Source organism: Sphaeramia orbicularis, chromosome 18, assembly GCF_902148855.1.
Source record: "Sphaeramia orbicularis chromosome 18, fSphaOr1.1, whole genome shotgun sequence".
Classification (NCBI taxonomy): domain Eukaryota; kingdom Metazoa; phylum Chordata; class Actinopteri; order Kurtiformes; family Apogonidae; genus Sphaeramia; species Sphaeramia orbicularis.
This window is the reverse complement of record NC_043974.1, coordinates 9842622-9914710: the sequence shown is the minus strand read 5'-3', so window position 1 is coordinate 9914710 and position 72089 is coordinate 9842622. Positions and strand designations below refer to the sequence as shown.

General features: G+C 34.6%; 1 long non-coding RNA gene across 1 annotated transcript; it reads left to right on the top strand.

Annotated features, from left to right (window-relative positions):
* The first annotated feature begins 27717 nt into the window (after nucleotides 1-27717).
* Nucleotides 27718-54861, top strand: LOC115438541 (uncharacterized). The gene is made up of 3 exons (XR_003938102.1): nucleotides 27718-27998; nucleotides 30693-31017; nucleotides 54752-54861. It is a non-coding gene; the product is annotated as an uncharacterized LOC115438541 (long non-coding RNA).
* Nucleotides 54862-72089: the final 17228 nt, after the last annotated feature.

Sequence of the window (72089 nt, the reverse complement as noted above, 5' to 3'; positions counted from 1 at the left end):
TCAAATTTCACAAACAATCAAGGCTTGTTTGGTTTTACATATTTCAGTGTTTTGTTTTGTTTTTTGTTTTTTTTTATTTGTTATTTGTATTGTTGTCTTTGTCTGATGTTTGTGCATGCGCATTTTTTCTTGCACTTTATTTTTGCCTCAGCTAGTGACCTTTTCCCCATTGTGGGATCAATAAAGTTTCGTCTTTTTTTTTACTGTTTTTTTTTTTTTTTTTTTTTTTCAGCTTTATTAATCAAACTCTGGCCATACATTCTTAAGAATTCCATAGAGAAACTTTTTTTTTTTTTTCCCAGACTGAGCATCAATGTCAAACTTATACTGAACAGCATTTGTAAAGAACATTAGGCTACATACATACATACATACATACATACATACATACATACATTAAATAAATAATAAATAAATAAATAAATAAATAAATAAATAAATGAGTGAATGAAAAATGAAAATCAAATAAATAACAAAAATTAAGTCAGAGGTTTAATCAGGTATCAATACATTCAGATTTTCACAACCATTCAAGGCTTGTTTCATTTTTACATATATCAGTGTTTTGTTTTTTTCAAGTTTATTTCATTTATGTAAATTGAGAACAGTGGGTGGTTCTTCATAAATCTGCATCTGTGGATAAAATGCTGAATATTAAATAATTAAAGTGTACATCATTTTTTACTGTGGTATTTTCCTGCCTTACTCACCGTCTTCATCCCTCTCTTTCTATTCTGCCGTTCCTCCTCCCTCATTAGTATTAATAGACATTACTGTGTCTCCTAGACCAGACCAGACTCCATAATCGCTGCTCTTCCACAGCCTTCACTGCCTCTTATCACTGCTGCAAAAACTGGTCACTGTCTTCATGTTAACTCCATTTCTCTTTTTTTTTCTCTCCCTTCACATGAAAACCGTGACTGTTCACACACACCCTTCTATTTATCACAGGGTTAATCTCCAACCACAGCTTTCTAATGATGAGATAAATCACTAGGTGGCAGCATAGGAACACACGGTGCATACATAGAGACTATAGAAATGAAGTGAGCAGACTGTAAGGTGTGTGTGTGTGTGTGTGTGTATGTGGGGGGGGGGGGGGGGTGACAGGCTCCATCACAGATTAGCTAAGATGTGAAAATGACACTGCTCCATTCATCTTTCTGTGCGTCTGTTCGATCCCTCTGAACACTGATTAGCCAATCAATAAACCCAGGGTCAATCCCACGGCAATATGAAATAGTGGTTCACTGACCCGTTAAGAACCTTTTAGAACCTTTAAAAGCACATCATCACTCCTACAAGACCCTCAAAGGTTAATGAGGTCATTTTCCAAACAACTGCGAGCTGTAAACACTGTAAGCCCAGACGTTGTATTTACTTAAATACTTTAATTACAATGTACTTAAATCAGGGGTGTCAAACATGCAGCCCGGGGGCCAAATGCCAAGGTTCCAATCCGGCCCCTGGGATGAATTTGCAAAGTGTTAAATTCCACAGTTAAGGCTGTGGAACTCATTTTCAGGTTCCACATACAGACCAATATGATCTACAGTAAAATAATAACAGCAGAATAACCTACAAAAAATAATGACTCCAGATTTTCTTCTCGATTTGATGTGAAAAAAATAATACAGGGGTGACACAAAAAAACAGGAACTTTTAACAATCCAATAAAACCAAGAGTGATGGAAGAACAAATATTTTATTCATAGTAATTGAAACCTTAAAACATTGCCATTAAGAAACAACTAGAAAAGCACTCGGAGAGCGCAGACCTCCGCCCAGCGCAAAAATTCCCCACATAATCGGTGATACAAATCCTACATTTATTTTTTAAAATAAATCCGCCTTCTGGATCAGATCCGGATCAGTCTTTGAAATGTGATAGAGGACCCCATTGTCAATTCCTGAGTTAAACTTTCATGAGTTTTGGTCAATAATTAAGCGAGATATTGGGAAACAAAATTTTGGCCCATTTACCACAATGTTAACGAAAATTTCAAAGTGATCCAGAATCCAGGATTTCTTCCGGATCACCCCCAAAAGTTAATCATTTCTTCCTTATCCCATTTCCAACAAACCCTGAAAATTTCATCAAAATCTGTCCATAACTTTTTGAGTGTATGTTGCACACCTAACGGACAGACAAACAAACCCTGGCAAAAACATAACCTCCTTGGCGGAGGTAAGGATGGAATTTTCATTTTTTTAAAATTACTTCCTGTAGATGGCGTCCTCCTGTACGAATGCATTCTTGAAATCTGCTGTTGAGATTCCTCATTGACCGCTGCAACATCTCAGCTGGGATACTGTGAATTTCATCCTGAATTCTCTGTTTAACTCATCCAGAGTTCTTGGTCGAGTCGTGTACACTTTACTCTTAAAATAGCCCCATACGAAAAAATCACAAACGGACAAATCTGGCGATCTAGGGGGCCAGGGAACGTTACCGAATCTTGAGATCGCATGGTTACCGAACAATTCCCGCACAGCCGCCAATGGTTACTAAAATGGGGGTCACGGTCACTGTCTCGCAGTGCTGCCACTTGCTCATGTCTGCCAAAACGCACTTCAAAAATTCCCGTTTTTTTGGGTCACCCTGTAATGTTTAAAAAATGAAAATTCCATCATTGTTTCTTAATGGCATATTTTAAGGTTTCAATTACTATGAATAAAATATTTTTCTTCCATCACTCTTGGTTTTTATTGGATTGCTAAAAGTTCCCGTTTTTTTTGTGGTTATGCCTATAAATAATGACAACTTCAACGTGCAAAAAATAACATTAAATTATAAAATATTTACATTTACAATCTATCCTGTAACAATAAATGTGAATAACCTGCGAAGAATAAATGTGAAGAATCTGAAATGTCTAAGAAAATGAAGCACAATTTTAACTCTTTTCTGCCGGTTACTTAGAGTTTAGTGTCTTTGTAGATCCGATCCATAATACACATGTATAAATGAGAAGTTGAGGCAGAATATTGTTAAAATTGCACTTCTTTTTTCTTAAGAAATTTCTTTTTTTTTTTTTAATACAATAAAATGTGATAATCTGAACAAATATGAACAACCTGAAATGTCTTCACTGTAAGATAAGATAAGATAAGATAAGATAAGATAAGATAAGATAAGATAAGATATTCCTTTATTGATCCCACAATGGGGAAATTCACAGTGTTGTCAGCAGCAAACATACACATAACATACACATACACGCAAAACCAAACGTCATATAAACTGAATAAAAAAGTGTTTAAAAGGAGAGTGCAAATACGGTTGATAGGAATGTAGTGCAAAGGGTTATGAATATAAAAAAATATATAAATACGGATTTGAATATATACAGATTTGGACGGTGCGGTTTTAGATATATAAATATGGTGCTTATAGACAAGTTGAATTCACTTAAAAATTTTTGGGTAAAGGCCTTAAAAAATTTAAGTAATAAGTAACTGAAAACTTGAGTGTATTAAACTTAAATGCTTGATTTGAATGGAATTGCTATTTTAAGTACAACACATTAAATGCCAAGTTAATTTACCTTAAAATTGTTGCAGTGTCAATTTCTCTGTAGAATCATTAGACTACATATCATCGTTCATTGTTACTCATTCTAAGTGATTTTAGTGCTGTGACGTTCACGAACAAAGCGAATCTTTGAACGGCTCTTTGAAATGAACGATGAGAACCGAGTCTTTGTAAAGAGCCGTTCATTTTTTTTTTTTTTTTTGTTTTTTTAAGGAGGGAGTGTCCAATTGCCTGTCAATTTGGCGTCACTGGGGAGGCATTGGGCAGGAGGAGAATGTTCGAGCAGGAAAAAAAAGAGTGCTTGTGCATGTCTCATGGCAAGAAGTTAGCAAAAAACAAACAGTTTGAAGCGTGAGGTGAGCATACTCAAGGAGGCGGAGCTAGAAGACTGGAGGAGGCGGAGCTGGAAGACTGGTCAAAACCGGAGAAAAGTTTGAGAGTGACGTGAGTGAGCACCTGTGAGTAATGAGCCAAGAAAAATGTTAATTCATAAGAAAATGTTTTATTTTTCTTCATTTTTAGGCTGCAGACTAGTCCACATAATGTACCGGGATGTTTTTGGTCAATTCCAGCATTTGCCTAATGTCACCTCTCATGTCATGGATTTAGCCACACATTTGAACTAACTATTCTTTTTTACAGTAAGATAATATTCACTCCGTGCCAATTAAACACCTTTAAAATGTAATGTCAATCGTCTCATGTAGGCCTATTTAGTCATTAAAACATTGGTGTTTCAAAATAATGCAACAGACATGAAAGAGTCAGTCTTTTGAACGGCTCTTTTCAGTGAACGGCTCCTGATTGAACGGCTCCCTTCAAAGAGCCAAAAAGTCCCATCACTAACAATGAACTGATGATATTTAGTCTAATGACTCTACAAAGCAATTGACATTGCAACAAATTTTAAGTTAAATTAACTTGGCATTTAGTGTGTTGTACATGTACTAGTAGTGGTAGTGATAGTAATAGTAGGAGTAAGAGTAGTAGTAGTAGTAGTAGTAGTAGTAGTAGTAGTAGTAGTAGTAGTTGTGATAGTAATAGTAGTAGTAGTAGTAGTAGTAGTAGTAGTAGTAGTAGTTGTGATAGTAATAGTAGTAGTAGTAGTAGTAGTAGTAGTAGTAGTAGTAGTAGTAGTAGTAGTTGTGATAGTAATAGTAGTAGTAGTAGTAGTAGTAGTAGTGGTAGTAGTCAGTCCTTCAGTCCCATTGGACCTTCAGTCCTTCAGTCCTATTGGACCTTCAGTCCTTCAGTCCCATTGGACCTTCAGTCCTTCAGTCCTATTGGACCTTCAGTCCTATTGGACCTTCAGTCCTTCAGTCCTATTGGACCTTCAGTCCTATTGGTCCTTCAGTCCTATTGGACCTTCAGGCCTTCGGTCCTATTGGACTATCAGTCTTTCAGTCCTATTGGACCTTCAGTCCTATTGGTCCTTCAGTCCTATTGGACCTTCAGTCCTATTGGACCTTCAGGTCTTCGGTCCTATTGGACCTTCAGTCCTTCAGTCCTATTGGACCTTCAGTCCTATTGGTCCTTCAGTCCTTCAGTCCTATTGGACCTTCAGTCCTATTGGACCTTCAGGCCTTCGGTCCTATTGGACCTTCAGTCCTTCAGTCCTATTGGACCTTCAGTCCCATTGGTCCTTCAGTCCTATTGGACCTTCAGGCCTTCGGTCCTATTGGACTATCAGTCCTTCAGTCCTATTGGACCCTTCAGTCCTGTTGGTCCTTCACATACAGTGTTTTTCTAACAGCTTAAGACACTGATTCTCTCAAAAGAACACAAATGATCAAAATGGTCCCCAGACCGACAGTCTGGATCTGATGGTCTGTATCATCCACTAACTGCATCATTTTATTTGACCCTGCCTTCTTCCACATCTTTTTGACCTCCGTCTGTAAACATCTGAGGGTTAAATATTAGAGTCCAGACAGAGAAAAACATGATAACATACACCCACAAAAAACATGACAGGTTTTGTGAATATATAATAAATATATAATATATAATAAACATATCACCTACCTGAAAAGCCAGACTGTATATAGAGTGTTTTTGTTGCCACCGTAGGTGAGAGTGGGGTGGGGGGGTTTATTCAGTCGGCTGCAATATATAACTTCCACCAGCAGATATCACTAAAACTATGGCAGTGTGTTTATGGAAAACACAGCTTATATAATGAACAGTATTAAAAGAAAACACAGGGCTGTTTGTCCAGGAATAGCTTCAGTCTGTCTTTAGTGACTCATCTTCAGTATTGGTATGGAGGCTTATTTTGAGGTGTGATGTAATGCATCCTTGTGCTGTTTTAGGTTTTGTGTGTGTGTGTGTGTGTGTGTGTGTGTGTGTGTGTGTGTGTGTGTGTGTGTGTGTGTGTGTGTGTGTGTGTGTGTAGGAGACTTGTTTGTTGAGAACATGAATGACAGCAGGATTAGGACTCGTGGGCATTTCCCATGGGAGATGTGTGTCACCGAATTAGTGTGGATTCTAGGCCGACATCCCCACCGATGTTTACGATAACGACGAGGATGATGAAAGCGGAGGACAGGCAGAGGCTTATTTGGACGTCACAGCGTTATGAAGTTACTGCTGGAAAGCTATCAGAGGGATTAAAGAAACGAGAAGAGATTCACGTAAGCCGGAATAATAGGAATAATTACAAAAGCAGCAGCGGCAGTAGAAAACCCTGCATGTGTTGTCTACACATTTATAAAGACATAAGTATAGGTCTGTGAGGAGAAGCGCATGTGAGACGTTAGTACAGGATGTGCACCAGTAGTTCATATTTGCTTGATGATAATGACACCCCAGTAATTTGCCTTCAGTTTGATACGTAACACAGAGCTGTTAATGAGCTCTCTGTTATCTGTTTCTTCTGTTGCTCTGCTCTGATTGCTGCTCCCGCTGTGCACCGCTCACATGGGAAATTTGACAACCTGTAAGCAGCTCCACGGGAGAGCATGGACCAGAGCGAAACAGAAACAAAGAAAACAGAAAAAAAGAAGGCTTTCCTCATTTACACTTCCTTCCTCTCGCTATTTGGATTTACATAATAAGTATTTAGATTTTAGATTTAGATTAGATTAGATTAGATTAGATTAGATTAGATTAGATTAGATTAGATTAGAGTAGATTAGATTAGACTAGATTAGAGTAGAGTAGAGTAGATTATTTTAGATTAGAGTATATTAGAGTAGATTAGATTAGAGTATATTAGATTAGAGTAGAGTAGAGTAGAGCAGAGTAGATTACAGTAGATTATATTATATTATATTATTTAGATTAGATTAGATTAGATTAGAGTAGAGTATATTAGATTAGACTAGATTAGAGTAGAGTAGAGTAGAGTAGATTATTTTAGATTAGAGTATATTAGAGTAGATTAGATTAGAGTATATTAGATAGAGTAGAGTAGAGTAGAGCAGAGTAGATTACAGTAGATAATTATATTATATTATATTATATTTATATTATATATTATTTTAGATTAGATTAGATTAGATTAGATTGGAGTATATTAGAGTAGAGTAGAGTAGAGTAGATCACAGTAGATTAGATTAGAGTATATTAGAGTAGAGTAGAGTAGAGTAGATTAGATCAGAGTATATTAGATTAGACTAGATTAGACTAGAGTAGAGTAGAGTAGAGTAGAGTAGAGTAGATTACAGTAGATTAGATTATTTTAGATTAGAGTATATTAGAGTAGATTAGATTAGATTGGATTAGATTAGATTGGAGTATATTAGAGTAGAGTAGAGTAGAGTAGAGTAGAGTAGAGTAGAGTAGATCACAGTAGATTAGATTAGAGTATATTAGAGTAGAGTAGAGTAGAGTAGATTAGATCAGAGTATATTAGATTAGACTAGATTAGATTAGATTAGAGTAGATTATACTAAATTAGAGTAGAGTAGATTAAATTAGATTAGATTAGATTGGATTAGATTAAATTAGATTAGATTGGATTAGATTAAATTAGATTAGATTCGATTAGAGTAGTTTAGATTAGATTAGAGTAGATACATTACATTAGAACTTTCTTGATCCTTTGGGCAGAGCACTAGGGAAATTGAGGTTCCAAAAGCAACACAACACCAAGCATACACACAAGAAACCCTACAAGAAAAAAAGCAAAACAATAACATAACAATAATAAAAAAACTATAAAAAGAAACAGTTGTGAAAAAACGCAATTGCACTTTGGAAGTATCAGCAGAAACAAGTGGCAAAGTAATAATAATAACAACAACACAACAACACAACAACAACAACAACAACAAACAACAATAATAATAATAATAATAATAATAATAAATAAGTAGCTTGTCATGTTCTAATATTATAATAAATCATATTTTAGTATGCACTATATATATATAGACTAATATAGATATAACAAAGTGATAAAGTGTCGATAGTAATAGTTGTCATAACAATGATATATGTGCAATATAAGTATGACAGTAATAATAATAATAATAATAATAATAATAAGAAGAAGAAGAAGAAGAAGAAGAAGAAGAAGCAGCTGGGAAGAAGGAATACAATAAGCACTTATTTTCCTGTAAGAACTTGCAACGTAAACAATCGAGTAACGCAGAAAATCCTCTTGTACTTGTATTTCATCTCTTCACATCCACCAGATCAACAGATCAGCTCACTTTAGGCTCAGGCTACGTTCACACTACAGGCAAATGTGGCCTAAATCTGATTTTTTTTGCCCAAACGTGACCTGCATCAGATCTGTTACAGACAGGTTGAACTGCACAAATCTGATTTTTTTCAAATCCGACCCAGGTCACTTTCACATGTGGTCCTAAAACCGATACATATGTGATATTTTGCATTGTAATTTCAGTCTGAACAGCCAGGGTCACATTTATCCGATCTTTACGTCACTGAAATGCGACAAAACGTCACAATTCTGCGTCCAGGAGGAGGAGGAGTGGCGGAAAAATTTATTTCCTTTCGTAAACACAGTTTGAGTCTGCGTAGTCATATGACGTTAGGACCTCTTTTGCGCACTTCAGGGTTGCCTTCAATTCACACTCAAAACTGACAGAAGTCGCATTTAATTTGTAATATGAATGAGCACAAAAAAATTGGGATTACAACCAAAAAAAATCCAAATTCTGCATTAAGACCTGCTCACGGAACGTAGCCTATGAGTTAGAGCAGAGGAGGTGTGTATCCAAAATGCATGGATCGGACTTTGTTGGAAACAGACTAGCTTTGAGTTTCTGCGATTAAAATGAGGATAAAACCATTAAATATAACAATGGATTAGATTTCTATAGCGCTTTTCAAGGCACACAAAACATTTTACATTACTGATCCATTATTAGCCAATTCACGCTAACCAGCCCCTCCAACCACTACATACATTCACATACATTCATACACCAGTGTGAGTGACACTGGAGGCAAGGTGGGTGAAGTGTCTTGCCCAAGGACACAACGGCACATGACTGGGACAGAGCGGGATTCAAACCGCCAACCCTTCAGTTACTGGATGACCTGCTCTACACTGTAAAAAAAAAAATCTGTAATTTAACAGAATTTTCACTGATTATTTTACAGATTTTTCCTGTATCTTAAAAATACAGGAAAATATCAATGAAATGACAAAAATAAACTGTGATTTTACATGTCAAATGTAAAATAACACGATAAAAACTGTAACGGTGAATAACCGTAAAATTTCCATTTTTGAAAAGAATTTTTTTCTCTTTTTTCACAGAAAAATACAGTTAAAATACATTTGCAAATCTATCATAATTTCACAAATATTTATTTTCTATTTATGAGATTAAACTGTTAATTTAAAGTTTAACACTGTAAAAAAAAAAAAAAAAATAGATAAGTAAATAAGATAAAATTACTGACAATTAATCGTAAAAGAAGTATTTGTTCTGTGAGTTTTAACAAGACTTGTTTGTTAATTGATAAATATCTTGTGTAATTACGGGAGGTTCACAACAAAATGTTGAATAAATGTATTTTTGTGAATGTATAACATATATAAGCACTGATAAACTGTCCAAATACAGTTTTATCAGTGGATTGTACAACTTAGTCTCAGTGAAAATTATTTATATATATATTTACTAGGGCTGGGCAAATTAACGCCTTATTACCACGTTAACGCATTCATTAAATAACACCGACAATTTTTTTAAATCTCACGTTAATGCCGTTTTATTCTAACTCATATTCTTCTGCCCCTGCTTGTGTGCATGTAGCGAGTAGCTCGGCATAGACAACAGGTTTCCCAAGAAAAGCCGGACTTCTGTCCAAATCTTTTATTTGAGACTCACTGTAAAACTGTAACATACAAACAAAATATGTCTCACTTCTGTTCACTGCCTTAGTACATTTAAATGTCATTATACATTTAAATGAATGGGGAAAAGATCACTAGCTCGATGCTAACTTGAATGGGAAAATCCATTGACATGCTAACGATTAGCATTTACAGATTAACTTAAGATTTACAACGTCTTTTTATCCAGCAACAAAAGTTCACATCAGAGATATTTTATACTATTCATTCTTACAACAACTGAACATAAAATACTCACAGGCAAATGTTTTTGGGGCCATACAAACAGAGTGAAAGAAACGTGTCTGTTAGTTCCTTCATATGTCCGAACTGTCTTCGGGAACACCGCAAAGTACAAAACATACGTTAGTGCAACTTATTCTGACCACTAGAGGGCCCCCTTTGCTCGCTTTGAACAACTGAACATCACATATTATTGGGCTTATTAGTGTTAGTACTGATTAGTGGGCTTAAGACTCCTGTCAATCACTCACAACGGGAAATAAACTGGTGTGGACATAAACATGGAGAAAAGTACCGGTCTTTTCCATGGACATTTTCATTTTAAATGTCTTCAGATGGTGGGGGTGAGAAGGACACAGTTGTTTGGAAGCACTGACATGTGGAATTATTTTTATCACCGGAGTACTTCCAGTCTGAATATCACTTAAAGGCAATACACGCTGTTAATGCCAGCAACCCCCCTCCCATATAACTATGTGATTATTCGTGATTAAATGCAGAAATCCACACGATTAATTGTGATTAAAAATTTTAATCACTACCCAGCACTAATATTTAGAGGTGATTTGATTGTTTTAGTACATGTAAATATTCTTTATTAAATATTAAAAAGTCAAAAAAATATGCAAAATCTAGTGTAAAGTTAGGGCAAAGAACTATATTTTAATTGCGGAAAATTACTGTATTTTTATGAGATGGTTATTTTCCGTTATTTATCAGTATTTTTTTGGCACCCCTGCTGCCGGAATATTACTGTTTTGTTTTTGTTTTTTTGTTTTGTTTTTTATTTATTTTTTACAGTGTACCTTCTGAGCCAAGTCATTTAATATGTATTCTGTCAAGATGTGCGACTGCCACCTCCCTCCCATCCTTTTAGCCGGCCTTCCCCACCCCGTTGTCAAGGGTAACCGGAGAAAAGAGATGAATACAGTACGATTATCAGTAACTTGATTGACAGGGAAATCCAGCAGGTGTATATATGTGTGTGTGATTCTGTCTGCTTTTTTCCACGCGCTGGACTGATAATCGGGGGAAAAAAAAACAAAACAAAACACTAACACAGGTGGAGGAGGGAGGCTGAGAAGGGCGTACACAAATGCAGACGCACACTCATGGTGTAAATGAAGTGACTGTTGGCAGGCTCGCAGCTAATTCAGCATGAATATTAATCAACTGTAAACAAATTACTATTGCCTGAGTGGTGCAATGTGTGTGTGTGTGTGTGTGTGTATATCTATGTGTGTATGTGTGTGTGACAGAGTGTGTGTGTGTGGTGTGTGTGTAAAGGCTGTGTTAGTGCATCTGTATGTGTGTGGAAGTCGGTCTCTGTCCTTGGATGTGTTGCTCTTCTCACTCTCTCACTTGTAAATGTAGTCGTCTCTCTCACTTTCTAATGACGTTCTGTCCCCGCTGGTATTTACATGGGAAAATAATATCCAAGTGAAGTCTAATAATCATTGCGCAAGTCAAGGTATTAGAGATTGGGAAGAGGAGTAGGTGCAAAACAAGTTTAAAGGCATGTCTGGACAGAATATTTTAGGGAGATAGATGTGTTTATTACCAACAAGAGGAATGTGGTGTCACTAGATTCAAAGCAGCTGTGAGGTTCCCCCTGCATTTTTCTGCACTTACATGCAAACTGTTACAAGTTACCAGCTTTATGCTATTTTTACTTGTTTATTGGCTCCCCGTAGTCTACACCTGAGCCAAATTCACAAACTCTAAAGACGCAGTAAAAGTGTACAGAGCAAAGCCAAACACTTGTAGGTGTGTGATTTAGTGTGTAACATCTGCACATGTTGCTTTGGTTATGAGAAATATATGTCAAAGTCTGTTTTTGCTTGTTAATATTTGTTGATTTATTTCTAAGCTAGTAGTAGCACACTGCTGCATTGTTGAGCAGCAACAGACAAGCATGAAGGACTCAGGAGTAGGGATGCACATTAACTATCGGCACCAATAATTACCAATCGGTCAATCAAATGTATTTATATAGTGCCAAATCATAACAAAAGTTATCTCATGACACTTCACATATCGAGTTGGTTGAAACCAGAATCTAAGCCAATTTACAGAAACCCAAAAGAATCCTCCAGGACCAAAGACTTGTGACTAATTATTGGTCCGATATTGAAAAAAATGATGTCATTCAGATAATTCCGATAATTAAAGTTCTCACTGATCTATGGCAGTGTATTAGGACCACATAAAAAAATAAAAATGCTTGTCACTATGAGAATAAAGTCGTTATATTTCCAGAATAAAGTCATTATATAATGAGAATAAAGACGTAGTTTTAAAAAAAAACATTTTTTAACGAGAATAAAGTTATTATATAACGAGAATAAAGTTGTAGTTTTAAAAAAAAAATCATTATTTAACGAGAATAATGTCATTATATAATGAGAATAAACACGCAGTTTTAAAAACTCATTATTAAACAAGAATAAAGTTGTTATATTTTGAGAATAAAGTCATAATTTAATGAGAATAAAGCCATGGTTAAAAAAAAATCATTATGTAAGGAGAATGAAGTCATTATATTTCTAGAATAAAGTCATGTAAGGAAAATAAAGTCGTAGTTTAAAAAAAAATACTCATTATTTAACAAGAATAAAGCTGTAATATTCGAGAATAAAGTCATAATATAATGAGAATAAAGTCATAATATAATGAGAATAAAGTCATAATATAATGAGAATAAGTCATAATATAATGAGAATAAAGTCATAATATATGGTAATAAATTCATAATATAATGGTAATAAAGTCAGAATATAATGAGAATAAAGTCGTATCCACTAGAGCAGGGATGTCCAAACTTTTTTTTTTAAAGAGGGCCAGATCTGATAATGTGGAGATTGCCAGGGGCCAGTGGTCCCTTCGGATGTGTTTTTTAAACAGTAAAAATTACATATAAATGCGCTGTTCTACAACAATTTTATTTTATTGTCACAATGTCATTTTTGTAAATGGCAATGTAACCAAATCTAAGCCACCCAGGAGTGAACAAATTTAAAAAAAAGAAAACATTTCTGCCTTCCTTTCACATCTGGAGTCAGATAACATAGAACAAACTGTGTGGAGTATCTTAAACGTCCAAGAAGTTGATAAAAATCTTAACCCCACATTCATTTTAAACATGACTTATATGAGTAATCATTACTCATATATTACTCAGTAATGCAAGTCTGTTAACGTTTCAGATGAAAACATATGACTCTTCCTCTTGTCTTTCACAAAATCATTCAGAAAGTAATATTTTGTGTCACATCTACAAGTACATAACAACTAACCTGCAACTTGGTAGCCTGCCCTGGTGGTGAATTCACTGAACTCCAGGTTCACATGAAGAGTCACTGTTGTGAGTTTAAAGCAGCTTGAATTTGCTTCACTTTTTCGGAGCGCTCACTCCCTGCTAGCTTGTCGTATGCGTTAGCATGTTTTGTCTGCTAGTGTGTCTTTACAGTGAATTCCTTAAACAAGGCAACAATCTCTCAACAAATTAGGCAAACACCAATCGCCTCGATTTTCAGTGAAAAAAAATTGTAATTCCCATCTCTCCTGGAAAGCAGCGGCCCTCACTGTCAACTTTCCTTTTTTTATTTACAGGTGCCATGGTTAGACATTAGTGAAAAGGGTTCACGGCAAGGTCACAGAGCCAGATAGAGTTAGAGTGGTGCTGCCACCATGAGGTGAAAGGAGAAACTGCATTTGGAACCTTTTATGATTCATGTACTCTGTTCAACAGTCCAAGTGGGCCATAAATAATACATTATAAAACTGAAGCTGTGGGCCGTAGAAAATCTGAACGCGGGCCGTGATTGGCCCCCGGGCCGGACTTTGGACATGCCTGCACTAGAGTAATGTAGAACTTGGAACATTTTGTGCAGTTCTACTTACATTTGTGTATTATCATTAGTCTAAGGACTTTGAAGTGAGTTTGCACACGTTTGGGTTTGTAGTAAGAACTAAACTGATTTGGAGCAAATTGCATTTTTTGTGAAGGACAAACTGACAAAGTGGTCATCTGCAGGGTTATCGGTGTTTACACCAGAACTAAAGGGTTTGTTGTTTCTGAAGAAACTGTGAGAATTCTGCTGCGAGTTTTGGAGTCCAACAGAAGTGAAAGTTGCTGCTTCGCTTGTTGCGTTCACTGTAAAACTAAAAACTCTGTCGAATTTTCAAAATATTACGACTTCAATCTCATAAAAGTATGACTTTATTCTCGTTAAATAATGAGTTTTTCAAATCTACGACTTTATTCTTGTTAAATAATCACTTTATTATCGAAATATAACGACTTCATTCTCGTAGTGACAAGCGTTTTTATTTTCTTATGTGGCCCTGATATGCTTAATTCAAGATTTTTTGCTCAATTCGAGATTTTTTTTGGTTGATTCAACATTTTTTTTTGCTTAATTCAACTTTTTTTTTGGGGGGGGGGCTTAATTCAAGATTTTTTTTAAAAATTTATTTAAAATCTGCCAATGGAACAAGTGAAAGTGCAAAATCAAAATCTTACCAAGTGAATTTTTATAATTTCTAGTCAAAATATCTCATCACACTTAAAATAAGACATCATCACCTAAAGAGTAACTTTTCAGTGAGATATAAGCTCTTATTTTTAGACGATAAATCTTGAAAATCTTATTTCAAGAAATCTTACCAAGATATTTTTCACTTGTTCCATAGGCAGATTTTTTTGCTTAATTCAAGATCTTTTTTTTTTTTGCTTAATTCAAGATTTTTTTTTTTTGCTTAATTCAAGATTTTTTTGGGGTTTTTTTTGTGCTTAATTCAAGATTTTTATTTTTTTTTTTTGTGCTTAATTCAAGATTTTTTTTTTTTTTGCTTGATTCAAGCAAAAAAAAATTCTGCCAATGGAACAAGTGAAAACTATCTTGTAAGATTTCTTGAAATAAGATTTTCCAGATCTATTGTCTAAAAATAAGTTCTTATATCTCACTGACAAGTTACTCTTTAGGTGATCATGTCTTATTTTAAGTGTGATGAGATATTTGGACTAGAAATGAGAAAAATACACTTGATAAGATTTAGATTTTTGCAGTGTACAGCCCATAATAATTGCTTTTTACCAGCACATTTCACCAGTACACAGTGCACGTTGTTGCCTTGCCAACCGCCATAAAAACCAACAAGAAGAGGTGTGGATCAGTCCATTGTTTGTAAGTAAAAGGGTTTTCAGGAGCAACAAACAGGCATGAAGGACTCAGGAGTAGGGATGAACTTTAACTATTGGCACCGATAATTATTGGTCCAATATTTTTTTTTTAAATTACGTCATTCAGATAATTCCGATAATTAAAGTTCTTATTGATAAATACAGTGCTGGTAAAAGCAAATTACGTTATTATTATTATGGCTCTACACTGCAAAATCAAAATCTTACCAAGTGAATTTTTATCATTTCTAGTCAAAATATCTCATCACACTTAAAATAAGACATCATCACCTAAAGAGTAACTTTTCAGTGAGATATAAGCTCTTATTTTTAGACGATAAATCTTGAAAATCTTATTTCAAGAAATCTTACCAAGATATTTTTCACTTGTTCCATTGGCAGATTTTTTGCTTAATTCAGATCTTTTTTTTTTTTTTTTGCTTAATCAAGATTTTTTTTTTTTTTTTTGCTTAATTCAAGATTTTATTTTATTTTTTGTGCTTAATTCAAGATTTTTTTTTTTTTTTTTGCTTGATTCAAGCAAAAAAAAATTCTGCCAATGGAACAAGTGAAAACTATCTTGGAAGATTTCTTGAAATAAGATTTTCCAGATCTATTGTCTAAAAATAAGTTCTTATATCTCACTGACAAGTTACTCTTAGGTGATCATGTCTTATTTTAAGTGTGATGAGATATTTGGACTAGAAATGAGAAAAATACACTTGATAAGATTTAGATTTTTGCAGTGTACAGCCCATAATAATTGCTTTTTACCAGCACATTTCACCAGTACACAGTGCACGTGTTGCCTTGCCAACCGCCATAAAACCAACAAGAAGAGGTGTGGATCAGTCCATTGTTTGTAAGTAAAAGGGTTTTCAGGAGCAACAAACAGGCATGAAGGACTCAGGAGTAGGGATGAACTTTAACTATTGGCACCGATAATTACTGGTCCAATATTTTTTTTTTTAAATGACGTCATTCAGATAATTCCGATAATTAAAGTTCTTACTGATAAATACACTGCAAAAATCCAAATCTTACCAGTGTATTTTTCTCATTTCTAGTCAAAAATATCTCATCACACTTAAAACTAGAAAAGCACTTGGAGAGCGCAGACCTCCACCAAGACAGATAAAAAAAAAATGGATGTTGACCTAAATTACAACAAGCAAAGAAGAAACATGTCGCGGTATGTGTGGACACGCCGGGAAACCTGATCATTTTCTAATTTAGTACGAGACAGAGGGGTAATATATAATAATAATAATGAATATATCTGTAAATCAACACCATATTTACATTCGTCGCCATGTTTATGGAGTGACTTTTCGTGTCATCTCGCGATAATAATAAAACAAATCATCGCATTTGTGATTTAATAGAAAAACCGACATTACGCACTTCTATTTTTTTGACATTTAGTAAATATCGGTAAAGTTTTGCGCAGATGTCCAATGGAAAATTACAAGAATTTCAGGTGACCCCATTTGAATTCCAGGTGACCCCACCAGGGGTCCCGACCCCTAAGGTTCAGAATCAGAATCAGCTTTATTGGCCAAGTATGTGAACACACACAAGGATCTGGCTTCAGTTTCTACGTTGCTCATGACATACAGTTCTGACATGAACCCAGACAACATGTGGACCTAGACACAATACAGACAAACAGTCCACTAGAGACAGAGACAACAGTGGGTGGAGATTTACAGTGAATTTACAATGTAATATGTACAGAGTGCAGTGAGTGGATGTGTGGATCCAGTCCATTAAAAATATATGTTATGTATAGATTATTTACAGTGGGTTTGACATTGTAATATGTACAGAAAGTGTAAACTGAAGTATTTATACAGTGAGTGGATATGTACAGGAATACAGTCTGTACAAATATATATTTATGACTGACCCCTTGTGGAATTTAAAGTATTTTTCCTACTGTGTTTTACTATTGGGTCAAGTCTGGCGCCTGTTGACTTCGAATCAAAAAATTTGAATTGAGATAATGATTTCAAACTTTTTGTAGTTCAATAGTATAACATCTTAAGTTTCTAAATTCATTAAAATTCTTTGCCAAAAAAGGATTTTCAAGAAAATTACAGAACTTTTTATACAAACTAAATTCAGTCCCTCGGAAAGTTCTCTAAGAATGAATAATAACACAACTTATCACTGCTATAATTTGAAATCTCAATCATATATTTCTGTTTTCAATATAGTTTTATGACCTTTTATACATCCTTTTATCATTATAAAAATCATTTTGTCTGAAAAATTGGTGTGAATTGCTTTTTTAAGCATTTTAATATCAGATGGTGCCGGTTATGTAGGGAATTTCACTTTTCTCAAAAAACATGTTTTTTTTTAAATTACTCATTAATCAAATGAGTTAAACCAATGGAAATTTCTGAAAGAAAGCATTTAACCCTCTGCTTAAGCATGGCTTCATTGGAATTTAAGATTATTTTGTCACTATTCTAAAAAAAAAGATTTATTTTTTTTCCCTACATAACCAAAAATAGGTCTCGACATGAAATAGCTAGCTTGTGAAGGATTTTTTTTTCTTTCACTTTCTATAGATTCAACTTTTCAGATAAATAATTATGATATTCTACAGGGTGGGGAAGCAAAATTTACAATATTTTGAGAGGCAGGGATTGAAAGACAGTGTATGACCAATTAGTTTGTTGAAAGTCATGAGAATTTATTTGCCATAAGAAAATTGACATAATAGAAAATGTTTTTATTCTATGTGTCCTCCTTCTTTCTCAATAACTGCCTCCCCACACACTTCCTGAAACTTGTGCAAGTGTTCCTCAAATATTGGGGTGACAGCTTCTCCCTTTCTTCTTTAATAGTATCTTCCAGACTTTCTCGTAATAGTTTTGCTCATAGTCATTCTCTTCTTCCATTATAAACAGTCTTTATGGACACTCCAACTATTTTTGAAATCTCCTTTGGTGTGACGAGTGCATTCAGCAAATCACACACTCTTTGACGTTTGCTTTCCTGATTACTCATATGGGCAAAAGTTTCGGAAAAGGTATGGATAATAGTGTTAGGTATGATTATGACATCAATATGGTTTCAAAACAACTGACATAGGGCCTGCTGAGAAAAAACAACTAAATGTTCATTGTACATTTTGCTTCCCCACCCTGTATGTATATATATATATATATATCTAATATATATATATATATATATATATATATATATATTTATATATATATATATATATATATATATATATATGGGTCATTGATAGTTTTAATACATGTAAATATTCTTTATTAAACATTAAAAAGTTAAAAAAAAAACAAGCAAAATCTTATATAAAGTTAGGGCAAAACCCTGCATTTTAATTATGGAAAATTACTGTATTTTTATGAGATGGTTATTTTCCGTTATTTTACAGTATTTTTTCAGCACTCTGCTGCTGGAATATTACTGGTTTTTTTTTTTGTTTTTTTTTTTTTTGTTTGTTTTTTTTTTTACAGTGTACCTTCTGAGCCAAGTCATTTAATATGTATTCTGTCAAGATGTGCGACTGCCACCTCCCTCCATCCTTTTAGCCCGGCCTTCCCACCCCGTTGGAAAGGGTAACCGGAGAAAAGAGATGAATACAGTACGATTACTTGCGCAAGTGTTCCTCAAATATTCGGCTTGACAACTTCTCCCATTCTTCTTTAATAGTATCTTCCAGACTTTCTCGTAATAGTTTTGCTCATAGTCATTCTCTTCTTTCCATTATAAACAGTCTTTATGGACACTCCAACTATTTTTGAAATCTCCTTTGGTGTGACGAGCGCATTCAGCAAATCACACACTCTTTGACGTTTGCTTTCCTGATTACTCATATAACTAGTGTTCATTGTAAATTTTGCTTTCCCCACCCTGTATTGTCTTCATATGGATTGGTATACATGAATATTACATTCTCTGGAAAATATTTCCTCTTAATTGAGATCAAGGGTACTTATCCCAGGATATTGATGGGACTCAACTTGAGCAGTCTGTCAGCTGGTATGAATGGAGCCACAGATAAGTTCCTCCAGACTGGAACAGTCTCAGAGCTTCTCTCAGCTTTAGCCACCAGCATCTCTTACTTCAAGATCCACAGCTTCATCAAGAACAAGCAAGCAGCCTTCTTCAAGGAGAAGCAGTCCATCCAGGATCCTAGCCGCTGCACCATCCAGATGGACTTCTGTCAGAATGCTAGCATTCCGTCACAGGATGAGGTCCACAGTGGTCACTGGTGCCATGGCCAGGCAGCCCTCTGCACTGCAGTTATCTGGACCTCAGAGGGGACACAGTCCTATGGCATCAGCTCTGACTACCTAGACCAGGGGTGTCAAACTCATTTTAGTTCAGGGGCACATACAGCCTAATATGATCGAAAGTGGGCCGGACCAGTAAAATAATATAAATAATAGGATAAGAACTTAGAAATAATGTCAACTCCAAGGTTTTTTTCTCTGTTTTTGAGTGAAAAAAGTCAAATTCTGTAATGAAAATGTTTACAACTATGAACTGTACTTGAACACAACATGAACAAATATGAACAACCTGAAAATTCTTATGAAAAATTAGTGCAATTTTTACAATATTACGCCTTAGTGTATTATTTATACATGTGCTTCACAACTTACAGATCACAGTGGATTTACAAATACACACAACATTTAGAGGCAGAATATTGGTACAGTTCCACAGACTTCTGTGAAGAAATTTCAGGTTATTCATATTTTTTGCAAAAGGCTAGTCTGTAAATGTAAACATTTTTGTGTAATTTTACTTTTTTTTTTTTTTTTTAACACTACAACAAAGAGAAAAATTTGTAGTTTTCCTTATTTATAGGTTATTATGATAGTATTTTACAGGTCTGATCCACTTGAGATTGAATTGACCTAAATTGATTTGAACATCCTTGATTGTTAATATCTTCAGTGTAATTTCTGCATTTCACAAATTCTTCCCAGGGGCCAAATTGGACCCTTTGGCAGGCTGGTTTTGGCCCCCGGGCCACATGTTTGACACCTGTGACCTAGACCATGATCACTTTGCTTGGTGTGTTTGTTTGTTTTCATGTTTCTTTTTTTGTTTGTTTGTTAGCAACTTCACAGGAAAACTATTCCAACCATCTTTACCAAATTGTACCCACACATAGGCCTAGGCCCTGGGACCAACCCACTAAATTTTGGGCCAAGTAGGCCAACGTTCAAGGTCACAGCAAGGTCACAAAATCTCCAATTTTCCTATCTCTCATCATTGAGCAATTTTCGAAAATTCATAAAAAATTCAAAACAACTCTGATTAGCCTCCAATTTGATCCACCCGTAGCTTAGAACAATATCTTGTATCTGGCACAAAATTGTCCACATCCACTGTGGAATGTGGACTCTGTGGACATTTACATTTAACATTGAAAATCCTATTTACGACACATTTTTCATTATAACTTTGACATTTCAGCTTAAAAAAAAATATAAAGAATTGATTCTTGAGAGGTACAATATTTAATAATGACAATGATGCCTGTTTGTTTTGTTTGTGTATGATAGTGTACTGTTAAAATCTGCTGTAATTATTGAAGAAAATGTTCGATCTGTTGAGTCTGTTTGTATGACCTGAATGACAGGAATATAATGTTGTGGATAATTCAGTTACTGTACTATGGATTGTTGTGGTACAATGCTAAAATTAGGGCAATAGTACAGGTTAATTGCTGTATAAAGTTAATTAAAAAGGTGTTAAAGGACTGAGGGATAGGATTAAATAAGTTTATACTTCTTCCTACTCCTTTTTGACCATGCAAAACTCTGACTTGTATGTGCTTGAAGATGGATTCTGTCCATTTAAATGTTATTTTGTTTATGTCTTAATTTGCTTTGTTTTATTTTCTTTGCATGTTCGAAATAAAAATAAAAAATAAAAATAAATAAATAAATAAAACATACACATGACTGGTACCAAGCTTCAACTTTTTCTGCTGTATGGAACAACCTTGAAACTGTTTAATTTAAAAAGAAATAGTCGATCCACACATGCACACCGTTCAGGGTGCTTGGCGGAGGTTTGCGTTCTCTGAACACTTGTTACTATTGTGTTTTTACTGCTGTTGTTTTTTAAGTTTATAATACTGCTGGAACCTGTACATTTCCCTATGGGATGAATAAAGTATCTATCTATCTATCTATCTATCTATCTATCTATCTATCTATCTATCTATCTATCTATCTATCTATCTATCTATCTATCTATCTATCTATCTATCTATCTATCTATCTATCTATCTATCTATCTATCGTTCTATCGTTCTATCGTTCTATTGTTCTATCTATCTATCTATCTATCTATATAAATATTATAGTGCAAATAGAGTTTTTTTTTACATAGTGCAAATTAGACAGTTTTATAAAGAGTGTAAAATTTACATGGTTGAAAAACACAGCATTAGTGGATCAACAAGGATTAAACAGTTTATATCAGTGGATGATTTTTGGTAGATGGTGGATGTTTGGGTATTTATGGGTAAACCCTTTCATGCATAGTGGTCACTACAGTAGACAGCTATTCTGCAGTTGTTCTCTGTATATTCATGGATTTTGTTGTTTTAGTTCCATATCAGCCAACACAATGGACGCTTATGCATTATCCCATACACTGCAATTCATACCATTACTGTAACTTTGCTGTTCTTGATAAACTTGATCTGCAGTAACATGTTTGAGTGTAAATTAATTGCTTGCTATTGTTATTAGACTGTAATTAACAGGGTTTTTTTTTTAAACAAAAAGGGCTTTTTTGCATATTATCTCGATGAAGTGAGTAATGGCTAGTATTAGTGTATGTTAAAATGTGAGAAAATGTCAGATTAGCTGCATTAAAAATGGTTTTATTTCATAGTTTTCACACAGTAGATCAGTAAATACCTGCTCTGCCTCCCAGTATTTTAGTTGAATGTGCAATAACCTGCTATACGTCACAGTACTTTTGATCCAAAGGTGCAATAACTTGTTTACCTCTCAGGACTCTTATTATCATTACTGTTACCCCTTTTTATATGATACTCTATTTTTACAAATGTGCATCTGAGCTGTATGTGCAATAAGTGTTTTCTTGTAGATTTTAGCTATGTTTTATGTTTTGTATCTGTCTGTTTTTTTGTCATATCTTTACTTTTTGTTCAAGCTCCCGTCTCTGATTCAGGGAAACACACAAGAATTCCAATGTGCCTATACTGCTTTGTATCTGTGCAAATGGCAAATCAAGTTTATTCATTTGTTCACTCATTGAAATACATTTCATTGCTTCAAAAATTAAAAGCATGGTGTCCAGCTGAGTGGATATTTTTGCAAAATAGGTTCAATCACATTGTTTTTTTAACGCCTAGAGCACAGGTGTCAAACATGCGGCCCGGGGGCCAAATCCGGCCCGCCAAAGGGTCCAGTCCGGCCCTTGGGATGAATTTGTGAAATGCAAAAATTACACTAAGATATTAACAATCCTTGTAGTTCAGGTTCCACATTCAGAACAATTTAAGCGTCTTTGAGTACTTAGAAAAGAGCTACATAAAACTGATGTATTATTATTATTATTATTATTATTATTATTATTATTATTATTATTATTATTATTATTATTAATTCAATCTCAAGTCGGCAGGATTCAGTAAAATACTATCATATTAACGTATAAATAATGACAACTCCAAATGTTTCTCTTTTTCAATGTAAATATTTTCATGTATTTACACTAAAACAAAGTATAATTTCACAAAAACCTGAGCAAATATGAACAACCTGAAATGTCTTAAGAGAAGTAAGTACAATTTTAAGCAGATTCTGTCTGTTACTACATGTTTTGTGTGTTTGTAGATCCACTGTGATCTGTAAGTTATAATGAACATGTGCAAATGATAACGTGAGGCAGAATATTGTTAAAATTACACTTATTTTTTCAGTTTGTTCATGTTATTCACATGTTTTGAAAAGATAGTTTGTAGATGTAAACCTTTTCATAATGTAAATTTACTTTTTTCTCTCTAAAACATAGAGAAAGGTTGGAGTTGACATTATTTCTACATTATTACGTTATTTTTTTTACTGGTTCGGCCCACTTCAGATCCAATTTAGCTGAATGTGGCCCCTGAACTAAAATCAGTTTGACCCCTATGACCTACAATAAGCATTAAAAATGTTTTTATTTTATAGATTTCACACAATATATCAGTAAATACATGTTTTGTTTGCTTCAAATATTAAACACATGGTGTCCAGCTGAGCGGACATTTTTGTGGGTCCATGAAAAATAGGTTCAGAAGAAAGTTTTCTTTAGGCATGTTTTTTTCATGCCTAAAGAGAAATAAAAACACTCACGAAAAATATCTTGATTAAGGGTCTCATTATTCATGCATGACAGGGTTAAAGATGTAAAAATAAATAAATAAATAAATAAATAGTCTAAACCACAGGTGTCAAACATGCAGCCCGGGGGCCAAATCTGGCCCGCCAAAGGTTCCATTCCGGCCCTGCAGGATGAAAGAGCAAAAATGAACCTGAACAGCCAAAGTTGTCCAAATCCTTTTGGTTCAGGTTCCACATACAGACCAATCTGATCTCCAGTAAAAATAACAACACAATAACCCATAAATAATGACACCGACAAATTTTCTTTATGAGAAATGATGTGGAAAAAATTTAAGTGAAAAAAATAACATTACACTTCGAAAATATATTAACATTTACAAAACTATTCTTTCACAATAAAACACAAATAAATACATAAATAAACAAAGATGAACAACCTGAAATGTGCAATTTTAACAATATTCTGCCTGTCACTAAATGTTTTGTGCATTTATGGATCCACTGTGATCTGGAGTTGTGTTATTAACCCTTTCATGCATGAATTATGACAACCTTAGTCAATATGTTTTTCTTGAGTGTTTTTGTTCCTCTTTAAGCATAAAAAAAATGCAGTTGATTTTTCTTTTCTTTTTTTCTTTTTTTTTTTTTTAATCAACCTATTTTTCGCGGAGTTACAAAAATGTCCACAGAACTGGACACCATGTGTTTAAGTTTTGAAGCAAAGAAACATTTATTTAAATCATCTTCAGAAATATGAAATAAAAACATTTTAATGCCGCTAATTGCTAAATTGCTACTGTTTTTTTCACATTTTATATACTCTAATATTAGTTATTACCCATTTCATGGAGAGAAAATCCTCCTGAGACCCAGGAAATTGACAATTGTAGCATTTTTACATTAAAACATTGTCTTGACTGGAAACTGCATAGTGCAACAGTTTTTTCAGATACATTTTAAAATTATTTTTATTTATTGATTGATTTTTAATGGAATGTCCTTTGCAATGCACAGCATTTTAAAAGTAAAACTGTCCAACTTTTGTCCCCTATAGAGGACACAATGCATTGCTGGGTCTCAGGAGGATATGCAAAAAAAAAAATAAATAAATAAATATTTTTTTTGTTAATTACAGTGTAATAACATTTTTATTTTATTTTTTTTTAACAAAAAGGGCTTTTTTGCTTATTATCTCCATGAAGTGAGTAATGGCTAGTATTAATGTATGTTAAAATGTGAGAAAACATCAGATTAGCTACATTAAAAATGTTTTATTTCATAGTTTTCACACAGTAGATCAGTGAGTATGTCTCATTGCTTCAAAAATGAAATGCATGGTGTCCAGCTGAGTGGATATTTTTGCAAAATAGGTTCATAAAAAAAATAAAAAAAATCAACCACACTGTTTTTTTTTATGCTTAGAGGAATAAAAACACTCATGAAAAAAATCTTGATTAAGCCTCTCATACTTCATGGATGAAAGGGTTTTAAAGATGTAAACAAAAAAAAAAAAAAAAGAAGAAATAGTGTAAACAAATGGATAAACATGGTGGTAAAAAATAAATCTACAGTAATACAGATATAAACGGTGTTACTGTGACTGGAGCTAGTGTTTGACTGGTGTCTCTCTTGCTTACAATTTGATGTAAGCAGCAGTTTATATTTATTAAATGACACATATAATTTACAGTTAGATCATAAAAAATGCAGGATACTAATTTAGATTACTGACTTTGCAAAGAAATGCATACTTTTATTCTGGAAGAATGACTCCCCTCCATCTTTTACGATTTTCCATGATCAATTGTCTTCTTTTTTACCTTTAGAAAAACTGACTTTGGATAAATATAATCATGGCCATCTCTTTAATGAATTTTGGTTGTCTTTACATACTGGTATGGAGAAAATGTGAGTTTGTACGTCATGAATACTGCCCTATTATTGCTATTTATGTTACAACATGCATCTCTATGCTCATGCTTATGTAGTTACCCCTATTACTGTTATTGTGATGAAGATGAGGGGATGATGATATATATATATATATATATATATATATATATATATATATATATATATATATATATATATATGTATGTATGTATGTATATAGATAGATAGATAGATAGATAGATAGATAGATAGATAGATAGATAGATACACGTGTGTGTGTGTGTGTGTGTGTGTGTGTGTGTGTGTGTGTGTGTGTGTATATACTACACACTACTAGTCAAAAGTTTGGACTCCCCTTCTCATTTAAATGACATGAGATGGACCACAGATGGCCACTGAGAACTCCTTCGAGACTGTTGGAAAACATTTCAGGTGACTACTTCATGAAGCTCATCGAGAGAATGCCAAGAATGTGCAAAGCAGTAATAAAAGCAAAATGTGGCTATTTTGAAGAATCTAAAATATAAAACATGCTTTGAATTATGTCACACTTTTTTTAAACTACACAACTCCATATGTGTTCATTCATAGTTTTGATGCCTTCAGTGAGACTCTACAATGTAAATAGTCCTAAAAACAAAGAAAAAACAGGTGAGTCCAAATTTTGAGTGGTAGTCTATCTATCTATCTATCTATCTATCTATCTATCTATCTATCTATCTATCTATCTATCTATCTATCTATCTATCTATCTATCTATCTATCTATATAATTTAATTATTTTCATTTCAATTATTTTTTTTGTATTTTTATTTATTTCTTCTTATATCCAGACTTCTATGTTTTTGACTTGTGACTTTTGAGTGTGTTTAGTTGGTTTATTCCTTTAGGGGTGGGAGGCGGGAAGAGAGCACAAAGGACAATTGCAAAATGTATAGACTGTATCTGGATGTTTTTCTTTTGTGAAAAAAAAAAAAAAAAAAAAAAAAAAAAAAAAAAAATATATATATATATATATATATATATATATATATATATATATATATATATATATATATATATGTAAAAATCATTTGCATTTTTTCCCCTCAGATGCTTAAAGAGGAATAAAATCACTCAAGAAAAAAATATTGACTAAGGTTCTCATATTCATGCATGAAAGGGTTAAGGATGTAAAAAAAAATCAAAAGAATAAATAGTCTAAACAAATGAATAAACATGGTGGTAAAAAATAAATCACAGTAATACATATATAAATGGTGTTACTGTGCCTTTACTTACTGGCATGGAGAAAATGTGAGTTTGTACGTCATGAATACTGCCCTATTATTGCTATTTATGTTACAGCATGCATCTCTATGCTCATGCTTATGTAGTTACCCCTATTACTGTTATTGTGATGAAGATGAGGGTGATTATACATATACATACATACATACATACATATATATATATATATATATATATATATATATATATATATATATATATATATATATATATATATATATATATATATATGATTTATTTAAAGTTACATTTTTTGTATTTTTATTTATTTCTTCTTATATCCAGACTTCTATGTTTTTGACTTGTGACTTTTGAGTGTGTTTAGTTGGTTTATTCCTTTAGGGGTGGGAGGCGGGAAGAGAGCACAAAGGACAATTGCAAAAAGTAAGACCCGGTATCACTATGTATAGACTGTATCTGGATGATTTTCCTTTGTGAAATAAGAAGATATTAATAAATAAATAAATTAATTAATTTGCATTTTTTTCCCCCTCAGATGCTTAAAGAGGAATAAAATCACTCAAGAAAAAAAAAATACTGACTAAGGTTCTCATAATTCATGCATGAAAGGGTGAAAGATGTAAAAAAAAAAAAAAAAAAAAAAGAATAAATAGTGTAAACAAATGGATAAACATGGTGGTAAAAAATACATCTACAGTAATACAGATATAAATGCTGTTACTGTGACTGGAGCTAGTGTTTGACTGGTGCCTCTCTCTCTCTCTCTCTCTCTCTCTCTCTCTCTCTCTCTCTCTCTTTTCACCCCCTGCTCCCTCCTCTTCCTCCTTCACCTCCCTCCTCCTCCCCCTCCTCCTCCTCTTCCTCCCTCCTCTTCCTACCTGATTCAGATCCGCTCCGACGCTATGCGTATGACCGCGTCTCTCTCTGCAAGGCGCGCACCACCACCACCACCACCACCACCTCCTCCTCCTCCTCTTCCTCCTCCTCCACTACCGGAGAGCCCCACACGCTGCTGAACCACCGGCCGCCTTGCGAGCACCCTAAAGCCGGCAGACGAGCGACCCAGGCCGGGCAACAGGAGCGGGGATTCACCGCAGCTGATGACCCCCCCCCTCCCCTCTCTCTCTCTCTCTCTCTCTCTCTCTCCTCTCCCCACTACTCCTTCTTCTCACCCAGCTGGGACTAAATAACCAAACGGAGGTAAATATTTGTATTTTTTCTCGAGCAAACACAGCAAGAGAGAGAGAGAGAGAGAGAGAGAGAGAGAGAGAGAGAGAGAGAGAGAGAGAGAGAGAGAGAGGGTTTGTTTGTTTGTGCAGAGGACGTGTCCGTGTCCGTGGACCGTCCAGGTCTGTGACAAATGTTTTCGCGTTTGTGACAGCTGATCAGCCTGAGCCCGTTTGACGAATTACGCACGAGTTCCAGTGAATATTGATATTATTCGGTGCGCTCCTGTAGTCAACAGCGATCTGAACGGAATGAATGATCAGGAGGAGAGAGGAGGAACGGCAGCCTGTTGTGCAGCGGATCTTACCTTGAATTTTGTTTTATTATTATTATTTTTTTTTTTTAGCTTTAATTAAATAATTTTGCACGCAGATACCCAAACTAAATCTGTGCGCGTTGCATTTGTGGTGCTTGTGTTTTTCTTTTATGCGGTCAAGTTTGGTATCAATCGGGGGCGGCAGTGAAGGCAGGTTTTTTTTAAATTTATTTATTTATTTATTTATTTATTATTTTGGATTACTATAACGTGTCCATATCCACACAAAACCCACAGACAAACACACACACACATATACATGCATGCATACAAGCACGCCTGCACACATGCACTCATACACACACTTTTTGTCTGTCTTTTAACCAGTGGCGGCACCAAGGGGGGGCATGGGGGGGCAAAATCCCCCCCCCCCCCAGTCACAACCTTTGCCCCCCCCCCCCAGATTTGGGCAAATCTTTGGGAAAATTCAGGCAACAAAGAAATATGAAAAATCCGTCAATGAAAGCATACATTACACATTTAGATCCACTTATTATACAACCAGGCAGACAGTCCCCCCCCATGCATGGAAGCCATTGTATACATACCATTTGTTTGATTAGTTAGTTAGGCGATTAGTTTTGTTTTGTTTTCAACATTTATTAACTTGCATACATTGGCATTGCTGTTTGTTTGCTGCATGTTTTTCTGATGTGTTTAGAGAAATATGTGAAAGTAGATTGTACCTGTTAAATAATCAGAACAGAAAGTCTGAGTTGTTCATGCTGTAGTTTTTAACAAATACCTTGAATTTATGAAGTATTACCTGATTTTACCTAAAATTTCCCACTGTATAAAGTGTAGCGGATAGGCTATACATATATATTTTTATATATATATACATATATATACATATATTGCAGTCGCTAAAGCACAAAGCGTTAATTTCGCTCGATGTGCAAAATTTTTTGTCCCCCCCCCCCCCCCCCCCCCCACACACACACACACATTTTCTTTGCCCTCCAGTTGCCCCCCCCACTTTTAATATCCTGGTGCCGCCACTGCTTTTAACACTGCATGACAGAACACTGAATAATATGAGTGTGTGTGTGTGTGTGTGTGTGTGTGTGTTGTGGCCATAAAGCATACACACACACACACACACACACACACACACACACACACACACGTGATGTTATGGCATGGTGTAATGCAGAGTAGTCTTCATGTAATGAGCCACATCATCATCATCATCATCATCATCATCATTGCTGTTTTCATCATTACCATAATCTTTGTACTATATTTGCCCTTGTCATCATCTTCCTCACCATCATCATCATCATCATCATCATCATCATCACTGTGCCTTTGTGTCACTCGCCCCTAAAGGACCTCTACACTCTCAAAAATAGAGGTGCGAGATCAGAACATTTATGTACCTATAAGTACATTTTTTAAGAATGTTCTCTCAAAAGTACAGTATTGGTCTTTAGGAGGCCAGAATTGCACCTTTAGACTATGAAAAAGGGTCCAAAGTTATGTAAAGTACAAATTTGTACTATAAGGTACCCTGCAGCATTACAAAATGTGTGTAGGGCATGAGAATAGGCTATAGGCTAGGAGAACTGAACAGTAGGCCTAATTATAGTTCAAACAGTAGGCTTAGCGCATTATTTATTATATATCATACTGTAATTACTCTATATTATATTTAAAAAAAATTGTGTTTTAATTTAATAGCCCAGTTAGCTCAATGATAATTTATTTAGCTTATTAGAACCTCTGATTATTGCCATAATCTCTGTTTTATCAAGTTTTCATTCACACCTCCATGGCTTGATGTCGTAGCTTGCCTATGCCATTTTTTTTATTATTATTTTTTTCTCAATTAGGCCACCGGTTCAAACTTTAAACATCATGGCATTATCAACTATATGAGAGTTTTCTTTCTATGTAAAGTACTGCAAAATGGACCATTTCGAAAGGGTACAGAAATGTCTCTCAAAAAAGTACACCCCCAGCGATAAGCATTTGTACCCTTTTAAGTACAAGCGGGTACCTCTGTTTTTGAGAGTGTACACACACACACACACACACACACACACACAACGATTCTATTTTAACAACACGCCGCTCGACTGTAAACCTCAACGCGTTCTCACACAAATGCAGGAAGAAGTAAAAGAGGATGTGAGAATGAGAAGTGGCCGTTAATGTTGCAGGGCCAAGAAGAGTAGGATTAATAATAAAGAAGAAAGCATCATAATAATAATGTTACCACTGAGAATAGAAACACAAAGTATGCTCTGAACCCCCCCCTCCTAAAAAAAAAAAAAAAAAAAAAAAAAAAAAAATCTCCAGTGAGCTTTTCTCTCTGAATCAATAATTCATTCCTCCATCTTTTCCAGAGTTGGCCCCGGATACAAAGAGTCCGACAAGAGTCGTAGCTACGGCGTCCCGTAGCCAGCCTTGGCGTTCGTCATCCTCAGAGTTTCTCTTCATCCAACCCAACCGGACTCCTCCTCTTCCCAACCTTCCTCTTCTCTGGTCTTCTCACCTTCATCTTCTCTGTGACTTTATTCATCACCTCCCGTCCTCCACTTCTTCTCCTTCGTCCCCCCTTTGACCCCAAGTTCAATCATGGCGTCCAAGCTGAACCCCAACGTCCTGTACGTGGCCGAACCCGGCGAGTCGCTGGGATCGCCTCAAGGAGACTCGGAGAGGACTCATATTGTAAGTACCCCTCAGCCTGTACTCGTACTCGTTGTCTTTCGCTTATCCGGGTCCAGGTCGTGGGGGCAGCAGCCTCAGCAGAGGAGCCACCGACACCCCTCTCCTCAGACACCTCCACCTGATCTTTTGGAAGGATCCAGAGGTGTTCCCAGGCCATCCGAGAGATATAGTCCCTCCAGTTTATCCTACTATATAAGACTAATGTTAGCCATCATCTACTACTGGCTCCAACTTCTGCTTATAGTTTGCAAAATGTACCATCGTTATAGGCAGAAAGGGCATTTAAGTTGTTTGGGTTTACATCATAAATATTTCTTCACCTTCATTAACTTCCTAAGACCCAGCTATGGGTTTTCTGTCCACACTGTAAAAAAAATCCTGTTGTTTTTACGGAAAAAAACTGGCAGCTGTGGTTTCCAGAACAATACTGTAAAAAACACATCCAACTGTAAACATATTTATGTAGTAACATGCAGATTTAACATTTTAAACATGCAGATTTAACATTTTAAACATGTAGATTTAACATTGGATTTAACTGGTAAATAGACTGCACTTATTTAGCACATTTTCTCCACCTTCATGGCGTCTGAAGCACTTTCCAAATCCACCAGGTCCAACTGGGACCAGTTTAGGGTTCAGTGTCTTCCATGGACACTTTGACATATGGACAGTCTGAGCCAGCATTCGAACTACCAACCCTTTGGTTATTGGATGAGCCGCTCTACCAACTCTACCAACCCATTAATTTACAAGTTTAAAATGTTACATTGTTAAATGTTTATTTTTTTTTATAACTTTTTTATATAAACATATAAAAAAGTAAATTCGCCGTTATTTCAACATTATGTTCTTGCAGTTTAAACGGCACCCCATTGTTTTTAAATTTACAGTTTTATTTTCTAAAAAAAATAGAAATACATCATTTCTTCATACAAATCTGGTTTTGTTCACATGCTCTTCCTGGAAAAACTACAGCTAGATTTGATTCAATCGTTAACACAAAAATCTTTTCAAATGAACAACTTTGCTTTGTATTGTCCCTTACAGTTTTTCATGTTGCAATTTTACAACTTTTTGGCGTTAATTCTGCAGTCATTTTTTACAGTGCACATTTGTGGACAAGAGTTTCACAATTTTATACAAAAAAAAAAAAAAAAAAAAAGAAAAAAGAAAAGAAAACTGTCCACCACAAAAGACATTCCATAAAAATTTTAAAAACTGCATCTGAAAAAACTGTTGCATCATGGTGTTTCCAATATAGGCACTTATTTAATAAAAAACAAAAAAAGCTGGTACTTTGCTGACATTTCCTGGGTCTTAGGAGGTTAAAATTTGCGTGATTTGCGTGTACACACTGCAAAGCGTTTTTTGACATTCACAAAAGTAAAACTTCTCATCTGCCAGATAGATAGATAGATAGGTAGATAGATAGGTAGGTAGGTAGGGGGCAGCAGCCTCAGCAGATGAGCCCCAATAGCCCTCTCCTCAGCCACTTCCATCAGATCTTCTGGGGGGGATCTTGAGGCGCTCCCAGGCTAATCGAGAGATATAATCCCTCCAGTATGTCCTGGGTCGGCCTCGAGGTCTCCTCCCGGTTGGACCCAACCTCATCTAGCTCCTCTGTGTCCCTCCCAGATGTCCGAGCTCCTCACCCTTTCTCTAAGGCTGAGTCCAACCACCCTGCGAAGGAAACTCATTTCGGCCACTTGTACTTCTTGTACTTGCGACCTTGCTCTTTCGGTCATTACCCAGAGGTCATGACCGTAGGTGAGGGTCAGAACGTAGATTGACCGATAAAACAAAAGCTTCACCTTTCGGCTTAGCTTCCTCTTTACCACAACAGATCGGTTTAGCGTCCGCATCACTACGGATGCCACCCCGATCCACCCGTCGACCTCCTGCTCCATCTTACCCTCACTCACGAACAAGATCCCGAAATACTTAAACTCTTCCACCTGAGGTAGGACTTTCCCCCCGACCCAGAGTGGGCACTCCACTCTTTTCTGGCTGAGGACCATGGCCTCAGACTTGGAGGTACTGATCTTCGTCGCAGCTTCTTCACACTCACTGTTTCGGCCCCAAGACCTCTAATCATTGGCTTTACCAAATAAAACTGCGAGACTCCGGGATTTATTATATCAGCAACAAGCCAAACTGTGCTGGGTTCTGTTTTCTAAAAGTCCACCCAAGTGTTCCATGGATATACGGTACATTTTGGTACATAAGTCTGAATGGAGATACCAGTGAGCAGTCTGACACCAACAGAATCTGAGCCAACGCACTATGTTTCTGTTAAGCTTCTACTAAGGCTACATTCAGACAGCAGGTCGTAATGCACAATTTGGATTTTTTTTGTGAAATCCGTTTTTGTGTGTACTCGTTCATATTACACATTAAATGCGACTTCTATCAGTTTTGAGTATGAACAGAATGCGACCCTGCAAAAGAGGTCTTGAAGTGACGCACTTTGTTTGCAGAAGTTAATATATTTTTCCCGCTGCTTTTCCTCCTGGAACACAGAATTGTGACGTTTTTCGCATTTCAGTGACGTAAATGTTGGATAAATGTGACCTGGCTGTTCAGACAAAATGAAAAATATCAGATACGTGTCGGATTTAGGACCACATATGAAAGTGGCCTGGGTCAGATTTAAAAAAAATCTGATTTGTGCTGTTCAAATTGTCTTTAACAGATCGGATACAGGTCACATAAGGGCAAAAAAATCAGATTTGAGCCACATTTGCCTGCAGTCTGAACATTGACTAAGTTTATTTAAGCTTTATTTAACCAGGTAAGGTAGTTCAATAATGACCTGGACGTACAGAGATGAACAACTAGTCACTCTCACATTTACACCTATGGGAAATTTAGATTAATCAAAAAACAATTAACTTATCAGTGTATGTCTTTGGATGGTGGGACGAAGCCGGAGTAGGTCCCAGGAATCGAACTCAGCACCTTTTTGTTGGGAGGTGACAGTGCTATCCACTGCACCTAAGTAGCATCACATGTCTGTTTACATCACCATAAAAATCTTAAAATCTGAAATTATCCCATGGCATTTCTTCTTAGATTGTGCAGAAGACATAGAGCCTGTTTACACCCGCACTAAAACTCCGATCGTATCTGATTTCCAAGTACTTAGGTGATCATAAAACTCGCATTGTGTGATATGTTTGATCAGATAACAGCAGTAATCTGATTATGAGAAATCAGATTAACACTTTATAGGGCACTCATAGAGATACTCTGATGTTCAAAATTTCAACTTGAGTGTGTTTTTGGAGGACATAACAACACTTTATTACTTTTGTGAAAGTTTTCAAATTTTTTTTTATTGTCATGTAGAAAATCAAGGTCAATTAAGTTACCATATTTGGATCCTTGCCCATAAGTGGCAAAAAATAAAAAAAAATACAAGAAGTGTGTATATAAAAAATACAAGAAAAACACATGTAAGGTGAAAAGAGCATGTATTTTACAACATAAGAACAACATAAGTGCTGATTCAGACCCCTGTCCACATCCACATTATCCCTTTGAACATCATTCCTTACATTAGTACCTTTACTTCATGGTACCGAACAAAGCAGGTACACTCACTGTGACCTTGTAGACCCTGTAGACCACATTGGACCTGAGATTGTTGACTCACTGTCCTCACTGGAACTGTTGCTGTCACTAGTCGCTTTTCCATTGAGCCTTAAATTGCGAAAACATAACTTGTGCATAAAAATTAGTCTAATGGAAAAATGACAAATTCGCTGAAACTCTCCTTTTTCGATGAAAAGCTTTTACGCTCGCAAGTGGTGTTTTTTTGGCTGTAGGGAAACTGGTATATTGTGCAAAACTGCAATGGAAAGACCAACAGTCATGTGAACAAAAAAAAAAAAAAAATGGAATGGAATGGAAGAGTTTTAAAACAAACATGGCACAGTAGAGTAGTATAAAGTACTATATATCTGTAAAATCAACATGATATTTATGTTCATCGCCATGTTTATGGAATGACTTCTCGTGACATCTTGTGATAATAAATAAACAAATCATCGCATTTGTGATTTAATGGAAAAACCGACATTACGCACTTCTATTTACTTGACATTTAGTAAATATCGGTAAAGTTTTGCGCATGTATCCAATGGAAAAGCGACTACTGTCTTGCAATGTGTGCGGAAATTAGCAAAAATAGTCACTTTGCGTGATAAACGGTTAATATTCATATTCTCTGCTCTTTTTTTCAGTCTGAAGTGCATTCATTCCCTCACGAAGTCATTCCGACTTTGCCATGTTTATGGAATGACTTCTCGTGTCATCTCGTGAAAATAAATAAACAAATCATCACATTGTGATTTAATGGAAAAACCGACATTACGCACTTCTATTTACTTGACATTTAGTAAATATCGGTAAAGTTTTGCGCATGTATCCAATGGAAAAGCGACTACTGTCTTGCAATGTGTGCGGAAATTAGCAAAAATAGTCGCTTTGCGTGATAAACGGTTAATATTCATATTCTCTGCTCTTTTTTTCAGTCTGAAGTGCATTCATTCCCTCACGAAGTCATTCCGACTTTGCCATGTTTATGGAATGACTTCTCGTGTCATCTCGTGAAAATAAATAAACAAATCATCACATTGTGATTTAATGGAAAAACTGACGTTACGCACTTCTGTTTATTCGATGTTTAGTAAATATCGGTAAAGTTTTGTGAATATGTCCAATGGAAAAGGGACTACAGTCTTGCAATGTGTGTGGAATTTCAACATAACGCTTTTTTTTCAATGAAAAGCTTTTACGCTTGCAAGTGGTGTTTTTTTTGGTCGTAGCGAAACTGGTATATTGCGCAAAACTGCAACGGAAAGACCTAGAGTCATGTGAACCCAAAAAACAGATGTTGATGGATGGAAGAGTTTAAAAAAAAAAACATGGCGCTGTAGACTACTATAGAGTATAGAGTACTATAGAATATAGAGTACTATATATCTGTAAAATCAATGTAATATTTATGTTCATCGCCATGTTTATGGAATGACTTCTCATGACATCTCACGATAAAAAACAAATCATCAATTTTGTGATTTAATGGAAAAACCAACATTACGCACTTCTGTTTACTTGACATTTAATGAATATCGGTAAAGTTTTGCGCATATGTCCAATGGGAAAGCGACTACTGTCTTGCAATGTGTGCGGAAATTAGCAAAAATAGTCACTTTGTGCGATAAACAGTTAATATTCTTATTCTCTGCTCTTTTTTTTCCACTCTGAAGTGCATTCATTCCCTCACAAAGTCATTCCGACTTTGCCATGTTTATTGAATGACTTCTCGTGACATCTTGTGATAATAAATAAACAAATCATCGCATTTGTTATTTAATGGAAAAACAGATGTTACGCACTTCTGTTTACTCGACGTTTAGTAAATATCGGTAAAGTTTTGCGCATATGTCCAATGGAAAAGGGACTACTGTCTTGCAATGTGTGCGGAACTTACCAAAAATAGTCACTTACCCGATAAAGGGTTAACACACCTGGATTTCTCCCCAATACTCCGATGTCTTCCTGTATGTATACAGGTTAATCTGATTTATTTTGTTCTTTTACATCTGTGCATGTGATTATTAAAAAAAAAGAAATCATATAAAACAGAAGTCAAACTTTAGACACTGAGTCTGTTTACATGACCGTAAAAATCTGATAAGTGGGAGTTATCGGTTAATTATAACAATCAAATCTGACGCATTTACTTGCACTTCAGGAATGTGATCCCAGTGTAGACATTTCAGTCCATTATCAGATTTAATTCGAAGTACGTACATTGTGACAGCAGACTCAAACTTCCTATTAATAAGCCTGTTTTCATTCACGCTAATATTCCGATCATCATCCGATTTCTGGAGTTATCAGATTATTAGTGATCATGTAAACAGTATAATGCGATCTGTTTTTATCAGATAACAGCAGTAATCTGATTATGAGAAATCGGATTAACACACCTGGATTTCTCCCCAATACTCCGATATCTTCGTGCATGTGTACACGTTAATCAGATTTATTTTGTACTTATATGTCTGTGCATGTGTAAACAAATAAAATCGTAGAAAACAGTAGTTATGTAGTCAAATGTGAGTTGAAGACAATAACAGGAAGTTTGAGTCTACCATCACTACATATGTACGTACTCTGATAGAAATCCGATAATGGTAATAAAGTGCATGTAAATGCGTCAGATCTGATTATTACAATTAACTGATGACTCCCACTTATCAGATTTTTATGGTCATGTAAACAGGCTCAGTGTCTCAAGTCTAACTAGGTCACTTCTGTTTTGTATGCTTTCTTTTTTTTTTTTTTTACACGTGCAGATATAAACAAATGTCATAAATCAGATTAAACTGTATACATGCATGAAGACGTCAGAGTACTGGCAGGAAATCCGGGTGTGTTAATCAGATTCCTCATCATCAGATTACTACACTTATCTGATAAAAACATATTGCGTTATGCGGTTTTTACGATCACCTGAGTACTCTGAAATCAGATAATGATCGGAGTTTTAGTGCATCTTTTGCACAACTTAAGAAAAAAATCCAATTGTGCATGTGTAAACAATTATAATCGTAGAAAACAGTAGTTACGAAGTCGAACGTGAGTTGAAGACAATAACAGGACATTTGAGTCTACCATCACTACATATGTACGTACTCCGATAGAAATCCGATAATGAACTGAAACGTCCAAACCAGGGTTTTCAATTATCGCATTTCTGAAGTGCATGCAAATGCGTCAGATCTGATTATTACAATTATTAACTGATTACTCCCACTTATCAGATTTTTATGGTCACGTAAACAGGCTCAGTGTCTCCAGTCTGACAAGGTCACTTCTTTTTTACATGATTTTTTTTTTTTTTTTTTAACACGTGTGCAGATATAAAACAATGTCATAAATCAGATTAAACTGTATACGTGCATGAAGACGTCAGAGTACTGGCGGGAAATCGGGGTGTGTTAATCCGATTCCTCATAATCAGATTACTACACTTATCTGATAAAAACATAAAGCGTTATGCGGTTTTTACGATCACCTGAGTACTCTGAAATCAGATAATGATCGGAGTTTTAGTGCATCTTTTGCACAACTTAAGAAAAAAATCCAATTGTGCATGTGTAAACAATTATAATCGTAGAAAACAGTAGTTACGAAGTCGAACGTGAGTTGAAGACAATAACAGGACATTTGAGTCTACCATCACTACATATGTACGTACTCCGATAGAAATGATGATAATGAACTGAAACGTCCAAACCAGGGTTTTCAATTATCGCATTTCTGAAGTGCATGCAAATGCGTCAGATCTGATTATTACAATTATTAACTGATTACTCCCACTTATCAGATTTTTATGGTCACGTAAACAGGCTCAGTGTCTCCAGTCTGACAAGGTCACTTCTTTTTTACATGATTTTTTTTTTTTTTTTTTAACACGTGTGCAGATATAAAACAATGTCATAAATCAGATTAAACTGTATACGTGCATGAAGACGTCAGAGTACTGGCGGGAAATCGGGGTGTGTTAATCCGATTCCTCATAATCAGATTACTACACTTATCTGATAAAAACATAAAGCGTTATGCAGTTTTTACGATCACCTGAGTACTCTGAAATCAGATAATGATCGGAGTTTTAGTGCGTCTTTTGCAAAACTTGAGAAAAAATCCAATGAGATATTTTCAGCTTTTAAAACCTCGTAAGCATCCAACTGTAACACCATCACACAGACAAATGTAAGAAGTCTTTTTTTATTCTAATTTGATTTTTTTTATTTAACGTGGAAAAATGTTTCATTGAAATTAAGAGATGAAAGATGAAAGTGTGTTGGCCAAGATGGAAGCAGCAGAAGAATATAACAGAAGAATATAATACATCCACACTAAAACATACTTAAAACCATCAGGGATTTAAAAGACACTAAGAACTGTAATTAACAATGTTCCTTAAATGCATCTCAAACAGACCCCAGTTTACTCCAGTCAGAAAAACATCTACATCCAGATTTATTCTATGAACAGTTCGGCTGCTTTTTAACACTTTAAATCTAAGTCTTCATGCTAGACAACCAGAGTGTGAAGGTAAACACACAGGAAATGGTGAATCAGAAAGTAACTGCGTTGATACTGAAACAATCAGGGTAAACATGTCAGTAGAAGTCTGTACTTTTTCCACACCGTCACAGTGACGCTGCTGCTTTGAGTTGAGGTTTTGCTCAAATATGATGTAAAACAGGGGCGTGAACTCCATTTAGCTCAAGGGCAACATACAGCCCAACTCTTTTATTTTTTAGTAATTCTTTATTTATTTGGATAAGCACATGTTATAAAACTTCTGTTACAGGTACAGTTCAATTTCTACATGTCAAATGAAAAAAACGCTTATCCAAGATTTTTTGTCATATAAAGAACATATTAAATAAAGAAAGAAAAGTGGGCTGGAGGAGAGGGCTTACTCCATTACTCCATCATTTAGACAAGACACTTTAAGGTGCATATGTTTACATCAATCTAAACAGAAATGTTTCACATGTAAAAGTATTCACATCACCGATGTATTTATTTCACATCTATTACAAATTTAACATAGTTTGTCCATTTTGACCAGATAGTGAAAAAAGATTCCTTTTGACCCTTAAAACAAAATTTCAACTTCTCCAGAATGTTAATGTCCTGTACAATGTCGATCCATTCTTCCATTGTGGGTGCTTCAGGCAACTCTTTTATATTTGGATTTTGCTTTGGAAAAAAGCGTCTGCCAAATGCATGAATGTAAATGTAAATGTAAATATGATCTCAAGTGGACCGGTACAGTCAAACAGTGTAAAAGTAAAATGTAAGTACATTTGCATATGAAAATGTTAGTTTTCTTAAAAATGCTTAGCCTATAAATGACAACCCCAAATTTTTCTCTTATTTTTTTGTGTAAAAAAGTAAAATGACATGAAAATATTTACATTTATGAACTATCCTTTCACAAAAAATGTGAATAACCTGAACAAATATATACAATCGGAAATGTCTTAAGAACAACAAGTGCAATTTTAACAATATTACACTCAACAAAAATATAAACGCACCACTTTTGTTTTTGCTCCCATTTTTCATGAGCTGAACTCAAAGATCTAAAACTTTTTCTATGTACACAAAAGGCCTATTTCTTTCAAATATTGTTCATAAATTTGTCTAAATCTGTGTTAGTGAGCACTTCTCCTTTGTCCTTTGCTGAGATAATCCATCCACCTCACAGGTGTGGCATATCAAGATGCTGATTAGACAGCAGGATTATTGCACAGGTGTGACTTAGGCTGGCCACAATAAAAGGCCACTCTAAAATGTGCAGTTTTACTGTATTGGGTGGTCCAGGGGGGTCAGAAAACCAGTCAGTATTTGGTGTGACCACCATTTTCCTCGCACAGTCTTCTTCATGAATTCTCTGAAACAGCTTTGGAGATGGCTTATGGTAGAGAAATGAACATTCAATTCACAGGCAAAAGCTCTGGTGGAGATTCCTGAAGTCAGCATGCCGATTGCATATTCCCTCAAAACTTGTGACATCTGTGGTATTGTGCTGTGTGATAAAACTGCACATTTTGGAGTGGCCTTTTATTGTGGCCAGCCTAAGGCACACCTGTGCAAAAATCATGCTGTCTAATCAGCATCTGGATATGCCACACCTGTGAGGTGGATGGATTATCTCAGCAAAGAAGAAGTGTTCACTAACACAAATTTAGACAGATTTGTGAACAATATTTGAGAGAAATAAACCTTGTGTTTACACAGAAAAAGTTTTAGATCTTTGAGTTCAGCTCATGAAAAATGGGAGCAAAAACAAAAGTGGGGCATTTATATTTTTGTTCAGTGTATATCTGTTATGTGTTATTTACACATGTACTTACAGATCACCGTGGATCTATAAATGCACAAAACATTTAATAACAGGCAGAATATTGGTAAAATGACTCTTACTTCTCTTAAGACATTTCAGGTTGTTCATATTTGTTGAGGTTATTCACATTTTTTTCTGAATGGATGGTTTATACATGCAAATATTTTTATGTTATTTTACTTTTTGGCATAAAAACTAAGAGAAAAATTTGGGATTGTCATTTATTGGCTGAGGCGCTGTAAAGGGGGGGTAAACATGACAAATTCATGGGGCCCAGCATGTGCAGGGGGCCCAGTGGATATATAGGTTAGAAGTTGTGAACATTTTGTGTAACTAAAAGAGAGGCGTAGAAGCTGGGAGTTGGATGTCCAAAGTTAAGTTTTACTTTCATTTTCACGCCAGTTGCGGTTGTTATGAGACTTATGATATGCAGCCCCCCACCCCCCACCCCCCACCACCACCCACACACACACACACACACACACACACACACACACACGCACACACACACCAACGACAGATTTACAGATAATTTATTTTCTGTAGGGCCCACAGTATTTACCTTCCACGGAGTCCACAGTTGGTAGCGGTGCCCCAGTTTATACGTTTTTATGATGGGGCTGTATATGACCCCTGGACTAAAATGATTTTGACGCCTTTGATTGTTAATATCATCACTGTCATTTTTGCATTTTAAGGGTGTATTCACACCTGCCTTGTTTGGTCCGTTTAAAACGGACCAGAGTTCGTTTGCTCCCTTGGTTCGGACCTTTTGGGCTGGTGTGAATAAAAACCACCGAACTCTGTTCCGGACCAAACAAGCGAACCGAGACCCAGTTGAAGAGGTGGTCTCGGTGCGGTTCCATACGAACCCTGGTGCGGTTCGTTTGAGGTGTGAAAGCAGACCGGACCCGATCCGACACAGTTGGGTTTTTTGTACCTAACGAGCTCCCGTCGTGCGTCGAGCATTATGGACAATAGAGTTTTACCAGAGAAGCGTTCAGAGTGAGGATAGGCTACGGAGCTGAAAATGAACCCTGGTCAAATTTGGAGCTCGAAGAAGAGACACGCTGCCTGTTGGACATCTGGGCAGATGTGCATATAACACAGCTGCTAGAAAGGACACAAAAACTCTGACGTTTTCAGCTTGTTCAGCGAGAGAATGATTAGGATGACGGTTAGATTTGTCTGTTGTGCTTGAAATAAAAAATAATAAATTACTTCATCATCCCCAGCAAACTTTACCTGCGTTAAGGAATTCTGTACCTGGCTAAACTCAACGGTGATATAGGATAGATACACATAGGTAAGCAGTACGGAGCACTAATGCTTTTGGAGAACAGTCTTTTCACATACTAGCAGAATTCACACTTCAGACCTGTTCTGTCTGGTGTGAATCAGACCAACAGTCACAACATGATGTCCACATGAGCGCTGTCCTCCGTAGCCGTCTTGCCCTGTGTCTTCGTCATTGAGAAATGAATTCTACAATACTGTAAACCTGACGTTGCATCAAACGCTCTTGCTGCTCAAACACTTGTGCAGACGTCTGCATCTGTAAAAACCGCTATGACGGTAACAAAAACAGCAGCAAAATGTCCATGATTCTGTCCTTTCACTTTGGACTGAGCGCTTTAATGGACACTGCTCATTTCTGTCCAATGGATGAACGACCTCAGCACATGTGGTTTTGTTTACAGATTTTGGTCCACTTACAAAAATGTACAGTGTGAATACGAACTGCACCAAATAAAAAAAAAAAAAAAAAAAAAATTGGTCCGGACCAAAGCAAGTGAACTATCGAACTTTCCTGGTGTGAATACACCCTAAAACTTCATCCCACGGGCCAGATTGAACCCTTTGGCATACTGGTTTTGGGTCACAGGCTGTATGTTTGACCCCTAGGATTAGGGATGCACAGATACCACTTTTTTTCAGACCAAGTACAAGTGCAAGTACTTACATTTGAGTACTTGCTGATACCGAGTACCAATATGAGTACTTAATAATACCATTCCAGTTCTTAGTTCCTTTTGTAAATGTGCTTTATTGTTGTTGTCATTAGTCTGACTGGAACAAAGTGCTGCTACTGACATTTAATGTGTTGGAATGAGCATTTGTCAATCAATCCACCAGGGGGCGCCACTCTTAATTAACCATACTGGACAAATACGCAATACGCAATTGCATTGTCCAAATTTTTAACCTGCCTTTTATTTTTACTCTGCTTTATTGCTTGTTTTAAACTCTCCTGTTTTACTGATTTACTGTACGGTGTCCTTGAGTGCCAAGAAAGGCGCCTATAAATAAAATGTATTATTATTATTATTATTATTATTAAATACCATGAAGGAAGGTAAAGTTTTTTGAGAAGAAGAAGAAAGTGAGTAATTACAAACATGGAGACGACAGAAGTAACACTAATGTGGATACTAATGTTGATATTGATGAGGGTAGTTGTCATAAATGTGTCAGTAGTTTTTCTCGAACTCACACAGTCACTCTTTGAACAGATCCTCTACCTCCACAGTTCCCGATGGTATTCTCTGTCTGGGCGCGCATCCGTGAGCACTTGGAAAATGGATGGAATGTATGCAGAGGATGGACAGAACGCTCCGTCCGTATCCGTCTGTGTCTTTAATGGTGCCGGAGACCTTTGTTTACCAATTTTTCAGCAAATCTGTAAAACCTCAGGCATATCCTCAGTATCATGGATCTGCAAGTCTTTCTGTGATTACTCACCTGAATCTCTTGCATTACGGTGAACAATTTTGAAGTGCCATCCACCATAAACAAACCCGTGTGTTTACGTTCAGAGCAGGGAGGGAACTTGGGCATCTTTGGAATTTTTTTTGCGACATGCATTGTGTGAAACGGAGGCTTGGGCTGCCGCTGGAGTAGGCAGTAAGCTAACATGGTAGCTGCTAGCATTCCATTGTCACAGCTTGCTTACCAACATGCCAAACATGCCGATTTTTATCATGGACCACAGTTAAATACATTTATTGTGTTACATTCGGAACAGGCCAGTGTGTCTGTATGAAACCTGATTATTTGTTACACATTTAAGGCTGCAGGGAGGTTCACGCGAGCCTCTGTTTCCCACAATGCACGTCACGACAAAAAATTCCGAAGATGCCCGAGTTCCCTCCCAGCTCTGAACGTAAACACATGGGTTTGTTTATGGTGGATGGCACGTCGAACTTGTTCACTGCAATGTAAGAGATTCAGGTGAGTAATCACAGAAAGACTTACAGATTCATGATACTTAGGCTATGACTGAGGTTTTACAGATTTGATGAAAAATTGGTAAACGAAAGTCTCCAGCACTGTTAACGTTACTTGCAGTCAGCGTTACTTTTATCACCGTCCTTTACTTTGAAAAATCTCCACACTTTTGACATTTCTCCTGTGCCACGTACCTGCTGCACCTAATGTCACGCTGCTGTAAGTGGTATCGGTGTGGTTGTATCAGAGTACTTTTATGAGTATTGGACCTGATACCTGATATTGGTATCGGTATCGGTGCATCCCTACCTATGATGTAAAGCAGGGGTCGCCAGTCCTCGTCCTCTAGATCTACTATTCTGCATGTTTTAGATGTTTCCCTCTTTCAGTACACCTGATAGTCATTATCAGGCTTCTGCAGAGCTTGATGATAGGCTTAGCATTTGAATCAGGTGTATTAGAAGAGGGATACACCTAAAACATGCAGGGTAGTAGCTCTCCAGGACCAGGGTTGATGACCCCTGATGTAAAGGACCGTACTTTTAAGAAGCTCCATATATGGAGAATTTTGCATTTTTGTTTGAAAACACAAGGTTGACACGTTGGCAAGTTCAAATCCAGAATATCTGTCTGTTTGTGACTTGGAATCTGTTCATTTTAACCCTTTAACCCCTGACGTGTCTGTGGTGAGCGTTCTCTATGTGTGATTTATTTGAATATTCCTAAAAATTCAACCATTTGCTCAATAAGAAAGATTTCAAAATGTGCTGATAGAATAGAGCTTGTGCTTTTCATGGACGTCTGAGCATGCTCAGTGCACCCTCCACTGACTGTGTAATGGGGGGTGACTCACGCTGCGTTCCAGGCAACCTGTAACTCGTGTTTTTCCAACCTTCTACCGGTGAAAATGCACTGGAATGGCAATCAAACCTGTGACTTCCCACCTGTGAACTCGTACTAGATCGATGTACTCCCAGTTCCGAGTTCTGACGTCACATAGCAGTGGCGCCCACCATAGATGTGGTGTTTATGCAGATTGTTTATTAAAACCAGGTATTGCTTTGATATTATTTATCTGCTAATGTTGTGCATAATCAGCAGCTGCTCTAGTGTTAGCTAGTTTTCAGTCCATTGAGTGCAAGAATAAATTAATACCAAATACGTACCCAAATATACAAATACCATAACATAAAAGGTAAAACAGCTTCTCGTGCCTTATGGGCTGTTTTTCCTCCTCTGTTTCCCTGAAATAACCAAAGAACAAACACCTTTGGCGAAAGAAATGATTGTAAATGAGCATAACGCACGGTCCGCCATGCTGGTTTGTTTACATCTAGCTCCGACAATTCCTTGCGCTCAGGCAGTTTGGCGTGACTTGCCTGGAACGTCACAAAGTCGTGAGTCGTGGTTTGAAGTCGTGACATATGGGCTCAAAAACCAGCCTGGAATGTAGCACCACTATAAAAACAGACAGTTTAAGCTTTTTTTTTTTTTTTGTTTACACCATTTTCCTTGTCATTTTTTGTTCTTACTGTTTACTGTTTCCTTAATCTAACCCTTTCATGTATGCGTTATGAGAACCTTAGTTGAGGTGGGTTTTTTTTAGTTTTTTTTTTAGTGTTTTTATTCCTCTCCTTAGACATGAAAAAAAAAAACCCAGTGAGATTGAGTTTGTTTGGTTTTTTTTTTCCATAGATTTACAAAAATGTCCACTCAGCTACAAATTTTATTCTTGAAGCAAAGAAACATGTATTTAAAACCCAATATCATAAAGTGGTATGAAAACAGTGAAATGAAACCATGTTTAATGCAGCTAATCTGATGTTTTCTCACATTTTAACATATTCTAATACTAGTTATTACTCACTTCATGGAGATAATATGCAAAAAATAACAATTAACAATTGATTTCCACTCAAGAACCAATCAAGAACAGCAAAGTTACAGTAATGGTATGAATTGCAGTTTATAAAATGATGCATAAGTGTCCACTGTGTTGGCTGATATGGAACTAAAACAACTAAACCCATGAATATACAAGAGAACAGCTGTAGAGTAACTGTCCACTGGAGTGACCACTATGCCTGCAAGGGTTAAATTAATTTTTTTTTTTTTTTAACTGTGTTTTTACCAAGTTTTGACTGTGTAACTGCTTTTTGGAGTTCAACCAGGTGCCAAAAAGCAGCTGGACTGATTTAGAAAAAGAAGAGCCTCAAAACAAAAACTACTGGGCCCAAATCCAAATCCTTGTGTTTCAGTACGTTCCAGTTCACAGTTCATGTTCAACGTCGTACATTGTACATTCTGAGTGCCTTATTTAGTAAAAACCTGTCAAACTTCAATTCCTCTCTCTCTTTTTCTGCTATTCCACCTGTTTTGACCCTAAAACACACAGAAAAACAAAACCACTGAAGAAAAGAAACAGGCACATACTCACAGCAGCTTTAATGACACTGAAACAGACGACAATTCACAGCAGAAATAATGTCTCAGGGGTTTAAGGGTTAATATTTTTTAACCCTTTCATGCATATTGGTCACTACAGTGGACAAACTATTCTACAGCCTTTGTATATTCATGGGTTTTGTTGCCAACACAGTGGATGCTTAATGCACCATCTAGTATCCTGACATTCATACCATTACTGTAACTTTACTGTTCTTCTTGAACATGTTTGAGTGCAAATCAGTTGTTATAAGACTGTAATTAACAGTTTTCTTCAACAAAAAGTTTTTTTTTTTTTAATATTATGTCCATGAAGTGAGTAATAACTAGTATTAGAGCATGTTAAAATATGAGAAAACATCAGATTAACCCTTTCATGCATAGTGGTCACTACAGTGTAGGGCTGCTCGATTATAGAAAAAAAAAATCATCACGATTATTTTAGCAATAATTGAAATCACGATTATTAAAAACGGTTATTTGTTAACCTTAAAGTTGTTTATTTTTTTCTTGCAAAACAATGTAAGATATACTCTTGTAAATATAAATAAAGCTTTTAACCATTAAAACAAAGTATGTTCACTTTTGTACGAAACAAAAAAATCTTTGAACGCAAATAAGTGTACTGTAAATTCAAGTATGTTTCCTTTTGTAAACAAATAGTGCACTGGAATTAAACTGCTCTAGACTTGCCATAGAACTGTAGCAATAAAAAAAAAAAAAAAAACTCACGTAAAGTGCAAATTATAAATTCAAGTATGTTCAGTGTAATATGAAACATAGTAAATTCAGTGACGTGCCGTGAGGTTTCAGTTAGGTTAATACAGGAGTTGCAGCGTAAAGAGATTCGGAGACTGAAGATTGCATTGCGGACGAAGTTGTAGATGGAGTTTTTTTTTTTATGTGTTTTAGTTTTTCATAAGATTATGATAAACTTTAGATGGTTAAAAAGGTTTGCTGTGTTACCGGTCAGTGCGAACACAACTACGAAACACTTTTTGCACGTAATGGGTTTTTGCTCTTCATCAAACCCAAAGTGATTCCATACAATTGAATTGGACTTGCCTTTTTTGTTTACCAAGCACTTCTGCTGCGATTCTCCTGCTATGTTTCCAGACTGCTAGGTACAACTTTCCTCCTGGGGTGGACCTGCCGGCTAGCTGGCAGCAGTAGCTTAGAGGGGGGCGGGGCAGAGCAGCTCATGGTAGCTTGCGTGAATTAAACAACTCAAAATTAATAATTGTTTTTTCTCGATTACATAATTTTTGTAATCGTTGCGTGTAATAATCGAAATCGTAATTGAATTTCGATTAATTGCACAGCCCTACTACAGTGGACAGTTATTCTACAGCTGTTCACTTGTATATTCATGCATTTTATGGTTTTAGTTCCATATCAGCTAACACAATGGACACTTATGCATCATCTCATACACTGACATTCATACCATTACTATAACTTTGCTGTTCTTGATAAACCTGATCTGCACTAACATGTAACAATTCAATTTTTTTTTTTTTTTTTTTTTGCATATTATCTCCATGAAGTGAGTAATAACTAGTATTAGAGTATATTAAAATGTGGGAAAACATCAGATTAGCAGCATTAAAAATGTTTTTACATCATACTTTTCACACAGTATTTAATAGGGCTGCTCGATTATAGGAAAAAAAAAAAATCACGATTATTTTAGCAATAATTGAAATCACGATTATTAAAAACGGTTATTTGTTAACCTTAAAGTTGTTTATTTTTTTCTTGCAAAACAATGTAAGATATACTCTTTAAATATAAATAAAGCTTTTAACCATTAAAACAAAGTATGTTCACTTTTGTACGAAACAAAAAAATCTTTGAACGCAAATAAGTGTACTGTAAATTCAAGTATGTTTCCTTTTGTAAACAAATAGTGCACTGGAATTAAACTGCTCTAGACTTGCCATAGAACTGTAGCAATAAAAAAAAAAAAAAAAAAAACTCACGTAAAGTGCAAATTATAAATTCAAGTATGTTCAGTGTAATATGAAACATAGTAAATTCAGTGACGTGCCGTGAGGTTTCAGTTAGGTTAATACAGGAGTTGCAGCGTAAAGAGATTCGGAGACTGAAGATTGCATTGCGGACGAAATTGTAGATGGAGTTTTTTTTTTAATGTGTTTTAGTTTTTCATAAGATTATGATAAACTTTAGATGGTTAGAAAGGTTTGCTGTGTTACCGGTCAGTGCGAACACAACTACGAAACACTTTTTGCACGTAATGGGTTTTTGCTCTTCATCAAACCCAAAGTGATTCCATACAATTGAATTGGACTTTCCTTTTTTGTTTACCAAGCACTTCTGCTGCGATTCTCCTGCTATGTTTCCAGACTGCTAGGTATAACTTTCCTCCTGGGGTGGACCTGCCGGCTAGCTGGCAGCTGTAGCTTAGAGGGGGGCGGGGCAGAGCAGCTCATGGTAGCTTGCGTGAATTAAACAACTCAAAATTAATAATTGTTTTTTCTCGATTACATAATTTTTGTAATCGTTGCGTGTAATAATCGAAATCGTAATTGAATTTCGATTAATTGCACAGCCCTACTACAGTGGACAGTTATTCTACAGCTGTTCACTTGTATATTCATGCATTTTATGGTTTTAGTTCCATATCAGCTAACACAATGGACACTTATGCATCATCTCATACACTGACATTCATACCATTACTATAACTTTGCTGTTCTTGATAAACCTGATCTGAACTAACATGTAACAATTCAATTTTTTTTTTTTTTTTTTTTGCATATTATCTCCATGAAGTGAGTAATAACTAGTATTAGAGTATGTTAAAATGTGGGAAAACATCAGATTAGCAGCATTAAAAATGTTTTTACATCATACTTTTCACACAGTATTTAATAGGGCTGCTCGATTATAGAAAAAAAAATAATCACGATTATTTTAGCAATAATTGAAATCACGATTATTAAAAACGGTTATTTGTTAACCTTAAAGTTGTTTATTTTTTTCTTGCAAAACAATGTAAGATATACTCTTTAAATATAAATAAAGCTTTTAACCATTAAAACAAAGTATGTTCACTTTTGTACGAAACAAAAAAATCTTTGAACGCAAATAAGTGTACTGTAAATTCAAGTATGTTTCCTTTTGTAAACAAATAGTGCACTGGAATTAAACTGCTCTAGACCTGCCATAGAACTGTAGCAATAAAAAAAAAAAAAAAAAACTCACGTAAAGTGCAAATTATAAATTCAAGTATGTTCAGTGTAATATGAAACATAGTAAATTCAGTGACGTGCCGTGAGGTTTCAGTTAGGTTAATACAGGAGTTGCAGCGTAAAGAGATTCGGAGACTGAAGATTGCATTGCGGACGAAATTGTAGATGGAGTTTTTTTTTTTATGTGTTTTAGTTTTTCATAAGATTATGATAAACTTTAGATGGTTAGAAAGGTTTGCTGTGTTACCGGTCAGTGCGAACACAACTACGAAACACTTTTTGCACGTAATGGGTTTTTGCTCTTCATCAAACCCAAAGTGATTCCATACAATTGAATTTGACTTGCCTTTTTTGTTTACCAAGCACTTCTGCTGCGATTCTCCTGCTATGTTTCCAGACTGCTAGGTATAACTTTCCTCCTGGGGTGGACCTGCCGGCTAGCTGGCAGCAGTAGCTTAGAGGGGGGCGGGGCAGAGCAGCTCATGGTAGCTTGCGTGAATTAAACAACTCAAAATTAATAATTGTTTTTTCTCGATTACATAATTTTTGTAATCGTTGCGTGTAATAATCGAAATCGTAATTGAATTTCGATTAATTGCACAGCCCTACTACAGTGGACAGTTATTCTACAGCTGTTCACTTGTATATTCATGCATTTTATGGTTTTAGTTCCATATCAGCTAACACAATGGACACTTATGCATCATCTCATACACTGACATTCATACCATTACTATAACTTTGCTGTTCTTGATAAACCTGATCTGCACTAACATGTAACAATTCAATTTTTTTTTTTTTTTTTTGCATATTATCTCCATGAAGTGAGTAATAACTAGTATTAGAGTATATTAAAATGTGAGAAAACATCAGATTAGCAGCATTAAAAATGTTTTTATATCATAGTTTTCACACAGTATTTTACTTTATTATTGTTATTATTGCTATTTTTTGTCCCTTTAGCCACTTTAACCCTTTCATGCATTCTGGTCACTACAGTGACAGCTATTCTACAGCTGTTCTCTTGTATATTCATGGATTTTGTTGTTGTTTTCGTTTTTTTTTTTTAACACATATCTTTATTAAAGTTTTAAGACGCTACTTATCTTTTCTGACATGAATTGGTAACATTATGTAGATCTCTCCTGAGCATAAACCCCCAGAATCACAAGCCCTCCCCATAGTTTTCACACAATTTATCAGTAAATACATGTTTCTGTGCGTCAAAAATTAAACATGTGGTATCCAGCTGAGTGGGCATTTTTGCAACTTAAAAAAAAATTGGTTCATAAGATTTTTTTTTTATTTTCATTATTTATTTTTTTTATGTATTTTTAAATTTTTTTTAATTATTATTATTATTTTTTTTTATTTATTTATTGTTCAGAAGAAAATTTTCAATCACATTGTTTTTTTCATGCCTAAAGAGGAATAAAAACACTCAGGAAAAATTTTCATTAAGGTTCTCTAAATTTGTGCATGAAAGGGTTAACAAACTTGTTTATATTGTTTATCTTTTTATCTCTTTATTTTTCTATTGTATTGACACATACTGTATTGCACTGCTGTACACACTTCAATTTCCCCCTTGGTGGATCAATAAAGTGCATCTTTTCTTATCTTACTTTCTGATGATGGGTTTTAAATACATGTTCCTTTCCTTCAAAAATGAAACGCATGATGTCCAGCTGAGTGGACATGTTTGTAACTCCATGAAAAAAAAACGTTTATTAACCCTTTCATGCATGAATTATAAGAACCTTAGTCAATATTTTTTTCTTGACTGTTTTTATTCCTCTTTAGGCATGAAAAAAAGCAATGCAATTGAAATTTTTTTATGAACCTATTTTTCATGGAGTTACAAAAATGTCCACTCAGCTGGACACTATGAGTTAAATTTTTGAAGCAAAGAAACATGTATTTAAAACTCATCATCAGAAAGTGATATACTGTGTGAAAACTATGAAATAAAAACATTTTTAACACCGCTAATCTGATGTTTTCTCACATTTTATCATACTCTAATACTAGTTATTACTCAATTCATGAAGATAACATCCTCCTGAAACCCAGGAAATTGACAATTTTAGCTTTTTTTACACTAAAGAATTGTCTTGTTTGGAAACTGCATAACGCAACAGTTTTTTTCAGATACATTTTTAAAGTTAATTTTATTTATTGATTGATTTTTTTAATGGAATGTCCTTTGCGATGGATAATATTTTTTAAGTTAAACTGTCAAACTTTTGTCCCGTATAGAGGACAAAATGCATTGCTGGGTCTCAGGAGGATATGCAAAAAAAAAAAAAAAAAAAAAAAAATTTGTTTCAGAAAACTGTTAATTACAGTCTAATAACAATTAGCAACTGATTTACACTAAAACGTGTTACTGCAGATCAGGTTTATCAAGAGCAGCAACGTTACAATAATTGTATGAATTGCAGTGTTTGAGATGATGTGTAAGAGTCCACTGTGTTGGCTGATATGGAACTAAAACAACAAAACCCAGGAATATACAAGAGAACAGCTGGAGAAGAACTGTCCACTGGAGTGACCACTATGCATGAAAGGGTTAAAAAAAATAAAAAAAATCAATTGCATCCTAAAGAGGAATAAAATCACTCAAGAAAAACTATTGACTAAGGTTCTCATATTTCATGCATGAAAGGGTTAACAACATTAAAAATGTTTTTATTTCATAGTGTTCACACAGTATACCACTTCCTGACGATAGGTTTTAAATAGATGTTTCTTTGCTTTAAAACTTTAACACATGATGTCCAGCTGAGTGGACATTTTTGTAACCCCATGAAAAATAGGTTTATTAAAAAAAAAAAAAAAAAAAAAAAAATCAATCACGTTTTTTCCATGCCTGAAGAGGAATAAAAACACTCAGGACAAAAATCTCAACTAAGGTTCTCATAACACTGGTCAACAACAAATTTATTGTTTAAGTTTTTTGAGCTGATTTAGGATAATTTTGGTGTGCTGAATCCAAAAATCACATTAATTTTGCTCAATCAGGTCAACTTTCTGAACTGTGCTACATTTTTGCTTACATTTATGGACATTTTCACATCATATGATACAAAATTCTTTCATATTTCTAACAATAAATGAGTTCTGAAGATTTTACTTTTGCCAATTTATGATTAATGTTTTTTTTTAATATTACAGGTGAATGAAATGGCTTTGACTACAAGATCTTGTAAAAATAAGCCTGACGTATTCTGCTACATCTGCGCTGAATACACCATTGTACCGAACAGGAATCAAGTCACAAGTTTTATAAAGTGTGCTTACCAATCTTATTTTGGTATTAATTATTATATTTTGTGAGAAGATCAAATTTTTCAAAATCAAATTAGAAAAAAAAACCCTGACCTGATTGAGAAAAACAGATGTCGTTTTTGGATTTAGCGCTGCAAAATGGTCCTAATTCAGCTGAAAAAACCTAGACAACTTGCAAAAAACATTTTTTTGTAACCCTGTGTAATTCATGCATGAAAGGGTTAAGTTAACGCTTTCATGCATGAATTATGAGAACCTTAATCAACATTTATTTCCTTAATGTTTTTATTCCTCTTTAGGCATGAAAAAAACAATGCGATTGAAAATTTTCTCATCAACCTATTTTTCATGGAGTTCAAAAAATGTCAGCTTGACACCATGTGTTTAATTTTTGAAGAAAAGAAACAAGGATTTACTGATATACAGGGTGGGGAAGCAAAATTTACAATGAACATTTAGTTGTTTTTTCTCAGCAGGCACTACGTCAATTGTTTTGAAACCAAACATATATTGATGTCATAATCATACCTAACACTATTATCCATACCTTTTCAGAAACTTTTGCCCAAATGAGTAATCAGGAAAGCAAACGTCAAAGAGTGTGTGATTTGCTGAATGCACTCGTCACACCAAAGGAGATTTCAAAAATAGTTGGAGTGTCCATAAAGACTGTTTATAATGGAAAGAAGAGAATGACTATGAGCAAAACTATTACGAGAAAGTCTGGAAGATACTATTAAAGAAGAATGGGAGAAGTTGTCACCCGAATATTTGAGGAACATTTGCGCAAGTTTCAGGAAGCGTGTGAAGGCAGTTATTGAGAAAGAAGGAGGACACATAGAATAAAAACATTTTCTATTATGTCAATTTTCTTGTGGCAAATAAATTCTCATGACTTTCAATAAACTAATTGGTCATACACTGTCTTTCAATCCCTGCCTCAAAATATTGTAAATTTGCTTCCCCACCCTGTATTGTGTGAAAACTATAAAATAAAAACATTTTTAATACAGCTGATCTGCTGTTTTCTCACATTTTAACAAACTCTAATACTAGTCATTACTTCATGGAGATAATGTGCAAAAAAAACCCCATTTTTTTTGTTTATAAAAAAAAAAAAAAATTGCAGTTTAGTAACAATAAGAAGCAATTGATTTTTTTTGTAGATTTTTTTTTTTTGTTTGTTTGTTTAGTTTATTTCGAATATGCAACAAGACAAAGTAATATTAGTCTTAAGAAATAAAACAGGTAGTAAGAGGTCATGGAAGAAAACAAAAAAACAAAAACAAAACTTATACGTCCACATGACTTCATTTGCACATTCGAAAAGGAGTGAGAGGAAGTCTAATTTATTTAATCCCACCCCTTCAACACTCAAACATGTTACCGTAGATCAGGTTTATCTAGAACAGCAAACTTACACAAATGGTATGAATTACAGTGTATGGGATGATGCATAAGCGTCCACTGTGATATATAACTAAAACCACAAAACCCATGAATATACAAGAGAAGAGCTTTGAATAACTGTCCACTCTAGTGACCAGTGTGCATGAAAGGGTTAAAGCTATCCAAAAATGCCCCTTATTCACGTTGTGCTCCTTTTTAGGCTGGAGAACCCGGAGAAGAATCATCAGACAGTGACGGCGAACAAGAAGAAACCTCCCACAAACTGATTCGCAAAGTGTCAACTTCGGGACAGATTCGAGCCAAGGTAAGACGATACAGAATGACAGAGGATGGGTGGTTGGATGTGGAGCTGTGGTTTTCTGTAGTGTTTTATCTGTTGAGCCCTGGTCCGTGAGCTTCTGGAATATGGAAATAGTTCTCGACACATCTCCTGGATTTGTAGCGCAGTACTGGCTAACTTTGGGCTAACCCATAAAGACCCAGTGCTACTTTTGTGGCAGTTCCGAAATATTTTTTTCTCTATATTTAACTTTTCTTAAGTGTTTTTTTTTTTTTTTTTTTTTTTAATTCAAGTTTTTATTTGGTTTACAATGCCAGATTTACATATTTTATACATTGATAGTTTTTTTTTTTTTTTTTATAAAACAAGACAAAAAAACTAACAAACAAACAAAAAAACCAAAGAGAACAATTGAGTAGCAATTGAACAATGGGCGTCAAGTATGTTCTTTTTAAGCATTTATAAAGTCTATCCACGGTCTCCAGCATTCCTTGAATTTGTCATGGTCCAGTCTTAGTGTAAAGGTGAGTTCTTCCATTTGAGCGATTTCTTTAACAAGGTCCTTCCATTCATCCAGCGAGGGTGTCTTGTCTGTCAACCATTTCCTAGTGATCACTTTTTTGCCGGCAATCAACAAGATATTCCACAGATATGTTTTACTAAATCCTTTTATACCACCTGGTCTTTGACCTAAAAACATATTCTCAAAATTTAAAGGCGTTTTTATTTTCATGACTTTGTCAATACTATTCCTGATTCCCTCCCAAAAGGGAGACAATCTGGGACAGCTCCAAAAAATATGATGGTGATGAACTTTTTTCACCCCACACTGTCTCCAGCATGATGGATCCACATTTGAACCTTTTTGTGCAGGTGTTCTAAAAAAGCGAATCACACTTCACTTTTCCATGCAAATTCTCTCCAACTAAGTGAAGATGTACATCTCCATATATTTTCTTGTATTTTAGTCCATTCTTCCATAGTCAATTGAAAATTGCCCTCCTTTTCCCACTTTTCTTTGATATAAACCGTATTTTCAGCCCTAATGTTTTGTAATTCGGTGTACAGTCTTGATATTAGCTTGTTGTTTGGGTATGATTTATAGGATTTCAGTAAAATTGTCATTATTCCATTAAGTGGTCTGTCTAGATCTACTTTGTTCATTTTGTCCAAAAAATGACGGATTTGTAAAAACCTATAGCAATCTGAGTTGTCAAGATGGTAAATCTGTTTTATTTCTTGAAAGCTTCTAAGACAACCTTTATGAAAAAGGTCACTGTATTTCACTAATCCTTTTTTGATCCATGTCTTGAAATTCTTGTCAGTCTTATTTGGGATAAAATCTTCATCAAATGCTATCCACCTAATCATCAGACACGATTCATTGTTTTCTTTTACCAGCTTTGCCCAGATCCTAAGTGCGGTTTCAGACCATGGATTGAGTGTAGTCATTTTGTTTATTAAATCTACATTACCAATCACAGCCGGTGTGGGGATATTGTTGTTTTGGTTTTCAATTTCTTTCCATTTAGCTACATAGGAAGGGTTACAGATATCAACTAGTGGGTTTATTTGAGCTGCTCTATAGTAATTTCTTAAGTGATTTTTAAGCATTTTTCAGTATGAATCAGGAATTTTCCTATATTTAATTTACTGATCGTGTAGATCAGGGATGTCAAACATGCGGCCCGGGGATAGGAATCAGCAAAAATTACACTTAAGATATTAACAATCAAGGATGTCGTAGTCGTTTTTGTTCAGGTTCCACATACAGACCAATGTGAGCTCAACTAAAATAATAGCATAATAACCTATAAATACATTTTCTTAGTTTAACCCATAAAGACCCAGTGTTAATTTTCGTCGGCTTCCTGATCAAACCTGCGATGTGACTTTTGGCAAATTTTACAGGAGAAACAAAAAACTGTTTATATAACAGGAACCTGAAATATGACCAAAAAAATCTGTTCCTTTAATGTTGGTACTTATGATGGAATGTAAACAACTTTCACAGGAGACTGAAATTTGAAGCTATAATAGGGGAGATAGCAGGTTTTTATTCCCAGCCAAAAATGTCACTTAGCAGGTTTTATCAGGAAGCCGACGTTTTGTGGCCATTCCCAAATGATTTTTTTCTTCGATATTTAACATTTATTAAGTAATTTCTCATCATTCATTACAGAATATTCCTCTGTATCTGGCATTTTTCCAGTGAAAACCTGGTATTTTTCAGTAATTAACTTACTGATCATATAGATGTTCATAAAAGCTCAGATTAAAGTTGATGGTTATTACATCAAAAACAGAGGAAACTGAAGAAAAAGTGACTTTTTAAACAAAATATATCATTAACTGAACATAAACCCAGTGTGTCCATCCACTGTCATTTCTCAAGCTCCATGAGTTTTACTGGTAAATCAATGTTGTAGAAGATGACGGTGTTTCCATGGTAACTATGGAGCCTCTGAATGTCCAAATGGGTCATATCTGATGACCATGAAAAGATAATAAACTGTATTTTACACCAATTATTTACATGTATTGATAAAATTAGTGGATCAATAGGTATTAAACAGTTCAGATCAGTAGATGGTCTTGGTCGCTGGTGGATGTTTGGGTCTTTATGGGTTAATGTGAAAAACATAGTATTACATTAGGACAACTCCAAATTTTTCTCTTTGTTTTAGAGCAAAAACTTACATTAAATTATGAAAATATTAACATTTACAAACTGTCCTTTAACAATAAAATGTGAAAAACCTGAAATTTTGAAAGTGAAATTTTAATTATTAATTATTCTTCCTGTTATTAAATATTTTGTGCCTTTGTAGATCCAATCCGTAATATGCATGTATAAATGGTAAGTTGAGGTGTAATATTGTTAAAACTGCACTTGTTTTTCTCAAGAAATTTCAATTTTTTTTCGGGTTGTTGAAATCATTTTTGTTTGGATAGTTTGCAAATGTACATATTTTATAATTTAATTTTGACTGCACTAAAAGAGAAAAATTTGAAGTAAAAAAAAAGACGTGACTTTTTCAGTAAAATCTTAAAAATTAACTGAACATAACCATGGTGTCAAACATGCGGCCCGGGGACCAAATCCGGCCCGCCAAAAGGTCCAGTCCGACCCTTGGGATGAATTTGTGAAATGCAAAAATTACATGAAGATATTAATAATCCTTTTAGTTCAGGTTCCACATTCAGACTAATTCAATCTCAAGTGGGCAGGAGCAGTTAAATACTATCATAAAAATATAGAAATAATGACAACTCCAATTTTTTCTCTTTGTTTTAGAGCAAAAACTTACATTAAATTATGAAAATATTAACATTTACAAACTGTCCTTTAACAATAAAATGTGAAAAACCTGAAATTTTGAAAGTGAAATTTTAATTATTAATTATTCTTCCTGTTATTAAATATTTTGTGCCTTTGTAGATCCAATCCGTAATATGCATGTATAAATGGTAAGTTGAGGTGTAATATTGTTAAAACTGCACTTGTTTTTCTCAAGAAATTTCAATTTTTTTTCGGGTTGTTAACATCATTTTTGTTTGGATAGTTTGCAAATGTACATATTTTTATAATTTAATTTTGACTGCACTAAAAGAGAAAAATTTGAAGTAAAAAAAAAAGACGTGACTTTTTCAGTAAAATCTTAAAAATTAACTGAACATAACCATGGTGTCAAACATGCGGCCCGGGGACCAAATCCGGCCCGCCAAAAGGTCCAGTCCGGCCCTTGGGATGAATTTGTGAAATGCAAAAATTACATGAAGATATTAATAATCCTTTTAGTTCAGGTTCCACATTCAGACTAATTCAATCTCAAGTGGGCAGGACCAGTAAAATACTATCATAAAAATATAGAAATAATGACAACTCCAAATTTTTCTCTTTGTAAATGTAAATATTTTCATGTATTTACACTAAAACAAAGTATAAGTTTTCAAAAAATGTGAATAACTTGAACAAATATGAACAACCTGAAAGGTCTTAAGAGTTTTTTTTTTTTTTTTTTTTCAATTTTAACAATATTCTGCCTGTTATTAAATGTTTTTTGTATTTGTAGATCCACTGTGATCTGTAAGTTCTAATGTACATGTGGAAATGATAAACTGAGGCAGAATATTGTTAAAATTACACTTATTTTTTTCCGTTTGTTCATGTTATTCACATCTTTTGAAAAGATAGTTTGTTGATGTAAACCTTTTCATAATGTAAATTTACTTTTTTTGCTTTAAAACAGAGAAAAGTTTGGAGTCGACATTATTTATATATTATGTTATATTGTTATATATGTTATTATTTTACTGGTTCGGCCCACTTCAGATCCAATTTAGCTGAATGTGGCCCCTGAACTAAAATGACTTTGACACCCCGGGTTTAGACTATTTATTCTTTTTTTTTTTTTTTTTTTTTTGCATCTTTAACCCTTTCATGCATGAATTATGAGAACCTTAGTCAATATTTTTTTTTAGTTAGTTTAGTTTTTTGTTTTTTCTTTTCTCAATTTTGACAATATTCTGCCGGTTATTAAATGTTTTTTGTATTTGTAGATCCACTGTGATCTGTAAGTTCTAATGTACATGTGGAAATGATAAACTGAGGCAGAATATTGTTAAAATTACACTTATTTTTTCAGTTTGTTCATGTTATTCACATCTTTTGAAAAGATAGTTTGTTGATGTAAACCTTTTCATAATGTAAATTTACTTTTTTTGCTTTAAAACAGAGAAAAGTTTGGAGTCGACATTATTTATATATTATTATGTTATATTGTTATATATGTTATTATTTTACTGGTTCGGCCCACTTCAGATCAAATTGAGCTGAATGTGGCCCCTGAACTAAAGTGACTTTGACATCCCTGGTGTAGATGTTCATAAAAGCTCAGATTAAAGTTCAGAGTTATTTTATCAGAAACAGAAAAAAAAAAAAAAAAAAAAGACGTGACTTTTTCAGTAAAATCTATCATTAACTGAACATAAAGCAAGCATCTGCATCCACTGTCATTGATCCAACTCCATGGGTTTTACTGGTGAATCAATGTCGTAGAGGATGACAGCGTTTCCATGGTAACTACGGAGCAGCTGATCGTCCAAATGGATCATATCTGATGACCATGAAAAGATGACAAACTGCATTTTACACCAGTTATTTACATGTATTGATAGGATTAATGGATCCGAAGTCATTGAATATTTTAAATCTGTAGATACTTTTGGTCACCAGTGGCTTTATGGGTCTTTATGGGTTAAACATGATGGATTTGAGTCAGTTTTATCATGTTTCATCAAGCCATATGGGATAACGTTATGAGATTTTCCACGTTTGATACGTATTGGCTTCATGGTTGTTGTTGCATTTTGAGAAAATCAAGGAAAAAATCCTGGATTTTTCTTTGGATGAGGGTCAAGGTATGAGCCGCTCAGTTACTGAAGAGCTAATTTCTCACTGAAACAACTCAGCGAGGCGTGTGAAGGACACCCGGTTTCATCTGAAGTGTCTCACGGTGTTTAAGTGGGATCGAATCCTGGCTCGACTTCATCAGGACGGCCCATTAAAAGTCGTCTTTGTGCTTTCTCGGTTCGATCGTTCCTCTCTGGTGTAACTTTATCAATGGTTAAATGAGATCACTGATCTTATCCCGTCTGCAGAGGACACCCTGCTTCCTGTCTGCGTCACTTTCCTCCGCTGTGATGACGACTACTGTTCAAATGCATGATAGGCGATTTGACGTAATCACGCGCTAACCATTTCCTCTTTTACTGGACGTCTCAGAGCTGCTTATTTGTCTCTGGACTGTATACGGTTAGATATTGTAATTGACTTCTTATTGGCAGATGCACTGTCTCATTATTTAGTGTTAATTTACAGATGGGTGACAAATTAAAGGAAAACCCTGTTTACATTAAGTCAGTGGTTTCCAGCCTTTTTTGGCTCGTGACCCCATTTTAACATCACAAATTTCAGGCGACCCAGACATTCAAAACAAAGACATTTTTTTTGCTAAAATTAATTTATTTTTGATCATGTAATAATATGTTGCAAATAAACGTTAATTTTAGACTACATTTAGTCTATATAATGTATATTATTATGGACGGAGATAGAAAAGCCAGGTGTAGATTACACTTGTCTACAAGGAAAATGCTTCCAGAATAAAAGTAATAAAATTTTACCACATGAGAGTCACTGATAAAGAAAAATCAAATAAAAAATGCTGGTTGGCTGAACTTTCCAAGATACAGCCTTGGGTCAAAATGTGAAATTCAAGAATTAACGAGAGAAAGGGTTTGACTCAAAAGGAATATTTGTCTCAGAGCTACAAGATCTACTTCAAAACATTGTCTGCACATTAGAATACATTCACTTTAGAGGTTCTATTTAGTGGAAGATTTATAAAACTATTATATAAATGTACGTAAACCAGTATATATGTGTAATGACACTTAATCATATACCTTGAAAACATCAGCAAACCGGCACTTTTGTCATTTATTTTCCAATTAATCTTATTAAAATACATAACATTTAGTACATTTAATGTCTGAAGCAAATCATTTCTAAAAAATTGTAGACCAGTGTAACATGCGAAAGGATGAAAATGCGTACGCATAGCATGCCAAATGCAACTAGAAGCACTCGGAGAGCACAGACCTCCACCAAGGCAGATCAGTGGGCCCCTATGCCTCCACCCCCACCCCCGATCAAAAAAAAAAAAAAAAAAGTAAATAAATAAAATTAATAAATTTGACAAATATAAATAAATAAATGCAACAGAGAGTTCAGTTAGTATTAAAGAATTGTTTATAAATAGCCAAAGTGTTAGAGCTTTTTTTTTTTTTTTTTTTTTTTTTTATAATAAATGAATTCTAAAGATTTAATATAATTTTCAAATTCTAATAGGAAGATTTTAAAATTTGGGTATGTTTTAGTATATTTGTTTTTATGTATATGAAATTTTCCAAATAATATGAACAAATTTACAATAAATTCTAGATTGTTCATATCATGTTTAAAATAAGTAATTACATTTTGGGATGTTATTTTTATTTTATTGTTACTTTTAAATATTATATAATTTTCAATTTTGGACCAAAAATTAGAAGAATGTTCACATAAAAAAAAGAAGTGTAGAGTAGTTTCAGATTCAGAATTACAAAAGTTGCATATTTCTTCCACATCATAGAATCGAGACAAAATAGCGTTGGAGGGAAATATGAGCCCTTCATTTGTAGTGTGGTACTGAAAAATCTCCATTTCGAGGTCCAAACAGCCCTTCCCCTCCAACTCATTGAGAATTGGGACACCCCTACCCCTTCATGCAAAATGGAGGGGTAGGGGTAAGGGAAAAATTGGGGTTCGGCCTAAGAATAAACATGGAATGGATGTAAAGAAGAAGATTCAATTGGGATATACAGAATGTGTTAGGTAAGTTGGAAGATTATCTACTGGATAGAAATGAAAGTTTAATAAATAGAATAAAAGACTGCGTAAAACCTTTAAGAGTTTTCTGCAGTTATAGTCATACAGGACCTCATTTTGAAGCTGAAGCAAACTCAATCTTGTTTACACGATGGAAACGATATGTGCAATTATTTAACTTTTTTTTTCATTTAAAAAAATAAAATTAAAAAAAGTTAAATAATTGCACATATCGTACATTTTGTTGTAAAGTATGAAAACAAGGTCAGGTGCTTCCATTGTAAATACATGATTCTGTGCTTAAATAACAGTCAGTATAGACGGTGAGTTGACGTAGTTGACTTAGTTGCGACGTTGCTGCAGCAGAAGTTGTACAAAACTGTTATTGAGTGTTGTGTGTTTAAAAACGTAACCATTTCCGCGCAACTGACCCTTACGTCTGCATTTTAGCTTGGGTTTCCCCTCACTGCTGACTGAGTTATCATGTGTCACTGAGGTAGCCCTGACTGTGGGAAAGTGGAGATTGCTATAGCGACATATGTGGACTGTAGGGTGTGTGGAAGTGTGGTGCGTTCAGGTACACCGGGTAATGAGAGACAGGGCTGCACTGTTCTGTCTTGTTAGAATGGATTAGTTTAATTAGCATCGACTTGGATAAAATATATTCTGATTATGGTCCCTTCTTCTGTTTTCTGTCCAGATCCTTTCATGCCATTTGTTCGGTCAATTTCATTCGTGCTAACTTTGCGAGTTTGATTTAGTTTTAGTGAAACCGCTCAGTTGACACCAAAATCTCTGCCCCCCCCGCCCCGACACATTTCACCTCAGTCTTTGAAAATGAGTGAAAAAAGCATAAAGGAGGTGAAATTCACTACGAGTCTGGTCATGTTGAAAGCTCCAGAGACATCTTCAGCAGCAGGATGGCGTTTAGGTATGCAGTTTGTATGATTACATACACTGTAAAAAAAAAAAAATCCTGTTTTTTTTTTTATGGAAAAAAACTGGCAGCTGTGGTTACCAGAACAACACTGTAAAAAATACATCAAACTGTAAACACATTTATGGAGTGACATGTAAATTTAACATTTTAACTCTTAGTGGTCCACGGTCACGGCCCCCTGACTGAATCACATGACATTTTCAACACGTCGTAGCGTCGGAAGTCGGTCACGCAGACCACTGGGGATAATTGGATTCAAAAGTGCTTTTATGTCAAATATTTTAATTTATTACAATTTTCATTTTACATACCTAATATTTGGAACCAGTATTCACTTTTAAAGTCTTTGAGAAGGTTCGTCAAGCATCCTTATGTTATTTATGCAATAAATTATATAAATTTTTAAATTCGGATTTTATATTTTTTGTGTGTTTTTTGTCCTTTTGTGTTGATATAGTACAGGGGTGTCAAACTCATTTTGTTTCTGGGGCCAAATTCAGCCCAGTTTGATCTCCAGTGGGCTGGACCAGTAAAATATTAGCATAATAACCTATAAATAATGAAAACTCCAATTTTTTTAGTGCCAAAAATAACATTAAATGATGAAATTATTTCTATCCAAAACAAAAAAGATGTGAATAACTGGAAAATAACTGAAATTTCTGAAGAAAAACATTTTTTTTATTAAAAAAAAAAAAAAAAAAAAAAAAAGCAAATAGGCTGTTATTTCAACATTGTGGTCTTGCAGTTTAAACAGCACCACGTTGTTTTCCAATTTACAGTTTCATTTTCTCAAAACAATAGAAATACATAATTTCTACATATGAATCTGGTTTTGTTCACATACTTTTCCTGTAAAAACTACGGCTATATTTGATTTAATGAACACAAAAATCTTTTCAAATAACCAACTTTGCATTGCATTTTCACTTACAGGTTTTTTATGTTGCAATTTTACAACTATTTGTCTGTTTACATTGGTTTTACAGCAAACTGTGTCTTTTACCACTCGCAAAATCTTTTCGACATAACATTAACATATATGTGATTGCATAATTAAAATCAAAACATGAATTCTCTTTCACTTTGAGCACTATACGTGTTTATTTATTTATGTATTTTTAACAAATCCAACATTTAGACTCATCCCAGCGTTACAGATTTAACCCTTTCATGCATGAATTATGAGAACCTTAATCAAGATTGTTTTCTTGAGTGATTTTATTTCTGTTTAGGCATTAAAAATATGCAAATATATATTTTTTTATGAAGCTATATTTCACAGAGTGGAAAAAAATGTCCACTAAGCTGGACATCATGTGTTTAATTTTTTAAGGGAGGAAAGAAACATGCATTTACAGATATACTTGGTGAAAACTATGGAATAAAAACATTTTAATGCTGCTAATTTTATGTTTTCTTACATTTTAACATACTCTAATACTAGTCATTACTTATTTCATGGAGATAATACGCAAAAAAAGAAACAAAAAAAAACTTTTGTTGTTAATTACAGTCTAATAATAATAACAAGGAATTGATTTACACTCAAACACGTTAGATCATGTTTATCAAGAACAGCAAAGTTACAGTAATGTTATCAGTTGCAATGTATGGGATGATGCAAAAGCATCCAATGTGTTGGCTGATATGAAACTAAAACAACAAAATCCATGAATTTTCACTTACAGGTTTTTTATGTTGCAATTTTACAACTTTTTGATGTTAATTCTACAGTCATTTTTTACAGTGTAGTGTCTGTTTTTAGTGGTTTTACAGCAAAATGTGTCTTTTACCACTCGCAAAATCTTTTCGACATGACGTTAACATATATGTGATTGCATAATTAAAATCAAAACATGAATTCTCTTTCAGTTTGAACACTGTACGTGTTTATTTATTTTTCTTGACAAATCCAACATTTAGACTCATCCCAGCGTTACAGATTTAACCCTTTCATACATGAATTATGAGAACCTTAATCAAGATTGTTTTCTTGAGTGATTTTATTCCTCTTTAGGCATTAAAAAAATGCAAATATATATATATTTTTAATGAAGCTATTTTTCACGGAGTTGAAAAAAATGCCCACTAAGCTGGACATCATATGTTTAATTTTTGAGGAGGCAACGAAACATGCATTTACAGATATACTTGGTGAAAACTAAGAAATAAAAACATTTTAATGCTGCTAATTTTATGTTTTCTTACATTTTAACATACTCTAATACTAGTCATTACTCATTTCATGGAGATAATATGCAACAAAAAAACAACAACAAAAAAACAACTTTCGTTGTTAATTACAGTCTAATAATAATAACAAGGAATTGATTTACACTCAAACACGTTAGATCATGTTTATCAAGAACAGCAAAGTTACAGTAATGTTATCAGTTGCAGTGTATGGGATGATGCAAAAGCATCCAATGTGTTGGCTGATATGAAACTAAAACAACAAAATCCATGAATTTTCACTTACAGGTTTTTTATGTTGCAATTTTACAACTTTTTGATGTTAATTCTACAGTCATTTTTTACAGTGTAGTGTCTGTTTTCATTGGTTTTACAGCAAAATGTGTCTTTTACCACTCGCAAAGTCTTTTCGACATAACATTAACATATATGTGATTGCATAATTAAAATCAAAACATGAATTCTCTTTCACTTTGAACACTGTACGTGTTTATTTATTTATTTATTTTTAACAAATCCAACATTTAGACTCATCCCAGCATTACAGATTTAACCCTTTCATACATGAATTATGAGAACCTTAATCAAGATTGTTTTCCTGAGTGATTTTATTCCTCTTTAGGCATTAAAAAAAATGCAAATATATATTTTTTTTATGAAGCTATTTTTCATGGAGTGGAAAAAAATGTCCACTAAGCTGGACATCTTGTGTTTAATTTTTTAAGGGAGGAAAGAAACATGCATTTACAGATATACTTGGTGAAAACTATGGAAGAACTGGTTTGTCCTACAGATTTTCCAGGTCTCAAATGCAACTGCGCACCCATTCAGCTGAGAATTTAGATTTACATGTTAAAAATCATCTCCATCATTATCGCATCTGCTGAAGTACGGAGCTGTTTTGGCAGAAAATAATAAACCAACACATAATGAGACACTTCCTATAGATTTTTCTTGTAATTTGTCACCTTTTATCATCCTCAGTGAGAAACGCAGCCTTTCCCTGCATCTGAAATCTATCCAAATTATTATCTCACTCAGTATGTGTGTGCTCAGAACGCTGCCATTTAAGCGGTGTGACACATTACCCTCATTACTGTAACAGTAAAATCATACTTCGATCAATGGGACACGTGGGATACCCGGCAGCCCCTGTCGTCATGGTGACAGCATACTATAATGTCATATTTGTTCCTGGAGGAGATAATGGTATCGGATATCAGCCCACTATTGATTGGCTAATCTCATTGGACGCTGCGTGTCCATATAAGGGTAGGAGAGTGGGTTGCCATGGTTTCAGGTGTTCTACAGGATGCAGGTAAACAGAATTAGAATCGAAGACCACACACTGTATTTGACTTTAAAAATAACAACAAATACAGGTTGTTTTTTTTTTTTTTTTTTTTTTTTTGACATGTGTGGATTTGTGGTACATTAAAGCTTTGGTTGTCTCTGTGTGACTTGTTTAAAGGTTATAGCAGGGGTGTCAAACATGCAGCCCGGAGGCCAAAAAGGGTCCAGTTCGGCCCCTGGGATGTTTCTGCCAAGTGCAAAAATTCCACAGTCTTGAATTGAATTAAGCCAAAAAAAAATCTTCAACTAAGCAAAAAAAAAAAAAGAAAAGAAAAATCTTCAGTTAAGTAAAAAAAAATCTTCAATTAAACCAAAAAAAAAAAAAAAAAAATCTTCAGTTAAGTAGAAAAATCTTCAATGAAGCCAAAAAAAAAACCTTCAATTAAATAAAAAAAATCTTCAATTCAGAAAAAAAAAAAAAAAAAAAATCTTCAGTTAAGTAAAAAAAATCTTCAACTAAGCCAAAAAAAAATCTTCAATTAAGTAAAAAAAAAATCTTGAATTAAGCCAAAAAAAAAAAAAAATCTTCAGTTCAGTAAAAAAATCTTCAACTAAGCAAAAAAAAAAAAAAAAAAATCTTCAGTCAAGTAAAAAAAATGTTCAACTAGCCATAAACAAATCTTCAGTTAAGAAAAAAAAAACTTCAATTAAGCCCCCAAAAAATTGTCAATTAAGTTAAAAAAATCTTCAATTAAGCCAAAAATAAATCTCAAATTTAGCAAAGAATCTTGAATTAAGCAAAAAAAATCTTGAATTAAGTTAAAAAACAAAATCTTGAATTAAGCAAAAAAAAACCAAAATCTTCAATTAAGTAAAAAAAATTTTCAACTAAGCCAAAAAAAAAAAAAAAAAATTAAAATAAAGTAAAAAAAAAAACATCTTCAGTTAAGTAAAAAAATCTTCAACTAAGCCAAAAAAAAAAAAAAAATCTTCAGTTAAGTAAAAAAAATCTTCAATTAAGCCAAAAAAATCTTCAATTAAGTAAAAAAAAAAATCTTCAATTAAGCCAAAAAAAATGATCAAATTTAGCAAAAAATCTTGAATTAAGCCACAAAAAATCTTCAATTACGTAAAAGAAAATCTTGAATCAAGCCAAAAAACATTCTTCAATTAAGTAAAAAAAAATCTTGAATTAAGCCAAAAAAAATCTTCAATTAAGTAAAAAAAATCTTGAATTAACAACTTAATTTTTTTTTTCTTTTAGTGCAAAAAATAATATTAAATTATGAAAATATTTACATTTACAAACTATCCTGTAACACTAAAATGTGAATAACCAGAACAAATACGAACAACCTGAAATGTCTAAAGAAAATTCAGCCTAATTTGAACTCTTTTCTTCCTGTTCCTCAGTGTTTAGTGTCTTTGTAGATCTGATCCATAATGCACATGTAGAAATAATAAGTTGAGGAATAATATTGTTAAAATTGCACTAAATTTTCTTACCTTTTTAAATTTATATTTCACTTTTTTCAGTTTTTTTTTTTTGCATAGTTTATAAAAGTAAGTATTTTCATAATTGAATTTTTTTTTTTACATTAAAACAAAGACAAAAATTTAGACTTGTCATTATTTATAGGTTATTATGTTACTATTTTACTGGTCCGACCCACTGCAGATCAAATTTAACTGAATATGACCCCTGAACTAACATGAATTTGACACCCCTGGGTTATAGGAAAAAAAAGCCACAGTGTGTTTGTGTGTTTGTGTGTTTGTGTGGGTCATGTGACGTGGATCGAGCCAGTCATTGACTCCAGGATTACGCTCCAACGACGACAATGGCTTCAGCGGATTAGCTTTGTTTGGTATCCCATTGTTTTGTGTGCGTATGGTTGAGTGCTTTAGTGCAACAGTGTGTGTGACTGTGTGTGTTTGTGTGCATTTTGTGTGTTTGTTTTAACAACATTAGCGCATCTTAGCCTGTTGGTCTGCTGTCATTCTGTTCCACGCCTGTTATCACGCTGATTAGGGCAGCGTTGTGTTATACGCTTGTTAGAAGGTGCTAATTCTTATCAACTGTGACTTGACATCCTGACACCATTAGATTAATTCAGTTCCTCACCCAAAAGTCCCCAAATAATTATAGATGCTGCGATAGATAGTTTATTCTGCGGAGATTTCTGTGTTGACTGTAATTAAATGTTTCTAGTTTTAGATATGAGGGTTTTTGAGACTGGGGCGCCAGCGGGGAAAATGGTTCCTCGCCACAGGTCAGACCCAGCTCGATCCTTGTTAACTTATTGATATTTTGAGAAATATGGGCCACTTTTTTCAGTCCTAAGTGTTTTTAGATCATGATGGGCTCAGTATTGGATTTCTTTTACATGAGTTTTCCCAAAGGTTCACTGTTTGTTGCTGGTTTTCTTTTTTGCTGGTAAGCGAATGAATAACGGTGATGTCCGTCTCTTACTCCACACTGTAAAAAAAAAATCTGTAATTTAACCGAATTTTCACTGTTTATTTTACAGATTTTTCCTGTATTTTTAAGATACAGGAAAATATCAATGAAATGACCAAAAAGAAACTGTGATTTTATGCCAAATGTAAAATAACATGAAAAAACTGTAACCGTGAATAACCATAAAACTTCAATTTTTTTAAAAAGAAAAATACAGTTAAAATGCATTTGCAAATGTATCGTAATTTCGCAAATATTTATTTTCTGTTTATGAAACTGTTAATTTAACCCTTTCATGCAAGAATTGTGAGAACCTTAATTGAGATTTTTTTTTTTCTTGAGTGTTTTTGTTCCTCTTTAGACATGAAAAAAAAAAAAATAATAATAATAATTTGATTGAAATTATTTTTTATGAAACTATTTTTCATGGAGTTGCAAAAATGTCTATTTTTTTTAACATTTTTGAAGCAAAGAAACATGTTTTTACCGATACACTGTGTGAAAACTATGAAATCTTTTTTTAAAATGTTGTTAATCTGATGTTTTGTCACATTTTAACATACTCACTTTATGCACAAAAAAAAAAGCTCGTGATTATGTGTGTGGGGGGTGATAGCATCATTGTCTGAGCAGGAGTGAAAGTGAAACTAACTCGCTTCACTGTTCCTCTAATTCTTCGGGCAGCACACACACACACACACCCACACACACACACCGCTTTTTTGTGGTATCTCTTGTGTGTATATTCGGTGTTATGCTGCTCTTGGAACCTCAATTCTAGGGCTGCTCGATTATAGAAAAAAAAATAATCACGATTATTTTAGCAATAATTGAAATCACGATTATTAAAAACGATTATTTGTTAACCTTGAAGTTGTTTATTTTTTTCTTGCAAAACAATGTAAGATATACTCTTTAAATATAAATAAAGCTTTTAACCATTAAAACAAAGTATGTTCACTTTTGTACGAAACAAAAAAATCTTTGAATGCAAATAAGTGTACTGTAAATTCAAGTATGTTTCCTTTTGTAAACAAATAGTGCACTGGAATTAAACTGCTATGAACTTGCCATAAAACTGGAGCAATAAAAAAAAACTCACGTAAAGTGCAAATTATAAATTCAAGTATGTTCAGTGTAATATGAAACATAGTAAATTCAGTGGCGTGCCATGAGGTTTCAGTTAGGTTAATACGGGAGTTGCAGCGTAAAGAGATTCGGAGACTGAAGATTGCATTGCAGACGAAGTTGTAGACGGAGTTTTTTTTATATGTGTTTTAGTTTTTCATAAGATTATCATAAAGGTCGCGGTGGTTAAACTTTAGATGGTTAAAAAGGTTTGCTGTGTTACCGGTCGGTGCGGACACAACTACGAAACACTTTTTGCACGTAATGGGTTTTTGCTCTTCATCAAACCCAAAGTGATTCCATACAATTGAATTTGACTTACCTTTTTGGTTTACCAAGCACTTCTGCTGCGATTCTCCTGCTATTTTTCCAGACCGCTAGGTACAACTTTCCTCTTGGGGTGGACCTGTCGGCTAGCTGGCAGCAGTAGCTTAGAGGGGGGCGGGGCAGGGCAGCTCATGGTAGCTTGCGTGCGCGTGAATTAAACAACTCAAAATTAATAATCGTTTTTTCTCGATTACATAATTTTTGTAATCGTTGTGTGTAATAATCGAAATCGTAATTGAATTTCAATTAATTGCACAGCCCTACTCAATTCTATCTAATCTAATCTAATTTGGACATCGAAAATTATTATTATTATTTTTTTTTTTTTTATACACATGCCTGTCATAATGTGTTTTTCCGTCCAAATCACTGCTGTAACATACAGTGAGATTTTTTAATTGTGCAAAAAGGGAAATCTATTAGGTCAGAGGTGTCAAGGGAGGGTGTTGGGATTGATTATTGACCATAAACTCTGTTGGAAACCACAAATAGAATATATCAAATGTAAAATGTCCAATTTGTTGCGATTCTTTATAAAACTGGAGATTTGTTAAAAAATGTTTGCATATATTGTATTGTTCACTTGTAATGCCATATACAGGGGTTGGACAAAATAATGGAAACACCTTCACCTCAAGATGATAATGCCCCAATCCATACAGCTAGAATTGTTAAAGAATGGCATGAGGAACATTCTAATGAAGTTGAGCATCTCGTATGGCCGGCACAGTCCCCAGACCTCAACATTATTGAGCATTTATGGTCAGTTTTAGAGATTCAAGTAAGACGTCGATTTCCACCGCCATCGTCTCTAAAAGAGTTGGAGGGTATTCTAACTGAAGAATGGCTTAAAATTCCTTTGGAAACAATTCACAAGTTGTATGAATCAATACCTCGGAGAATTGAGGCTGTAATTGCCGCAAAAGGCGGACCTACACCATATTAAATTATATTTTGTTGATTTTTTAAGGTGTTTCCATTATTTTGTCCAACCCCTGTATGTCATACTGTGTGGAAATATGGGGCAATGTGTATAAAACTAATATAGACCCGATAATTAAACTCCAAAAAAAAGCTATTAGAGTCATAAACAAAGCTGGTCATTTTCAATCAAGTAATCCACTTTTTGTAGAATCTGGTTTACAAAAATTTTTTGATATCGTATATTTAAAAACAATGGAATTTATGTTTCGTGCTAAAAGTAAAAATCTTCCTGTTTGTATTTAGAAAATTTTTAAGTTAAGAGAAGGGAATTATAATTTAAGAGGGATGTTTGTGTTTGAAACATGTAAAGTAAGAACAAACGTTAAATATCGCTGTGTTTCTGTTATTGGGGTCAAATTATGAAACAAATTGAAGGATGAAGTGAAATTGTGTAGCTCGCTGTCGAGTTTCAAAAAAGCTTTAATTTGTCAAATTCTCAAGGGCTATGAAAGTAATATGATTTCAAAGTGACTTAAGAAACCGAATGTAGAAT